This window comes from Podarcis bocagei (genome assembly GCF_964188305.1).
Source record: "Podarcis bocagei genome assembly, chromosome: 2".
NCBI classification, from domain to species: Eukaryota; Metazoa; Chordata; class Lepidosauria; order Squamata; family Lacertidae; genus Podarcis; species Podarcis bocagei.
Window position 1 is genome coordinate 76,413,967 of NC_138126.1, and position 64,487 is coordinate 76,478,453.

A 64,487-nucleotide genomic window follows, 5' to 3' on the forward strand; every position below is an offset into this window, starting at 1 on the left:
CTTTCATTGGACATCACATTTACCATAACTTCTGCAAATAGTTCCTCTAGGTAGGCTTCTCCTGAAGTGATTACTTAATTTATCCTATTCTGCCTTTCTTCCATCATGGAACTGAAGGTGCTCTGAAGTTTAGCTTCAGCAAAGTCACTGCATTAGATAATGATAATGTTACTGTTATTATTTATATGCAGGTCTGCCCCATTTTAAGATGCCTTTAGATACCTTTTGGGCCTTGGGACCTTTTGCCACTCTATATCAGGAGGAGGTCTCAGGTTCATTTGAACTTGGACTGAGCCTCCTGTGTGATGTCATGGACACTAGGGGCCAAAGCATACATGCCACCATTCACACAATTAGCAACTGTATGAATGTTTTTTAAAAGAGAAAGTAGCCGGTGCAAGAGGGCTGATCCAGACTGGAACCCTTGGAAGGGGATAGGAGGACTTTAACTCTGGTTTCCCACGGTGCTTGTGATCTACCTTGGTCCTCCCTGTGCTTGCTGTTTGATACAGGAAGGAAGCTCCTATTAGCTCTAATGAATCCTACATTGTTCCAGCCTCCTGAAACACTGCAGATTGACTAGCGATTGTGAAATAAACTCTGAGTCGAGTGTGGATTTCATGCTCTTTATTCAGCTCATGGTAGTGAGGAGGAATGGAAGTTCCCCTGAAATGTCTGCTTTATATACATTATTTACACAATGGGCCCCACGTGATTGGCTAATTCCGGGATTTTCCTGTAGGCCAATCGGGTTGCGGATTCACTTCCACCTGGAGTTGGATTGGGTGGCTCCTGCGGACCAATCAGACAGCTGCATTCTGAATCTATTGTTCTAGGACCAATCAGACTGCTGCATTCTGAATCCTATTGTTCTAGGACCAATCAGACTGCTGCAATTTGGATCCTATTCAACTCAGTACATAACAGATTGCTTCAGCAATCTGTGTTCCTCCACAATGAGTGTTCCTCATCATTCAGGAAAATGTGCCTTAATTTTGATTTCTGCCTGCCTATTATTGTGGTTGGCATCCAGCTGTCTCAAGAGACATTGGAGTGTGCCTCCAGGGGCAAAGCCGAACCTCTGCGTCAGCAGAACTGAAGTGACCTCTCCAGGGTACAAGCCTGGACAGTGTGTACAGAGGTCTTGGACCGCCCAGATGGCAAGACCGGCCCCTAGGCTGTGCTGATGTGGTCCAAAGGAAAGCAGAGCGATACACTGACCCCAGGTGGACAGCAGGAGTTACCAGAAGGAGGTGTACAAGATGTCACCCAACTCTCTTAGGGACTACACTCTGGATTTGTGTAGGGCTTACTCCTTAGCCTCTTCTTTTCCCAAAGATATCCCACAAGGCACTGGAGGTTTAGCATCAGAGTTTTCCTTCTCCGAGATGGGCTTCCTTCTTAGGTTGATGAGCCCCACCTGCCCCTCACTTCCCTCTACAGCACAGGCAGAAACCGCCTTCTTGACCTTTGGACCCACTGCATTACCAGTTCCTTCTGGTAAGAAACTTTACACCAGTTTGGTCTGTCGGAATGGACCCTTATGCTACTTACTGCTCCAGACTTCATTAAGAATTGGAGGCCATCCACTGGTGACCATGGTTAGTTTTAAAAGTCTTAGAGCACTTCCAGACTGTTGCTATTTTTAGGTGGGATTCAATCACATACCAGCAAATTCTGGTTGCACTATCATAGCTGGTTGGGAGGTTTTGCACAGCAAACCTACTTCCTAGAAAGCTCATGCTTTTTGCTATAAGAAGTGTTGAGAAAATGCACTGGGAAGTGTTTCATAACACTTGCTTGACACAATCGGATCAAAATGAATACTCATTAAATAGCCATATTCTACTAATTTCCTCGCAAACGAATCTGAATGAAGGCTCCATAAATAGATCAGTGCCATTAAATACATTTGTCAGTACTTACATGGTTAGTGAAAGATTTAAAAAATGAACCCTTGAATTTGTCAGGATTTCAAGAAATGACTGACTGCCCAGGACTGTATAAGATGCTTAGTCACTTGAGGATGACACCAGGCAATTAAGCACTTGTTTGTCTGCCCTGTTGTTGCAGAAATTGAAGAGCATAGCTCACTGTAAGATTAAGCAAAGGAATCCACATGAAAAATGTATTTGTCTGTAGAACACATCTAATAAATCCTTCCTCATTGCTGGTTACAATTACTGGCAACTCTGTCTTCTGCTTGCCTTTCCTTTTTTGTGCTATTTCCTTCTGTCTATTACCCATTCAACACTTGTGAACAAACATGCAACCCCACCCATGTGTTCTTTGCAAGCAGGAGAGCTGGTTCAACAAAAATGCCAGCTATATCACTGAGTAGTCTCTCAGAACGGTAAAACCAGCAGGTCTTCTCTGGGGAAGGTGCAAATTATGGGTTGTGTCTGGCACTGCTGTTCCATTTGTGCAAGAGACTTTCCTCTGTGCAACATAACTTTACCCTTCCTCTCCCCTGCAACCCCTGCACAGATCCAAAATCTGCTCCAGAGGGTTATTGTAGTTCCACTCACAGCGGTTTGGAGACAACTCATAGTCTGGGGAGTGAACAATACTGTATATTGTTAATCAAATTTTCACAGCCTATTGCTAAAACATTGGTCCCTCTTATTTCCGTAATGCTTCCATGGTATATTTCAGACAGTATCCCAGTTATTTTACCTATATAAGTAATAATTGTCTTCTAATATCTGCTTCTTTGCCTGCACAGTGCTTTGACATTCGATAGCAATGCAATAAGAGACTTCTGTTCAGGCCCAGACAGTTGAAAGGCAAATAGGAAATGAACAACTGAGGGAAATGATGCTTACAACCTGAGTCTGAATATAAGATTGGACTCCTCCATGGATGGTTGCCAAGTTCAGAGATCTTCCTAAAGTGTGGCTTATTCCATAGAGCAGGCATGGCCAAACTTGGCCTTCCAGCTATTTTGGGACTACAACTCCCATCATCCCTAGCTAACAGGACCAGTGGTCAGGGATGATGGAAATTGTAGTCCCAAAAACAGCTGGAGGGCCATGTTTGGCCATGTTTGCCATAGAGCAAGACCAGATACTTATAACATTGGAAAAGTATTAATGAAAGGATGGAGGGAGTGGGTGGCACTGTGGTCTAAACAAAGGAGCCTCTTGGGCTTGCCGATCAGAAGGTTGGCAGTTCGAATCCGCGTGATGGAGTGAGCTCTCGTTGCTCTGTCCCAGCTCCTGCCAACCTAGCAGTTCGAAAGCATGGCAGTGCAAGTAGATAAATAGATACATCTGTGGTGGGAAGGAAAACAGTGTTTCTGTGCGCTCTGGTTTCCGTCACAGTGTCCTGTTGCGGCAGAAGTGGTTTAGTCATGCTGGCCACATGACCCAGAAAGCTGTCTGTGGACAAACACCGGCTCCCTCGGCCTGAAAGCGAGATGAGCACCACAAACCCATAGTCACCTTTGACTGGACTTAACCGTCCAGGGGTCCTTTACCTTTTTACCTTTACCTAATGAAAGGATGGATCAGATTTGGAATTTTGCTTTAATATCTAAACGTTCCTGCTTGCGAATGTTCTTTGGAACCTGAATGTCTGACATGGCTTGTGTGGCTTCCAATTGGCTGCAGGAGCTTCCTGCAGTCAATTGGAAGCCACATTTTGGTTTATGAACATTTTGGAAGTCGAACGGACTTCTGGAATGGATTCTGTTCAGCTTCCAAGGTACCACTGTACTGTAAAAGGAGCCTCCTTTCAAGGATGCATCAGCACCATTTGCCAGACTGCCCTTGGGGAAAACTCTTGTTTCTCATTTCTGGTCTTATCAAATCTTTGACTCTGTAAACCACCATTGCAACATTTGTTAGTGGGTACAGAACTCTACATTGGCTGTATATACATTACAGTTGTACCTTGGTTCTCAAACAGAATTGTTTGACAACCAAGGTGTGGCTTCCGATTGGCTGCAGGAACTGTGGAAGCCGTGCCAGATGTTCAGCTTCCGAAAATCATTCGAAAACCGGAAAAGTCACTTCTGGTTTTTGATTATTTGGGAGCTGAAATGTACGAGTTCCAAGGCGTTTGGCAACCAAGGTATGACTGTATTGGCTTAAATCTCAGCTAGGTTGTTCTTTTACTCAATTTGGACTGCAGCTGACTTGGAGGTAAATGCATCAAAACACAGCATTTCATAAGAATTGGCAGGATGGATGGATGACAGGCATGGATTGTGGCTAATATTGTGTGCACACCACTTCCCAAGCCATCAGTGGGGAGCACACTGGATGCAAAGTAAATAGGAATGTGTACACAATCATCAAATCTCTCTGCTTTGGTTTGTTGTAGAAATCTAATTTCTAGCACTTCACACAGTAACGATGATACTGCGTGGGCACTGCCTTGGGAAATCAGATAACATGGGGCTTCTTTGGGGCTGGGAATTGGCACTGCTTTGTCTCCTACAAATTATTTGGGTGATTTATGCTTTAATTCTGTGCCTGTTCTGTATAAAGGTTTTCTTTGTTAAGCCCTTTGCACCTGGTAACCCTTGTCTCCAATTAAAAATCAACATAACCCAGTTCCCTTGAAGCATTATCTGGTTGCTGCCCTCCCCCCCCCCCTTCCGACTCCCATGGCCTTGACATGGAGATGCCTTTCACACAGACCTTGCGTCTACAAGTCTGCCTAATTAAGTGATGAAAAATCAAAACTGCCTGAATATAGTAACAGTTTTACATGCGACGGGAAGAGCCCCCTTCCCGATAGCATAGTGATTTTTTTAAAAAATTGTAATATACTAATAAATCATACCGCTCAACGGACCTTGATTCAGATATGACACATTATTAATATATTTTGTTTCAGAAAGACTTGGATTTGTCAAAAAGGACAGGAAACTAAGACAAAATTAATATTGTTGTGTTCTTATGAGAGAGCATTTATTATACGGCGCATAGTTAAACTTAGGAAGTTGCACCCGCAAGAAGTAGCAATAACTAGCAACTTGGAGATGGCTTTAAAAGAGGACTGCTTCTGAATAGCAGTTGCTGGAAACCACAGGAGGGACGAGTGGTCTTATGCTTGAATCCTGCTTGCAGGTTTCCCACAGGCATTTGGTAGGCCAGTGAGAGAACAGGTTGCTGGAATAGATAGGTCCAGCAGTCTGAGGGACCTTTCAGCTTATGTAGCATCTTAGAATCATAGAGTTGGAATAGACCACAAGGGCCATCGAGTCCAACCCCCTGCCAAGCAGGAAACAATCTTCAGGTTGAGTTGTTTATATCTAGCGTACCACATGAAATTAATTTCCAGCTTTTGCATCTGTAAAGGCTGCCATGCTTCTCTTTACCTCCATTCTCTGCCTCACCCTTAAGAGTGTTATAAACTGCAGGTCTTGGGGAAACATTTGACACAATGCTCTTTTCCCCCCTTCTAGCTTCTAGGCAACTCAAAACTTCACAAAGTGTTGTGACATTTTGGTTGGTCCTAATAAAGGCACCACAATACTGTGGCTTCTGGCTCGACAGGAGGAATTAAAATCTGCAATTCCTATGCTCAAACCCAACATTAAAGCAGCTGCATCTTACCAGCTAGTAAACAGCATTCAGGTGAAGAGTTAGGAAAGCTGGCCTTCCAACTACTACCTCCTTTCCTGCATGGATAATCCAGCTCTTTCTTTTTATGGGAGAAAAACAATATGCCCTCCAGCTTCAATTTGGCTTATATCACAACTTTACCACCTAAAATTAATATCTAGATTTGCTAATATAAGGACTGGCCGCATTTTCTTGATGTTGGTGTGTTCAAACTAATACTAGATATCGATTCAAATAACTCTTATATTTTCCAAGGGAGAGCAACCATTTCTAATTTATTCTAACATGGTTTGTAGCAGCAAGTTGGTGTGTGTGTGTGTGTGTGTGTGTGTATTTTTCACCCAGCACAATTTAGCCTCCTGAACATTAGAAGCTCTTCCACAGTTGAAGGGAGAAACACTTGTATGTGACATACTTAACATCCATCCTGAAAAAACATCCTGGAAAAAAAACATTTGAAATTTGTGTCGTTACTCCTAATAAAGGTGTTGTGCTACTTTTAATGCTTAGAATAAAGTCCAATGGGTGTGGCTGCTTTTCTTTTTCTTTTTGCCCACTTTGTAACTCATGTGTGCTTTAGTGTCATCCTCTTGAGCTAGCTGCAGATAGGTAGCCGTGTTGGTCTGCCATAGTCAAAATAAAAAAATTCCTTCCAGTAGCACCTTAAAGACCAGCTAGCTGGTGATTACGCTGGTTAAAACTGCTCCTCAGAGGAATTGGCAGCAAAAAAAAATGGAGTTGAGCTGAACTTGGCATCACCTTTTAACTGAAAAGCTGTACAGGAGGAAGGTAGTTGTGCTAAATAGACAAAATAAATAAACACGTGGGTGGGGTTGCTCCCTACTCAAAAAATCACAGCAGCAGCATACCCCACCCCACCTCAGACTATGTGACGTAAAGTTTTGTGATGTATGACTGCAGAAACCACGAAAGGCAACTGGTAGAACGCTTAATGCTATCTCAGACAGGGGACTCTTTTCCTGTCACATTAAGTCATGTTTCCCTGCTGCATCTTGTTGCATTAGCTCCGTCTGCTTAAAAACTTTGAGCAGCTGCCTTTGGCTCATTCACAGGAACAACTGTGTGAGCAAGTGCAGAGCTTACAGGTGAAAAACTTGGGGTTATCCAAAGGTTGCTAGTTTGATTTTTGTAACACCTAAGTTTAACACACATTGAGTATGCACGCATTAGCAGCATAAACACAGTGAGATCATTTCCTACCAACCACTCACTGTGCTTCAAGTCATGTTTTAAGGTTGCTGAATACAGCAAAGATGGGGGGGGTGGAGATCGTCACCTGAAGCACATTACCTGTTTGGTTCCCCTGTTCCTGCAACCACCCAAAAAAACCCTCCTATTCAAGGAAGCTATTGTCTATTTGTGTGCTGTCGCCTGCACATGTGCAATGGCTACCCAAAGTGTACACGCTTCAGCTGAATTGTGGCTTGCATTTTCTAATTGGATGGAAGCTGGTTTGAAGGAAAACACATCAGACAGGAGTGTTTCTTGAGACGCTACAAGATATCTATGGATTGTGGCTAATGTCACGCATACTTGGCAGGGCTGTCTTAAGCATATGTGGCACCGGGGTGCAAAGATCCACCCTGCGCCCGCCCCCCGGTTCCCCAGTCCCAGGTGCGCAGGAGGGTGGAGCCAGCCGGCTGCCTGAGCATCTCGCTGGCTCGGTCACCCCCAATTTTGCGGTGCAGAGCCACCCACAGCAGAAGAGCCCATTGCGGCGCTCCAACCGACAGGTGAGCTCTTCCCCAGACTCAACTCTCGGCTCTGGACTCTCAGCCTGGCGCCCCTGAGAGCCCGTGCCTGGGTGCCCCGCACCCCTAGCGCCTATGGGTAAGACGGCCCTGATACTTGGCTTCAAACACTAGCAATGGGAGCGCACTGAAGCTGGAGTAAATGGTAATGTGTACATAGCCTTAGTTTATTTTGTAATAACTGGTGTGGATACCTTGAGATAATCATCTTGGGAAGCATAGACCCCAGCAGAAGACTCAGAAGAGCATAAGGAAGAACTCCATTGGACCAAACCAAAGGTCTACCTAGACTAGCATACTGTGGGCCCCACAGTGGCCACCTAGATGCCCATGAGAACCATATGACTGGGCTGGGGAAGCAAACATTGAAATATCAGAGATTACAGAGAAGACTAGCCAGAGTCGTCTTCCAGCCAGCTTACAGCAGGGGTAGGAAACCTCAGGCCCTCCTGGTCTCCCTATCTGGACCTGGAACTCTCCATAGGTTACATCCCACACTGGCCCTGCCTGCTCCCTGCCCTTCTTGAGCCCTTTTGCCTGGCTAGATAGAATGTGTCCTTGAAACGTGTGTGCTTGTGTGTAGAAACCTCTCGTTTCTCTGTGCCTGGAATGCAGCCTACTGTTCTGTTGCTCCTCCTACTTCTGCTTCTGGCTAATCTAGCACATACTGTATTTATTTTGCATGAGTAAGTAGATGGTCATCATTAAGTGACAGATTAAGTGGTTATTTAAAACAGCAGACATTTAAAATTAGTTGTTTAATACCAAGTGGCTGGTGCTGTGGTTTTGGCTAATGTCTCTTTGCTATGCATTTCTCATGTAGTTCCTCTAGTCATTTGCAGAAGTCGATTCTTTATCTACTTCTCCTCTAGGGATTTAACAAGTGCCTACAGGGCCCCAAGTCAAGGTTTTATGGGTGTTCTAGAAAGGATAGTTTCTTCAGTGGAGGAATGACTACAGTCAGCTGCTGTTGCTTTGGCCGAAAGTGAGAGATCTCAATAAGAACACACATTTCTTTGTCTTGCGGAAGAATCACCCCTACTTTCTTGGATCAAAAGCCATAGGCATATGTTATAAATTGTAGCAGTTTGCATTCCTACCTTCATTCCATTCTGCCTTGTCATTGGTTCACCAACTATCACATCAGGCTATTAATTGTTTTAAAGCCGCAACAGAAGGAACTTGACAGGAGAGGCGAGAGGCACTGAAGTGTTTCTGATATGGTTGTGTGGCTTTAAAAACAGACACCCACACAAATTGGACTATGAGGAAATAGATATTTATGTTTCGTGTAATTCTCCTTCCTAAGTAGCACGAAGAAAACAGTTTTACTGCAAAAGGTTGGGAGGGATAGTTTGTTACAAGTGATTGACAGAGCAGCCCTGTACATACATATTACAGCTAGCTGAGTTCAGCCGGACTTAACTGCCCCCTGTACACACACACACACACACACACACGTGGGGGGGTGCTAACTTGGTAAGTGTATATACTAGGATTGCAGCCTGAGCTGCAAAACTCTCTAGATTTTGAATAGATATTAGTCTGAAGCAACACTCATTTTTATCCATAGTTTGCAGGGGTAAACAAATGGTTAAAAATGGGGAGGGGGAGAGAGAAATTGTGGTATTGGTGGAAAGTGTCAGGGCACTAATAGTGGTACCTTGGGTTACAGACGCTTCAGGTTACAGACGCTTCAGGTTAGACTCTGCTAACCCAGAAATAGTACCTCGGGTTAAGAACTTTGCTTCAGGATAAGAACAGAAATCGTGCAGCAGCGGTGCAATGGCAGCAGGAGGCCCCATTAGCTAAAGTGGTGCTTTAGGTTAAGAACAGTTTCAGGTTAAGAACGGACCTCCAGAACGAATTAAGTTCTTAACCTGAGGTACCACTGTATAAATATAGTGATGGATACACCCTCCCCACCTTAGTAAATATTAGGCTAAACAGGATGCTTCTACAGGGTGAGTCTTTTAAAAGAGGCCCCGTGGAACATGTGTACTCTGTATCCACGGGGCCTCTGTATCAGGCTATTTATAAGTGTATAGATTATACCACACTTTTCTCCACTGCCCATCTGTCATATTATTATTTTCCTTAGGCTAATCCCTGTGCTCATATTTAAAGATCTCTGAAACCAGTAGCTCCCTGCCCCACAAAGTCGTACAATGCTTGACAGTGAAGGGCCACACTGCTTTTTTTATTGACAGTGAAGGGCCACATGTACTTGACAAAATAATTGTGTGTTAGTGGTTCATTATTTTACTTTCTTTGTTGTTTTGCAATGATGTCTGTTTAGGGAAGTTTTTAATGTTTGAATTTTTATTCTGTTTTTAATGCTCTGTTGAAACCTGCCCAGAGTGGGTGGGGTAGAAATAATAATAATAATAATAATATTTATTATTATTCCATAGTTTGCAGGGCTAAACAAATGGTTAAAAATGGGGAGGGGGGAGAAATGGTGGTATTGGTGGAAGGTGCAACAAAAGTGGAACCAACAACCCCCACCCACCCCAGACATTTGTGGTATGAATAGCTATGGGATTTCAGCAAGAGTTTACAGGATTTGCACGGACTGGAAGTGAAGCAACAGGACTTCCCCAAAACGTTTGCAGGTCCAGATAGCATTGAAATCTGGGATTGCATATGGCCATCCTGATAGCACCCAAGCACAAATCATCATGACTACACAATAAAAAAGAGACCTGGAGGGCCCACGGTTCCTTTAAGTATTAATAGAATCATAGAGTTGGAAGGGACCAGTAAGAGTCATCTAGTCCAACCCCCTGCAATGCAGGAATCTCAACTAAGGCATCCGTGACAGATGGCCACCCAGCCTCTGCTTAAAAACCTTCAAGGAAGAAGAGTCCACCACCTTATGACTTGGGAGTTGCATAATTCACACATGGGTTTTGCCTAGAGGGCTCCCACTCATATCATAGAGATTCCTGGTCTCATGAAGAGCAAGATCAACCTAAGTAGAGACCTGCTCAATCAGATTGAAGGTCCATCTAGTCCAGGCATAGGCAAACTTGACCCTCCAGATGTTTTGGGACTACAATTCCCATCACCCCTGACCACCGGTCCTGTTTAGCTAGGGATGATGGGAGTTGTAGTCCCAAAACATCTGGAGGGCCAGCCAGATGCCTATGGGAAGCCCACGAGCAGGACCAGAGTGCAATAGCACTGTCTCAGTCATTTCCCTAAGCATCTGGTATTCAGAGAAACCATGTCTGATACTAGCCCCCTCAAAGCACCCACTCAAAGTGTCAGGAGGAAACCGCTGTAGCCCCCTTTGCCTGCTTGCCCTGTGACCATTAGAACTGAGCTGTTTTGTTTATTTGAATAAAGAGTTAAGCTCACTGACATCAACTGCTTAATGGTTTTATTGCTGACCTATGCCTGACTCCATAATAAACATGCTAAAGAAATATTAGGAAACTACTGAAAGATTTACAATGAAAAACAAGCAAAGCTTGAATTTCAAAAGCACAGTGGTGTTACATCTGTACTCGGCACCCTGCAGAAGATAACCTCAGTCCTGAATCGAGTTTCCAGGATTCTAAATTTAAGGCTATAAAGCAGCTTGTTACATTGTTGTGACAGATTCCTCTCCTACTACCTTAGTTGAACTTCTGATAATACCCAAACATAGCATGAGATCATGCTGCTTCCTTCCTGAAGCTGTGGGAAAGAGGTACTTAAGGCCCAAGTTGCAACAGACTTCCGAAGGCCCAAACACTTAGCATTTTGAAATTATCCGGGTTTCTTTTTATTTATTTTTATACAGTGGTGCCTCGCAAGATGAAAAGAATCCGTTCTGTGATTCTCTTCGTCTAGCGGTTTTTTCGTCTTGCGAAGCAAGCCCATTGACGGATTAGCGCTATTAGCGCTATTAGCGGCTTTTAGCGGCTTATCAGCTTATCAGCTTATCGGATCAGCTGATAAGCGGCTTAGCAGCTTAGAAACAGGGGGGGAAGGGAAAAAAACCTGCAGGAACTCGCAAGACATTTTCGTCTTGCGAAGCAAGCCCATAGGAGATTTGTTTTGCGAAACACCTCCAAAATGGAAAACTCTTTTGTCTAGCGAGTTTTCCGTCTTGCGAGGCATTCGTCTTGCAGGGCACCACTGTACTGAGATATCTCAAGTCTTCTGTAAATGTTATAATCAATGCAGAACTTTGTATGTCCAATTTTATCTTTACGGTTACATATTCCTCCCAGTTATTTTACGCAATCAATTAGTTTAGTTGTGAGTGGGGGCAGTTTTCAGAATTCTCACTGAGGAAACCCCACATTATTGCTGCCCCTGGTTCTTTTGGGAGGAAGAGTGAGATATACATTTAATCAATTAATAATTTGTTAATGTATTAATAAAGAGCTTGTATGAGTTTTAATGATTTAATTTAATCATCTTTAGTCTATTCTACTGTGGTTTTAACTTCCTGGATGTTTTCATAGAATCGGTGTGTTGAAAGGAACCCTGAGGGTCATCTAGTCCAACCCCCAGAAATGCAAGAATTTCAACATGTGGTTCCCTCATCTAATTTGAAGCCCCACTGGACTCTGCTTAGCTTTGCAAATGTGCTAGCAGTTTTTTTTGCGGGGAGGATATTTTATTTTAAATTTGTAAACCGCTTTGAGGTTTTGTTCTACAACCAAGCGGTATATAAGTTTTAGTAAACAAACAAACAAATAATTGCAGGGCCTCACTTAGAGCTCACCTAGTTCAGACAAAAGGCCATACTGAAAAGTAAGGTGTGGTTTGCCATGATGGGAATGAGTTGCAAACCTCAGGCTTGCATGCTCTGTCTCCTACTCCGGCATCGCAGAAGTGTGGCGTTCAGAAAGTTTCATTTCTGTTTTGATTAACCACAGCTCATCATTTTGCCTGAACTTGAAGAACTGTGCTTGGTTTTAATTATGTTTCATGTGAAACAAGCCAGCATCAAACCATGGGTTAAGAAGCCACCTTGTTTCCAGAAAGCATCACTAAGATTAACCACAGTTTAGGGTTCAGACATAATACAAAACTGCAATCAATCAAAAGGAGAATGGAAAGATCCTGGTCTCATAATGGCTCCATAGGAAGGGGGGTGGGGGGTGAATATGCAACCCAGAAACTCTGCAACTTTCCCCCATTATGATAAACTTTAGTTTATTACGACACCTGAATGCAGGAAATACATTACACTGTCTCTGACATTTGTTCTCAGCATCTTAATAACTAATAAACATTATGTTTATTTGAGACCCATTTGAGACTGGCTGAAATGATGAATGTAAACCAGAAACTAAGCCTTGTCCTGATACTCATCCTACTACTTTCTATTACTGAGGTTGAAAATGAAAAGAGCTTTCTTGGCTTTTTGATGCTGTTCTGTTTCTAAGCGTTCATTTGTGCATTTGTATAACTTGTTACAAGCATCCTCTTTGCGGCAGGTCTTTTTTTAAATGGCCTACTTTGGATTACGATGCTAGTGTATGCTTTTCTATGCTATATGGACTTTCACAGTTCCATCTACTGTATTACCTCTGTCTAGCAGTAATAATTGTCTGAGGGCAAGTTCATGCATGCCTGTTTGTCACTGAGTGAGTCAGCGGAAAAGATCAAGCTCTATTGAAAGCCACTGAGAGACTAAGGTAGTATGAAAGTTCCCTCTACACTATTCGGTCTGTGGTAAGGTGCATGTGTGCATGTGGCCTCTTGACGTTCTCCACCGTATTTGTGGGCAGAGAAATAGTGGGGAGAACATTAAACTGAAATTATCCAGGGGGAGGAGAAATTATCCAACTTTTTCTTGAAGGTGGACTCAGTAAGTGGCAGTAGCATGACTCCTTTCCCTCCAAGAATTTGGGGTGTAGGCAGGGCCAGATTTAGGTTTGATGAGGCCCTAAGCTACCGAAGGTAATGGGGCCCTTTATATGTCCAGCTGTCCTTTGTCAACAACAAATTGCCACAGTTTTTTGTGTTGAATATATGCTATATGGTAATTTATGGACCTAATAGGTATCTAAAGTCATTTACACATGTTGCCATGCAACCAGTCCATGCAGAATGTAGGTATCCTATATATAGAAATGAGCAAACCAGTGACATTTTAGGGAGCAGGCTAGCAGGTGGGGCCCATTACTTACATCATAGGAGCCTCCACAACACATAACACTGTTGCTGTATGTAGGTTTTATTTTATTTGTTTTTTATCTTAGGAAATGTACATCCAGGTGTTTTTACCCTGTAAATTTTTTGGTGGCCCCCCAAGAGAGTGAGGCCCTAAGCTATAGCTTGTTTAGCTTGTATGTAAATCCGGCACTGGGTGTAGGTGTGCAGTCTTCATCAGCAATTACGTTGGCAGCATTTACATGCTTCACATTGCCTGCAATCTTTGACTATTCTGAAGCCTTTTTTGAGGGAAATGACAGCTGCCACACCCACATGAAATGGGGACTATTCAGAGGAATGATCTCCCTCAAATTGAGAAGGAAAGATTTCAGAAATATTCTCAGAAGAAATGTTTTCTGGGAAATTTCAGTTCAGCTGAATGTGCCTATTCACCCATTCATGTCATCAAATGATGTGAACTATGTGAACAAGGCAAAATAGGTTTTCTAGGCTTCCCTAATATCTATTAATTCAATACAATTATTCACTACCATTCTATGGGAATTGACTAGTGTCAGTGCAAACTGATGTATGTCCATTTGACCTGAATTAGAAATATCACTTAGAAGTGGTAAAAAATATCTCTAGTAATCCATTCTCCTTGGGGCCCTAAATTTTATTAATTAAAGCCTGATGGTGCTATGTTAGCTATGATCACTGGCATTTCCTCACAGGAGGAACAGCAATAAAATCAAATGCAACTTTAATCAAACTTTCAATAATGAATTTGAAGGGATTTTTTTTCCATCTTGTGGCTTGAAATGTGATAGCAGCATCTTGTGGTACGAATAAAGCATTAACATATCTATCAAAATGCCTGTTAACCATGAAAATGGTTGACAGTCATGCTATATTATTCTGGAAATGGTTGATGACTCACATTAACTACTGAAATATATCCAGATGTTTTGAAATCAAGTAAACCATATCATTCATCTGAAAGGAACGCAACAAAATTATGGGTCAGAAATTCTGGCAGCAAAGTGTCCAAGTTTACTCATAAGTAAAGTAATGACTTGAGGTTCTTGCTGATCACAAAAACACAGAACTGTGATCTTTTGACAATCTTAGTTACTGGGACGAAGGAGGGTATATATAAGACTGCAATCAGGAAGAGTAGAAAATATGGATGTTAACAAATCAGGTGCAAGAAAGAAAACCCAAGTGAGACCCTCATCCACTATGAGGCTTGGGACTACAATACACAATATACGCTTGGGACCACATTACTCCATGTGAAATTGCTTGGACCTACAATGGTCACCAGAGGCTTTCTGCATGCCATCTGCAAGGGAGGTCCAGAGGACAGTGACAAAAGAACAGGCCTTCCCTGTGGTAGCCCCACATTTGTGGGACACTGTTGCCAGGGAGGTCCGCCTGGTACCAGCCTTGCCGTCATTTCAGCACCAGTTGAAAATGCTTTTGTTTCCCAATGGGGCACCAATGATGTAATACTATATTGTTAAATCTACTTTGGTAGTTTTATTGTTGTATTTTTATTTGCTTTTAAATCGCTTCAGGACTTTTTAGTGGGAAACAATTTACAAATTGAAATTAAGCTAACCCTGAGCCTAAGCCATAGGCATATGTACAACAAGAGCCATCCTTGGGAAGGCACTGTTTATCACTCCTAAATGCTTGCCAGCTTGTGGTGTGTGTGTGTGTGTGTGTGTGTGTGTGTGTGTGTGTGGTTTTTTAACCACTGGGTCAGTGGACAGAGGCTGTGTCGGTCAGCTATGTGGATACCTGGCAGATGGAGATTAGCCAGGCTTTTTATTTCTCTCACTTTCTGTGAAAGAAAGGAATGGGAGGTAAGCATCAGTAGCACATTTCAGCTGGCTTTGTACTGGCTCTGGCTCTGCTTGCTTTTTTGTCTCAGGAAATTGTGGTTTCTCAGCAGAGGATGCAAGGGCTGTTAATGTTCGCCCTCCTTTATTTCCCACGACTCATCTTGTACTTTGGTTGACTCTTCAAAAGCAGAGCTGTGCTTAAGAGACAAGAGAGCGAATTATATATTCTTCACACCAGCCTTCCCCAATCTGGGGGCCAGGAAATGTTTTGGAGTAAAAACTCCCATGTTGTGGAAGGCTCTTCTAAACAGAGAACGTTTTAAGATTTGAGAACCAATAACATAGGGGAAAGTAAGAGGCATGTGGGCAGCATAATAGCTGCCTTATGCCCAATTCAGAAATGATTATGAGGCTCATAATCCTTTATTTGATTAATCATTGATCATAATAAACCAGTGTAATATTACCCTTGGGAATATAAGCCTTGGCAGGAGCTGCTTGTGATGTGTGAGTCAGCTAGACCACAACAAATTCAATGTGAAACTATTTTGCAAATATAATTTGATTGCAAGTGTGACTAACATAAAAGGTGGAGCCCAAACAAACCTCTGAAGATAAATGAAACCCAAGGGACTGGATACAGCTTTCAGAGGTATTTTATACAACTGCTGGGCTCAATTTATAGGAAACAGGATCATGTCTCAGGGAAATCTCATTGCAGCTGAATTTCTGGATAGTAAAACCTTGTGTCGTTTAGTAGCTTCTACAGTTAAAGGCAGATAAATGATCTACTTTGTATATTTTTAACATATAAAGAACCTTGCTGATGGCTGAAATGGTTTACAAACTGAATTTGGATAAGCTATTCAGGGTATTCCTTTCCCACCTTAATTTTGATACTTGGGACAGACACATATTGTTTAGGTTTCAGATTTCAAGAGAGGCATAATCATGTTAGTTTATTGCAGAAACCTGTGGCACCTTAAAGATTAACTAATGTATTATGGCATAAGCTTTTATCCGTGTCCACTTCATCAAATGCATGAAATGTTATCCTCAGTTGGAGGCGTGTGTGTGTATGTGTGTGCGCGCGCGCGCACACACACACACACACACACACACACACACACCTTGGTTGGAAGGGTTGTAAACGTGAGGTTAGAGGGAAATGAAATGCAGAAAGTACAGTGACAGCTGCGTTATCAGCAGTACTTAACAGCTGTCATTGATAAAACAGTTTTGATGGTACAAATATTCAGGCATTCCTAAGACAATTAGCACATATAATGTGCTTTTAAAAAACCTATTTGTCTGGGTTCAGTTCACAACCAACTGCACTGGCACTCTTGATGGATTGTAATTCATGACTCCCTTTAAAGTTCCCTTGCTCCAGGATGCTCACTTCAAGGTCATTGACAGGGTGTCCTGGGAAGTTGAAATAACCCCCTACTTGTGTTTGAATATTGCCATTTCGGATTTATATATGCAATCCTAAAGGGCAGATTATATAGATACACACACACACACACAGAGAGAGAGAGAGAGAGAGAGAGAGAGAGAGAGCGCATAAAGGCCAGAAGCTCAGTTCATTATGGTAAATCCAAACATCCATTACAATAAAGTCAGAGAGAAAAATGGACTATATGCTGTTGCTCTGTGTGGGCTGCTGTTGAATTCCTCCCCACTTCCCTCTTTCTAAGGCATCATACATAGGATTACCAAATTGGTTGATCTATCTATCTATCTATCTATCTATCTATCTATCTATCTAGAGACATCTGAAGGCAGCCCTGTTTAGGGAAGTTTTTAATATTTAATGCTGTATTGTTTTTAACACTTGATTGGAAGTCGCCCAGAGTGGCTGGGGAAACTCAGCCAGATGGGCAGGGTATAAATAATAAATTATTATTATTATAAATTATTATTATTATAGGGGGGTGTACGTGTGTGTGTGTGTTACAGTTAATCAAAAACATAGGAACATACAGTCATACCTCAGGTTGAATGTGCTTCGGGTTGAGCACTTTCGGGTTGCGCTCTGCGGCAACCCAGAAGTAACGGAGCTCGTTACTTCCAGGTTTCGTCGTCCACGCATGCGCAGATGCTCAAAATGATGTCACGCGCATGCGCAGAAGTGGCAAAACACGACCCACGCACGTGCAGACGCACCGTCGTATCTTACGTTCCATTCAGGACGCGAATGGGGCTCTGGAACGGATCCTGTTCGCATCCCGAGGTACCACAGTACTGCCTTATACTAATTCAGACCATTGGGGTATCTAGCTCAGTACTGCCCCCACCATCTGGTAGTGGGACTCCAGGATTTCAGACTCAGAGTCCTTCCCAGGCCTTCTTGGAGATGCCAGGGGTTCAACCAGGCAAAGCAGATGCTCCACTGCTGCCCTATGGCCCCTCCCCAAACCACTTGATAAGGTTTGGGGTTTCTTAAATTATTATTCTTCATCTGGGTGAAAACTTTAGCAGTGCTGTAAAAACCAATTATCATATCACAATAGGGAATGTCTATGGCTGCCAAACGTTTTCCATAAAGCTGTGTGTCCCATAATATTCAGTGAAGTCTTGAGCTTTGTTGCTGCTTTCTAAACAAACCCACAAAACTATCTCTGCAGCCTTGTGGTTTATCTTCTCAGATATTGTTATCAGGCGGCGTGACCTCCTCCCCAAACCTTGGAATCCTTCTACATTCAGGGTCTCCTTCTTTCCTCCTTCTCTCAATGAGGTTATCACTTTGCGCCATTCTGAGCTGAGGGAGGAATCCTCACTCACTGAAACAGGCCCAGCTGAAACGGAGAAACTTGCCATTAGTCATCCTCCTCCTGACAGGTCCACTTACTAAGAAGTAGGAATGGGAAGCGTCTTAGGGAAAAAACTATGCAGCCTGCAGAATAAGTAGAGGCAGAACATGCCCTGACCTTGTTCTGAACTGTGATTTATTGCAGCATATGTCAAGTGCTCAGCAGCATTCTGTCTTCTTCTTTTCAATTCTGATGAATTGGTTAGCAGACACAAGCATTTTAAGTCACATTGATTGCAATGGAAAAGTAAACCTGGTCCATGGGAGAGTAGGCATATATAGGATTGCACTGTTAATCACTCCCACTGAAATCCACTTGCCTTAGAAGGTTTAGATTTGGTTATGTTGTACTAAGGATCTGAATTTGCACCGGTCTTGTCTCGTCCCACCCTCACTCCATGAAAATGTAAAATGCCTAAAATGTAAAAAAAGAGGGCTTGGGAAATCAAAAACAGAGCATAGTGTTACAAAGGTGTCACACAAACACACACACACACACGTCTGCCAAGTGACGCACGAGATTCCATGGGGTTCCACGCACTTGCCAAGGGTCATGTTCCCGTTGAGAAGCAGGACGTGGTGGCAGAGGCCGTAGTGTCTTTGGGAAATAGTTTAATTAACCATATTTACACCTGAGTTTAGATGAAGAGAGTGCAGATCTTGCAGCGCTGTCACCTCAAGAGCAGCTTGCTCTTCACAGCAGCCCAGCATTGCAGACAGAGTCATCCTAAGCACCACCCCTTTGTTGCTGTGTCCCAGCCAGCTCTAAAGGCACCTGCCTAGTGTTCTCCCTTTCTTCTCCTGCTTGCCAGAACACCTCTTGAAGCACAACACCTCCCATTCAGTATGGCATCCTCCTCCTCCTCCTCCTCCTCCTCCTCCTCCTCCTCCTCCTCCTCCTCCTTCTTCTTCTTCTGCGATCACTCGTAGCCAAGTAAGATTGTCTTCCATAAACACGGTTTTAACAATGAGTCCGTAAGTGACTGTGGAGGCCAATTCTGGACCCACATGTCCTTCCACTGTGGGGACATAGGTTTCCGGACGGGAGTTGATCACAGTGTGGATTTGCCAAGCATGCTTTCCTCTTAGCACGTTTCTCCCTTGCATCCTGAGTTTGAGTGTCTTCAAAGCCCATGACACCTTTGGTAAAGGCTGTTCTCCAACTGGAGCACTCGCAGACCAGTGTTTCCCAGTTGTCAGTGTTTATACTACATTTTTAAAGATTTGCCTTGAGGACAGTCTTTAAACCTCTTTTGTTGACCACCAGCATTACGCTTTCCATTTTTAAGTTCAGAATAGAGTAGTTGCTTTGGAAGATGATCATCAGGCAACCCCAGCACAGACCCAAACACCTCCTCTGATGTGTAGATGCCTGGCCATTGTTTCATAACAGCCTACATTCAAGCAGCCCAGCCAGGCTACTTTGCATAGGCTAAACCAGGAATTTCCATGTTTGGCACAGTTCAGGGGAACTGCTACAGCCTGTATCTTCCCTTCAAAGTCCCAGATATTATCTAAATCCTACCATTTATTAATTCCTAACACCCACTAACAGACTCTGGTACCCTGGCTGTAACAATAGCATGAACTTCACATTTAGTTATTTCTTTTTCTTTTCTGTACATTTTCTTAAAGATAATTTATGTGATTCATCACAAGCTCTAAGGTCTACTACCATCTTTGCCAACCTGGTACCTTACAGAAGCTCTGGATCACAACTGCCATTAGTGATGCCATTAGATCACAACTGGTACCTTACAGAAGCTCTGGATCACAACTGCCATTAGTGCCAGTCAGTTCAGATCCGATGGCTGTGGCTGATGGGAGTTGTAGTTCAAAGTGTCTGAAGACCCTTAGTTTTAGTTTTACAACTAAGCTTAGTTAGAGAAAACTTCTTGAAATTAATGGGCCTAATCTAGTCAAGCTCAGGGCTTTTTTTCACAGGAGCTGAGCTCCAGCACCTCTCAGTTGGGCGCCACTGCCATTCTAAGAGAACAAGGGAGAAGTTCATGGTGAGCTCTGACACCAACTTTTATAGAAAAAATAGCACTGGTCATGCTCATTAATTTCAGTAGATCTGCTTTGAGCTGAAGACCCCCACCCCACCCTGCCCAGGTTGGCCAAGGCTGATCTACTAGCAGTGCACTGTTAATAGGTAGCTTTTTGTGCAGAATGTTCTTGCTAGCAGTTCCACATTTGTAGAATTGCCAGCGCAAGTTTGGGCAAAAGCTCAATGACGTTTGTGTCTGAATTTTCACTTTTTGAAATATGGCATCCCCAATGTGACACACAGTCTGAAAAAAGTTCCCCACCCTGCAGTGTTTAGTGTATGTGCCAGCCAGCATGACTTCTGATTAAAGTGTAAATCAGATGTCTTAAAACATAAACGTAAGAAGCAAAAAAAAAAAATGCTTTTTCCTAACTCTTAATAGACCACTTCATACACCCAGCGAAATAGGATCTCACTCCGGAGGTTTCCTTCTTGAATGTTGTGAAAATGGACGCTTGATGTGCAGAGCTGCAACATGCATCAGCAAATGCAAACCCTGAATAGCAAAGCACAATAAAGATTGAATAGGTATGTGTCACTGCGCATTTGCAAAAAGACAGAACAAAAAAACTCTATTTTTAAAAATGTATTTTTTATTTAAAATTTCTTGGTTTACAAAAGTATGTGCAATGTCTCTTTTTTCAAGTTACATTTTCTACAGGTCAGTTTCATTTGTTGAGACATTAGTGTTACATTAGGAAGAAGGGGGGGGAAGAGGTGGAGGGGGCCATGGTGTGTGGGGGTGGGGTCCGGTGGCAGTGTTTCTATTTTACTTAATGTAAGGTTACCAGATTTTTTTTCAATGAACCTGAGAACACTTGTTGTTTGCTATGTACATGTGAATGCTGAGAAAGCTGTAAATCCGGGGACTGTCCCCAGGAAACAGGGGCATCTGGTAACCTTAACTTAATGTATGTGTGGGGTTTTGTGTCAGCGTCGCTTGTGCAGGTTCTCTTTGTTTTTCGCTTGTGTTCCTCTGTTGGTGAGAGAAGTTGGAGTTGGCCTAGGGTGTGGTTGCTTGTTTGTGATTGGCTGTGGTGAACTTTGTTTTCAGGTGTGAGAGAGGTGGGTGGGTGGGTGTTTTGGATCAGGTTAGCCATATTGATTTGTATGCTGTTGGTGGATTCTTGTCGTTGTCTTGTTGGGCTGTGTATGTGATAAAAGGGAGTCATACCGGGGTGAAGGCGTCTTCTTCTATTTGTCCCCGTGTCAGTTTCAGTTTATTGGTTAATTTTTCTAGTAGGGCTGTTTCCCATACTATTTGGTGCCATTGGTCCATGCTTACTCCTGACAGGTCTCTCCAATGTCTGGTTATGATGTTTCTGGCTGCTGAGAGTAGGTGGGTTATGAGTTCTTTCTGATGCGAGTGGGCATTATTGTATTGGAAGGTAGCTCTCTATTCTGTGCAAACAGCAGCACACTATATTTTCAAAGCCTCCATTCATCTTGTTTATTAATTAATGAAGTACCTACTACCAAAATGGCATGGCTTAAACAATGAAAAAACGGAAGCAATACCCAAGAGATAACTATAGAAAAAACATTAAACATTTGAACAGAAAGCCTGGCACACTTCTCAAATGAAACCAGTGGGTTTTGTTTCAGTGCACCAAACTCTGCGCTCAACTGTCATCACATAATTCCATTTATTTTTGCTCTAAGACATCTAGTAGCAGTGTAAGGAAAATCACTAGCCTTCCCTGAATCACGGCCAGTGAGGCAACTCACTATCTTGGCATCTCTTTTTTGGATGACATCAAAACCCACCAAAATATCGTGAATTAATCTTGAACCTGATGGCTCCAGCCAGGTTGTGTTTTCTTTCCAGACTGTCAGGGGTCCTACTGAATGTGGTGAGCTGTGTAATAGAGAGCTGCAGGGGAGGAATCCACAATTGGATAGGGGAACCCCCCCAAAAAAGAAACAAGTTCTACATTGTCAAAGTGCCATGGACAGATCAGGGATGGGGAACGTGTAGTCCTCCAAATATTCCAGCCCTGGCCATTGGGTAGGGATGATGAGAGCCATAGTCCAGCCACATCTGGAGGACCACAGGTTCCTCACTCCCCCAGCACAGATGACATCAGTCAACCAATCAACTTTTAAAAGGGATGATTAATTCTGATTACTCAATGTAACACAGTCGTTTGATTCATTTAAGGCTATATTTCTAAAAATTTGATACAAAATAACTGTTGGCCTGTAGATAATGTTTTGGGTTTATTGGCACTTCAAAATTAATTACCACATACTGAAGCAGGGGTAATAACTACTGTTACACGAACAATAAGGGTTACAAAACAGGCTGCCGTTGGCTATTTCTCTACCATCAGTTGCATTTGGTCATTTTGGCAAAACTTCGTGCTGATTGCAAGGCTGAACTTGATGGTTAACCATTTGACCCACATGCTATTTCATGGGGCTACGGAGAAAAAGGAAGTGTGCAACAACCTCAGCAACAGAAGGGGGGAAATTCCTCTAATAAAAGTTATGTAAATACACCTGGAGTTCCCCTATATCATGTTTCATTTACCAAGATACAGGTGACCTCTACTTATTAATTAATATACCATTAACTGTATGGAGGACCTTATTTATTTGACATGACAGGGGTGGCCTTATATTTTCAAAACAAGGGTTGGCAGGTGTGCAGCACCCCAAGCCTGATACTCAAGGCACTAAATCTGTACACATTGTGAATTTAAAGAATCCTGGGGCTGCCATTTGTTAGGAGTGCTGGAAATTATAGTTCAGGGAGGAGCAAACTACATTTCCCAGGAGTGTTGGGTGTGCGGGTGTTTTAAATGTATGGTGTACGCACAGCCTCTGTGACTTGGTGGTGCCAGAAGCTGAAAGTGTTGATGTCATTCAGCTGCCAACTCTTGAAAGTCAAAAATCCAGTGCATGGGTAAGGCCTTTGAGGGTGGCCCAGTGGTAAAGGGATGGACCTGGAGCTGTGAACATCAAGGAAAAACCAGTTGTCTTGGTGAGGAGGAGGGAAGCTAATGAGTAGCACAGTAGTGTTGGTTCATTCATTCAGCCTTTATCAGAGGCTTACCAGAGCTTCTGGGCCTTTAGCAAGTGCCTGACCAGGGTCATTACTGCAGTCAACCAGGTTTGGAGGGCTCCCTGTTCCAGCCTTTTCTCTGGACTTCCACTGCCTTTCTTTCCCCACCTTGAGGGGCATGTTATGCCCTCCCCAGTTTCCCTACCCTTCATTCTGGCTGGGGCCCTGTAGCTGTCCTCCTTCCCTCCCTTCAGAAAGGTGAATGAGGAGGCTCCACCCTGCCCCTTCCGGCAGAAGTGGAGTCTCCAGGCCACATCCAAACATGGTCTCCTCTGGAATCCTACAGTTGCTACTTGGTGGTAGGCATGGGGACCTACTTAAAACACAGGGGCATAAGGGTTTGTGCTGAAATCTGGTTTTAACAGGCAATCATAGTGTGAAATAATATTGGCAAAAGGTGTTAGCACAAAGCAAAACTGTTTTCACTGATCCTGCTGTGTTAAGGGAAATTGCACTTCCCTTTGACCCTTTCAACATCTGGAACTTTCTCCAGACGCAGATTAGTCTGGCATGCAAATCTGAATATTGAAATGGTCCTGACTTGACTGTTATTGTTGTTGTTAATGTGAGTTAACTGCAGATGGTTCCACATGCCTTGATTAGGCACAGCTTACACAGGAATACTGTGACTCATCACAGCATATACTTTGCCAGTTTGGAGAACAGTATCTTGGCTTATGAACAGGCCATCCCCCTCCCTCCACATGAAACCCCTTTGTCCCTTCCTTATTGCAGTTAAACCAGGAAGTTTCTGGGTAAGCCAAGGGCACGCTTCCATTCGCACCATTCCTTTTCCCCAGTAAAATGGCAGTCAGATTTTCCATGGGTTGCCATTTGTTCTGATTTAGCTCTAAAGGGAGGGGTTTCTTGTGGGAAAAGTGGTAGGGCAAAGGCAAAACTGCTCAGACTTCTTTCTAGAAAACCTAGAGCCACCCAGACCCATGCTTTCTAGGCATGGATAAGCAGAAGCATGGACGAGCCCATAGTGTCCTCATCTGAACTAGGAAACGGTGGTTGCTAGCTTCAGAAGGAGGCAGGGTATTAAAACAAGTTCAATGCTTAAATAGGCTGCATTGTAATTTTATATTCCTTACTGTGTGTGTTAGGTGTGCCTCTCATATTTGGAAGCACAGAAATGTCAAAAAGTGATATAAAAGTTTGGCTAAAAGCAAATTCTTATCCTCACAATCTACCCAAGACGACTTCATAGCAAAATGTTGCTGGAAAAAAAGGCTAATCGCATCAGGGCAATCTGCCTTCTGATGGCAAATTTCTTGTAAAACATGGACAAACATTCAGTCTGGTGCAGCCTTTGTTGCCCGCCAAGTCTAGTAGCTATCAAAATATCATGAAGAAATGTCTGTTTGTTACTTTGAGGTCACAAGAATAAACAAAAGTGGGTGGAAAGACAAAGTAGAAAAACATTGTTCCATACTTTTTAAAGAGAAAAAACTCCACTCTTGCTAACTCTTCATTTTTCTTAACGCTGGTTTTAAAATTGGACAACTGGACATTCTTAAACAGAAATGACAACTTTAGTTTGCCAATAGTTCACAAAGGAAGCTTGATTCCAATATTAAGAAGAGCACAGTTGTAAGCATTCTGGCTTGCTGCCATCAGTGCAATAGGTTGCAAAACATGTAGATGTTACAGCTGGTTGGAAGAGATACAGTGATCAGCAGACACTGCATCACATTCAGAAAAAGAGAAATTTATTGGGGAGCCAGATGATCCTACTCTGGGCATACACTCAATGTATGGAGAGGAGTAGACATAGCATGCAGATAATCACCCCACATGATCAGGAATGCTCCTTGGGGATCTGTTAGGCAGGGGGTGTCTGCTCAGCACAGCTAAGCTGTATGTGCAGAGTCCCTTTTCAAAAGCCACACTGACAAATTTGCAAAGACAGACCAAGGAGGTGTGCAAACCTCGTGTGGGGCAGCTAGAATAGTCCAAATTTCCCCATCAGTGTGTTTGCTGTATGTGGGAGATTTTCATTTCAACACCCCTTCTGTACTAATTGTTTTTGGCAGTAACTAAAGTCTAGGGAACAGTGGGATTCCTCACAAGCTGCACAGGAAATTTATCAGTTTGAAATTTGTTGAGTCACGGCATATAAACCTCCCTGAAAAGTAGCTGTTTCTGCATTCACAATCTCCCCCTGCAATGTGGAGCCACAGGAGAATGTTAAGTTGCAGGCACATGAGTTGCCAACCAATCATACATGCCAAGAGCTCTCTGCACGCAGATACTTCAAAAACCACTGGGTCATATTTCCAAATGAGGTATAGTCATGGACTGGTTGGATGCAGAAGAATGGGGGGGGACCAGCTGGGGAACCCCCAAGGGAAGAAGGCTCAGAGCCCAGGGATTGGTGGTGGGACAATGATGAGCAGTCAGAGGGAGAAGACTGGGAAGAGGACATGTCGGAAGCTGAAGAAGTCACAGGGTTTAGTGATCAGGGAGAGTCCATGGCAGAGAGAAAAGCAGGGGAGGGAAGCCAAGTGGCAGAGATGAGTCCAGCTGGTGAAGAAGCCAGGTTGTCTCCCAGAACCAGAAGAGGCATGAAGTGGGAAGGGGCAAAGCCTGACACTTAGGTACACTCTCAGGCTGCTTGGGGGAAAAACCAGGAGGGATAAACATTGAGAAGGGGGAAAGTGGTTATTACAGTGGTACCTCAGGTTAAGTACTTAATTCGTTCCGGAGGTCCGTTCTTAACCTGAAACTGTACTTAACCTGAAGCACCACTTTAGCTAATGGGGCCTCCTGCTGCTGCCGCACTGCCAGAGCCCGATTTCTGTTCTTATCCTGAAGCAAAGTTCTTAACCTGAAGCACTATTTTTGGGTTAGCAGAGTCTGTAACCTGAAGCGTATGTAACCCGAGGTACCACTGTATAAACAATGACAGAGGTTTGAGTAAGCAGGGAGGTTACACTAAGGGGGGCAGTGGCAGTTTAAAACAAGGTTTGACTATAGCAAGAAGATAATTTGGAAAGGCTGTGTTAGCTTTTTGGTGTTCGGTGTCTGCGTTGCACCCATCTCTGCTATTTCTCCTGGTTAAAGGTGGCTTGTTAGTTGGTGTTTTTTAAACACTTAGTGTCCATCCAAGCTTTACTCGAACCTCTGCTGTTGTTTAAAACTGCCATTAAAACCACAAGATGGGGACAGCTCTGGGGTGTGGGGTAGGGAATTAAGCTGGATCCTAAACCTGTTCAGTTCGGCCACGTACTTTGGCAATCTGGCATGAATTAAGCTGGCAAATGGGGTGGTGTAACTCAAACGCCATTTTAAAGGCTTGTTTTCCTTCTGCCAGGAACATGTTTAAATGAAAGGAAGTCAAAGTGAAATAAAGGAGGCTTACTTTCTTGCAAGACTGCATGCCTCCCTCTCCTCCCCTGCACCCCGACCACCCTGTATTTTAGATAGCCTTGGGTCACTTTTGGGTGGTCCAACCCAACCCAGAACGGTCTCAGCCCAATTAAGCCAAAGCCAAGATCCATGCAAATTTACGGTACCCAATTTAGTTTCACATTCAGCTGAATCTGGTGTACAGCCCTAATCAAGGCAAACCAGAAAATATGTTTGTCTGTGTTGTAATATGTTGTAAGAATTCAATAAAAATAATAAATACATATTTTTTTAAAATGTTCCCCATTTGGGCACCTCCAACATGAAATAAAACAAGAAACAAAATATACATTTTTTTAATTAAAATAATTGTAAACCTTTTATATACAAAAACTATGTACAGGGACAAAACTACTAAGGCTGCAACTTGGTGATTTGATGATTTGTGGAGACCAACACTTTATCTTGTAGCTCCATAAGTATACGCTTTACTGAAACTTCTGTTGACTCTCAGCAATAGCCATTCAGATGATTCTTGATAATGGCACCATATAAATAAACAGAATCTAAGATATTTCAGAGTGGAACATAGTGCCCATCTGAAAAACTGATGACAATAAACTGAAATATGTTGTCAGGAAACCACTAAAATGTCCTATGAGTAAAATTCAGAAATGCCTAGTACACAGAACTATATGTGTATCTGATTTTCACATATTATTGAGTGAAACATATTTACAAAACTGAGGCCCACATCTGAGACTTCCGATCACAAAAAGGGACATCCCCATGGAAATGTTTGGTTGAATGCAAAAGCACAAACTTGTACTAAACGTCTTCGGTCAGTAATTGCCTCACCAGTCTTCCAGATGTATGCAGTGATGACAAGCATAAGCTATGGGTGCGATTAAAATATCTGCCATTTTGTTAAAGGTGCGAAGCACCTTTTCATGCATATTGCATGTTAAAGTACTTTGAGCCCTGATCATATTTAACGTAGGAACAAATGAAGGTGGGAAAGCAGCAATAATGACTTAATTGGCTCATGATACAGGCAAGCAACTGAGTGGGATGTAGTTCTACCACAAAGAGATCTTTGCTCATCTGCAGATGCTGTACTCTTGAATTTGACTTACGGGTCTAAACATTGAAAAGAGTATCAGCAACGCTTCCCATTAGGTTCAGTTTCACAGATGACAAAAGAAATAAAACTGCGCAGCCTTAGTGGTTAAAAAACAAAAACAAAAAACAGCTTTACATGCTACAAGGTATGGTGGGCAAACTTGGTCTAAGGGACTCCAATGTGAAATCCAAGCTGGTTTTCATGTCTGCAGAAACAAGGAAAAATTGTACACAATTTAATTGGGGATAGGGTGAGTGCAAAGCATTATTATTATTATTTTATTAATTTTATCCCAAGAGCTATAGTCTCCACCACCCCACCCTCACAAACCTAACATAGGTCTATAATTAATCACTGCTCACTAATAAACCCAGAGGTCATATCAAGGGAGCTAGTGCAGCGCAAGCTCTCTATGCTAGTTCAATAGATTTACTACAAGGACTGCAGTATAGGACTGCAGCATGATTTTAGGCAAAGCCATCATTAAAATAAATCAACAGAATAGCTCAATTGAATGTGCTTATGCATCTTAGGTCCAGAACATGATATGATAATGTGAAGATGGGCAATTTATATGACCCATATGTACTCTGAAAAAGCAGATTTTTGCAGAGCTCTGGTGGTTTTGAAAATTAGAGGTTCCAATTAGGAACCTCCAGAATCAATGGTGTGGTATCCCCACATTCTTTCATTGCCCTGAGCATCACTTAACAGCACCAAGATGCCATATCTTGAGTATACAAAGGCTGCCCCAGATAGCCCTTGAGAGAAGAGAACAGCCCGCGGATTGAAGGCTTCTGTACTGTATTTGGGCTATTTTGCGTAAGATGCATTTTGTGTCCAGCACACAGTCTGGTGGCTGCAAATGCAAGAAGCGGGTTCACACACACATATTCATCACTGGGCGACTGGATGACATGCATACACAAATGCTCAAAAAGCACAAACCGAGCATAGTGCCATTAATGTCTAGAGACCTGCGCATGTGGACTGAACTCACTGCTTAGCCTCAAAACTGCTGACTAATCGCTCTCTTTCCTGAAGGTTGTTTGGAGGATTAAAGTCATAGAGGTGCTTGTGGTGGGGTGGAGTTGCACCCTCCCGACATCGGCACCATGGCTGCGCTTCCTTGAATGGGGTTGGGGCAGGGCAGCCAGCAACCTAGTCAGGGCTGCGCAGCTGTGCCAGAGGTTCCACTGACTTGGCAGCCGCGGTCCCGCTGCTGAAACTACATGGCCTGACCCTGCTGCCACCTTGCCTCAGCCCTGTCTAGTATGCAGCAGTGATGCCCCAGTGTCTGGATGGCAGCTTCACAATTCGGCGCCGCCATCCATGCCTAACATATGGATAAAACAGCATACATGGCTGTATGTGCCACCTGTCCTTAGGACAAGATAGGAAAGAAATGTAAATGAATAAATGTCACAGTTTGGACCTAGCATCCTCACTGTTGAGGCATAAGGGCATTCACTGGGTGCACACTTGGTGAGTTGAGCTGTTAACTAGATTATTTTTCCTGCCTTTGGCTGTATTCTGAATGTAAAACGGAAAGCATTTATACCTGCATTTGTTGTATCAATGGCAGCATCTTGTTCCTGAAAGCTGAAGTCAAAGAATAAACTTGACATGCCAGTCTCATTGATCAGGAAACCTTTCCCACCAACACTGGTTGGCTGCCAAGTGGATGACAGTAGCTCCTAGGAGACAAATGGGGGGAATACTTTAAATCACCTGTCCATATCGGTATTCGGTCAAGTTCAACAGCCACTGTCGTCCATTTTTCAAATCAATTAAGTTATACTGTAACTAGTAATTCAGCAAATTTTTGTTGGTGTGAACGTTTGTGACCTCCGTTTGGTCAGGCCAAATGGAAAAGGTCAGTGGACACAAACACATTTCTTATTCTGCACCTCTAATTCAATGAATGGAATGATGCACTGACCGCTTGTGCCAAGTTCAGACACGTAACATTACAAAAACCCCAGGAAGCGTGCTCTCTTTTTACTCATCTGTAATGCCAGCTCATTCCCCCTAACAGAGAAGCAGCTGCAGAGCCTCTCTCGGGATATGGGAATGTTCCTGCTCATGCAGCCTCTCTTTCATCCCACAAAGGACTTTCAGCTCCTTGGTCTGCAGGAGCAGCAATGGGATGCTCACCTATGGCAGCTGAACTCCCCACAAGCATGCTTGACTTAGGGCTCAGAGAGTAGGTCCAAGCTCAGATTTCTGTGGTCACAGCTTAGTGATGGTTTAGCCCAAGCAAGAGTAAAGCCCTTAGAAGCATAGGAAGCTGCCTTATACTGGGTCACACCATTGATTCATCTAGTTCCTTATTGTTTGCCCTGACAGCAGCTGTCTGGGATTTCAAGCAGGGCTCTCTTCCAGCCTTACCTGGAGATGCTAGGGATTAAGCCTGAGACCTTCTGCATGCAAAGCTATGGCTCTTCACCTCAGGGCCTTCATATGACCCTCTGAAGGTGCCTTATGTCAACTCAGCTACTCTGACAAGCAACACCTCCTCTGGGGGCTTCAGCAGGAAGGGGTGCTGACTGCAAAACACCTTACTCCAGTGTGCGCCTTTCAGAAAAGGAAAGATCGTCTTACCTGATACAAGTTACCCGATGCAAATTTATCTTCATCCTCATCGGTTCCTGTAGGAAGAAGAGGGAGGAAAAAAGGGCACTCAATGAAACTCAATAGTTTTTGCAGACTAATTTTTTATTACAAGTGTTTTCCTATCTTCTACCGCCAACCATAACTTCTAGTCGCATGACCCAAACAATATAAAACTGACCATTTATTTACACAAGCAACTTTATTGGCTTCTGTAGGATTTACACTATTGTAGCTAGCACAAGAATCATTCCCTTTCCAGGTTACATAAATCCTGCCATCCTGTTATTTGGGGTTCTTTCTGTTAGCACAGTTCTGATCAATCAGCTGCCCCAACACTTATGAACAATGAAACACCAACCATCAGAGGAGGATGTGATGGGCGACACTTGAAATGTATACAAGTCGTTTGTGCTGTCCGGCAACTGATGCTCCAGCGAACATCCCCAATCAGTAGGGTTTAAGTTACATGAGGAGAGATCTGGAAAAAAAATCATACAAACTACGTCAGAATCCTTATGAAGGAGGTTCTTTCCTAAGATTGCACCAAATAGTTGAAAACAGTTTCATTCCAAGCAAACTGGGGGGGGGGGGAGAGGATATAAATAAATAAGTAATCCCACTTTATCCATGTCCTTTTCTTTTGAGACACTTTGGTAAGTCACAATGAGAACCTCTCTTGGGGATATTAAAGCAGGATATAGGCACTCTAAATAAATAAATAAATAGCAGGAAACTTGACCACCCATGACCCATCTTCTCTGGCAAATAGCAACCACTTGGGAGTATGTTGGGGTGTGTGTTTTAAGGCTTCATCTTGTTTCATTTGGGGTAATAGGAACATCATGTGCAAACCACAGAAACAGATGACTCAAGTTGTAGCTCACCTCCTAATGTGCTCCCCACTTCCATTTTCTCTGGTTGGTAGCTGGGAAGCACATAGCTACTGTGGTCGTCCGGCAGCTGAATGCTGTTTGTTGCACTAACTGTCTCTTCTGTCTTGAAATCGTCCACTGACTGCAGAAAACAAAGACCTCTTTTATCAAGGTGTGTGTGTGTGTGTGTGTGTGTGTGTGTGTGTACTGAAAGCATCACTTAAACCAATCTGGGGTATCCATATCTCAAGTACAGATGACCCATGAATTTTTTTAAATCTAATTTTAGCCATAAGCATCCCTTTAAAATGGGTCTTCCATGCAGAAGACTTTGGCACAAGCAACCTGCCAGTGCTTCGCTTTTGAGACTAGTTTTGGCTGGTTTCATGGAATTATCCATCTCATTTTGTGGAAGCTTCTAGGTCAAAAGGCTCTTCCTCCATTCCCAGGCTTCTCTTATACCTACCAGGCTCCTAAACTGGAAATTACTTGATAGCCTCCTGTGCCTTTTTACAACCCAATCCACACTCAGGCCCCCAGCTGTGCCAGAGTCTGTAAATCAGATAACATCTCATCCTGCATAGAGTCAAGATGTAATTGACTCACACTTCTAGAGACAGGGAGTTTTACATTTAAAGAGACCATATACCCACTCCCTGGAAGGCCACAATTTTATCTCTCCCACAATGCCTCACATCTGTATGAACCAGCGTTTAACATACCAAGATTTCCCAAGTTCACTACACATGCAAAAGACTTTGGCACAAGCAACCTGTCAGTGCTTTTCTAAGACTAGTTTTGGTTGGTTTCATGGAATTATCCATTTCATTTTGTGGAAGCTTCTAGGTTTTGGTTCATGGAATTATCTGTTTTATTTTGTGGAAGCTCCTGGGTTGCAATCCTAGAAAGCCAAAGCTTGAGTGGTGATGGCAGAAGGAAGGTGTGAACTCTGTCAGAAGTATTTTGGAAGTTCCCTGAATATGAACTCTGTCCCATTCTAGGTTAGGATCAAGTTATCCACAGGCCTTGAGTTCCATGTGAATGTTTCACTTGCTTGACGATAAAGGGTAAATACATACCTTTCTTGCATTCTTGATTTTCAGGGACTTTGATTTCTTCTCTGCAAACGAAAAACAAAAGTGTACAGATTTAATACAATGAAATGCATTTATGAGAAAGAAAGAGAAGCTGCAGAGAACATGGACAGTACCAACAAATTCAGGTGTCATCAATTTTATGGTACAAAGTAACTTAAAATACGTGACTCATTTGTGGTATTCTCATGTATGCTTTGTAGGCTCTATCCCTAACAAAGATTCCCCATTATTTTTTGTAGAATTTCACAGACCATAAAAGCAAACATGTGATGACCTTGTCATGGAGGCCACAAGACCTTGCCTGGTAAACACCTTCTGTACTGAGTTCCCTTCTTTTGCCAAGAGTGAGTTTTTATGGCATTCGGAAAACCAACTTTATGAACATAAGAAGTGCCTTGATAAATCAGATCAAATTCTCTTCTAGTTCAGCATCTTTTGTCTACAGTGGCCAATCAGATACCTGTGGGGAAACCCACAAGCCCTTTCCCATGGTGGGTATTCAGAGCCAAGCAGTCTGTGATACTAAAGACAAGACATAGCCTTATTCTCAGTGAATATGTATTCTGTTTTGGAAATGGTCCCTCTCACTCAATGACTTGCAAACATACCTTTCTTTGGTGACTTTGCTGAGGGTTCCAACATCCTGTAGACCCGGACAGCACTGGAACCTTTGCTGATGCTTTTGTCCTTCACCTCTTCAATATCAGGCAATGAATTCATGGCGCAACGGAAATTTGCCTTCCAGGTTTTAGGGTCAGGTTCTTTATCGCCTGGTTTGTACCTCCCTATATAATGACAACATAAATCTGCATTGAGTAACCTAATCCAGATATAGCCACTAAGGCCCCAATCCAGGCACTCTCAGCCTAAAAACTCAACCATCATATGCAGGTGCTCAATACTGACTCATCTAAAAAATAAGTAAATACGGATACATTTCAGCCTGTGTGATTCAAAGTAACTCGAACACAAGCAAATGTTATTGTACATACTTCTTTTTGTTTGTGGATAGCTGGAGAGTCAGCCCATATCTTTACAACTGTGATTTTTACTTTGTTTTTACTTTTTCCTTTGCCTAAAGAGCTCTTGTTTATCGGGCGGCTGATAAAACTTTAATAATAATATTGTTTGTTGCTTTCTACCAAAAAAAGCCTCAAGGCCATTTGCAACAGTGAAATATACATGAATGCAGTTGGTAACAATAATCATAACTACATCCTAAAAAGAAACAAACCAAACAATGTCCGCCACACTTGGCTAATGAGTCTGGCGCTTGTGCCTCTTTTAGGAGGCTTGTCTAGCCTACCCAGGGGCTGCAAGCATTCATGTGACCCGGGGGGGAGAGGCAGGGCTTAAAGTAGATACCTCTTTTGCTGATGTAAATACACTCTCCCCAGAAATGTAATGGTACTGGCCTCACTTGTGCCTACGCGAAGGACACTGTAGAAAGCAAATTGCCCTGACAATGGCCCATACCAGTATGAATGGCCCAGTTTCTGAAAAGGCAGGCGTCCTTTTCCAGCTCCCAGCCATGCTTGGCCGCGTGTTTCCATGGGATCTGGAACAACTTTTCATCCTACAATTCAACAGTACAGATTTTAGTGGGCGTGCCTGAATTACATATGGAAAACAGTATCAAGAACAACCCAAGAAGTCAAAGGAACTGAAAGTATTGCAATTTGACTGGTATTTCTCTGCCTGCCTGTGCAGTTTCTCTACAATACGACATAACAACAACATGTACAACAGACTCTGATGTATGATTTTGTTCCATACAGTGTTCTGGGGATGCTAACCACAGAGAACCCTACCGGCTTGGTGATCTTACACATCTCAAGAGGGTTTAGCATTTATTTTCTTTTATTAATGAGTATGAAAGTAAGAATCAGCATTAAATCTCAGCTACAGCAACTCATTGACTGAGGTGAGGTTTATACAGTATCACTTTTAATTAGGTTTGCATGCCAAGTTCCTCCCAACTTTTTAGGCTTGATACCATTAAATTGTTAGGGTTGTATCCGACTTAGACTCACTGTAGAGCTATAGAAGTCTATGGACTTACAATAGCTTTGGGTCTACTCTAAGTATGACTTAGTGGGATAGAACTCTTAGGATGATAACTTATGTCACTTGAGCATTGGATAATTTCATTTTCCTAGATATGGAATTCTCAGCAACATTTACTACTGTCAAAGACAATCAGCTGCTGAGCGCTCTTTATTTTTCTGAAATTTGCTTCTGGACTTAAAAGCAAAAAAATACAGAAGGCTAATATTTTTAAAGTCAGAGGAAACATGAAAAAGAAACCCATACCTTATTGATCCATTGGAGTCCAGGAATTTTATTGGAATTAATCTGCAATTCCATCCAAGGCCTCATGCGCATTCTTGTTTGTGGCATATTGGATCTGAAGGAAAAATAATTTGAGGTTAGAAGAAGACTCAAAATTCTGAAGGGCCAAATGCCTGCTATTCATAGAATTTTACTAGAATTGATATGTTTTCACACAATTCAGACTTATAAGAGATCTGTGTTTTATACAAATCGGTCTTTTATAGAATGCAAGAAGACATGATATAGACCCCTGCCCCTGGGAACCTCTAAAGAGTTACTTTAAAAATAAGTGGTGCAATCTGAATTCAGTAGCAACTTTTGAATAAGCTCTGCAAATAAATGTTAAATGGGTTAAATAGATATATATACACATAGCTGCATATTAATATTTTATCATGATTTTACTGATAAGTTTAGGTAATAGGTTTATTAGAGTGAAAAGATGTTGAGAAGATCGGGAAGTTAAATTTATGAAGATATATACTTCTTTGTTGGAATTTTTATTTTAATGAGTTTGATCTACAGACTATAAATAGTCTTTGATGTACCGACGTAACTATGGTTAATTAAGAAGAAGAAGAAGAGGAGGAAGATAGAACCCCTGCCCCTAGGAATTTACAATTTAAAACATAGGGTTAACAACAGAGGGAAAGCAAAGTGGAATCAGGAATAATAATGCTGTAAATGTATTCTTAGTTATAGCATAGGAACTAGGGGTTATATTATTTTATTCCCCTTAATGAATAGGTTCAGGGACTGGTCAAAGGCAATCCAGACATCTTCATGGCTGAGGGGAGGGATTTCAACCTGAATTTTCTCTTTCTAAGCCCAACACCCCTGTCATTAAAACCACATGGGTTTTCAGTTCCCCAGTGTTCCAGAATAATTCCTCCAACCCCCAGCCCCAATCTTGCAAGACACTAACTAAAATGCTCATCTTGACTTTGCTAGCTCAACCCATGCAGAATGCAGAATGCCAGTTGCATATTGACCGAAGGTGGTATCTAAGGACATACCAGAGTAATTTAGAAATAGGTAGAGAGTCTGCCTTCAGGTAGTGTTGCCATCTCAGGAGCAGTAAAGCTTTCACTTCAGGGTTGGATTTGTCCAAAATGCTGTTGGTAAATGCTTGGAAACTGCTGGAATTAGCGGAGCTCGCTTGTTATCTGCAATGGCTCCACTCTGAGCAAAATTGTTGAATACCACCCACTTTGCTGCCTGTGTCAAATTAAGTGAAGGTCATAACGTGCTGCATATTATCTGCTGGCGTCTGGCAACTCTGAAGGAATGGTTTTCAAACTTCTCTCCTATCAACATCTCTGCTATAGAATTCTCAAGCCGCTGTCTGCAGCAGATCCCCAATGAACTGCCAAGGATGTTAGGACATGTCTAGGCTGCACACTTTGTTCACAGAAGGCACCAGTCAGGCCTGTTGCCGGGGTTATCATTTCCCGGCTAGAACTGAAAGGGTGGCCTCCATCTCCGTAAGGAAGATCGGAAGCAGTGGACAATCTGCCATTACTGCTCTTCTCACTGTGGGACCCTGGATAAGACCCAGGTTCCTTGGAACCACGGCCCTAATAAATTAAGTATGCTTTTATTCAACACAACTTCTTACAATCATATGGGAGTTCTATCCTGTGGTCACAACCATCTCAAATATTCACTGCGGAACTGTAGCCACTGTAGCCTTCCAAGAATTGTTTCCCTGTTCGACTGGGCAGGCAAATTGGTTTTGTTAACTGTGCCATGCTTCAGACAAATGAGCAAGAGATTATTATTTTTCTGCAGTTAAAACTGAATGCTGGCAGCTAATGTGTAATGTGACTTAAGATGACCATATTGCTTGCTGTTTCTTGGTCCTTTCAAACCAAGTAATCATTGCACACTCAAGGAATCATTACTCTATTTTGAGCAAACATTTGTTACTGTAAGAAAATCCTTTTGTGCTCTGAAGGACAGAAAATTTATCCATGGCACTGTTAACTGAAAGGACTGGATATGCTCATTAGCACATCTGATCGATAGATTCTACATACATTGGGCAAAGAAGAAATTCTGGAGAACCTGAAGCCTTTTTGTGCAGAAAAAGCTGACTAAGGAAGGTGGAGTACATGGAGAAGACTAACCCATTCCATGTACAGAAAGAAATTTCCCCCTCATTCTTTCCCTGCCTCCCGAAACACTGGAACCACTGAAACTTGTACTTCTTCACTATCTACACAACCAACTTTCACATGTCACCGCCATGGCTTTTTGTGTGTGTGCAAAGACTAGACAAATTGTGAAGGTTGGCTCTGTCGATATTAATAAGCTACAAAAGTTAGGAATGCAACCTTTGTAGTTGCAGGCAACATGTCTCCAATTCCTAGATGCTGTGGACAAACAGCGGAAAATGGCTTTAACCACCATACCCTCCCAACAGTTTTCAAGCTTTCTAACTTCAGAGAATGCTTTTCCACATCACGTTTCCGCCACAAGACTCCTATGCGCAGCAGAGAATTGTGGAGTATGTTCTTGTACATACACATGTAGTTCAGTCCAGTCATGAAATACACGGATCAGGCCTCTTGGGCCTCATTGCTGCTCTGCGTAAATGCAGCTGTGACTACAAAAGAACCGTACAAAGAGCAAAGGAAGACTGGTAGTTGTGGGTAAACTGAATCACATGGAGGCTTCTCCGCCATTACTGATCTTTTCTTGGAAGAATCCCATGCTAGGTTTCCTAGGGGGATCTAGTATCCCTTGCAATACAATTTAAAAACACTGTCCTCTGTTCATCGCCACTGGACACACTCTAGTTTGTGAACTGCCCTGTCCATTCCACAGTTGTGAAAAGTGGCAGTGTGGGTTACTTTAACCAAACTGCGTCCGTGAAGGCAGCATGATTGTATGAGTCAGTGTTGTCTTTTGGTTAAAGGCCGTTTAAGAAAAGCAGCAGAAATCACCTCCAGAGGCGACAGCCGCCACTTACCTCAACATAATCCTGACACAGTAGTACTAGAAAGGGCAAGACATATTTGGAAACAACCAAAGGGCTAAGGCACTGCATATAATGGGTGTTCCACCATAATAAAGTCAAATAAGCTGCAGCAACCTTCCCCGTAGACGTACTGTGGGAAAGGGGTGAAGAACTGTAAAGCATTTTGCACACAAACAGATTTGGAAGCAAATCCCATTCAATTCAATGGAGCTTACATTCAGATTAAAGATTCAGGAAGAGGGAATGAGCACAATTAACTGCTTCAGTTCCATTTATGGGACTTAACCGCAGCTATTAAGGAGAAGGAAAGGCTGTTTCACATATTATAAACTCAGGGGAATGTTTATAAGGCAGCAGGCGATACATTGGGGAGAGTTGCCACTTGGCACCAGTCAACACAAGCCTTGCCAATTTCCTACATGTACTCCTCTGGATTGGGGCCAGAGGGACCAACAGACCTTGTAACAATGTAGAGTTTCTAAGGAAGTTCCAGATTTCACTGTTTACGCCCTTCATCAGAAAGGTCTCTAAAGAGTCCCAGAAGGTCTCCTGCTCCCTAGGGATGGCCTGCTGCTCCACTAGCTAGTTTAAGAGGAACAAGCTTCTGTATTCAACATAGCGATTACAGCCCTTCAAAATTAAGACAAAAGGCCCGAGAAGAGCTGCCCTGTGCTCCACAGAGCTAAGTGCCAATTCCACATATCCTACAAGCGGATATCGTTCTTATTCAGAGGAATTTTGTTCTGGCTGCCTTCCTGATTGCTTGCTGCCAAGTATAATACATGTGTTACACTAACCTCCATGGCTCCTGTATTCCACCAAGTGAAGTAAGGACACTTCTGCGCATATATATATACCGTATTTTTTGCACCATAACACTCACTTTTTTCCTCCTAGAAAGTAAGGGGAAATGTCTGTGCGTGTTATGGAGGGAATGCCTACGGGTGGGATGCCTACGGATTTTCCTCCTCTAAAAACTACGTGCGTGTTATGGTCGGGTGCGTGTTATAGAGCGAAAAATACGGTGTGTGTATATATATATATATATATATATATATATATATATGAAGCAAAAAATATATCCTCACTGCATTGGGTTTGTTTTGCCATTCATTTGTTGTTGTTTTAGAGTTTCCGGAACACATTTGGGCTGTAAATCTTACATAAGCTTTCTTGTATAAGGAACTCCCCTGAGTTTACCAGCAAACATGCCTAGGAGTGAGCAGTGCGTTTCTTCTTTTAAAGTTTGGGATATGATGTTGCCCTTCCTTTGCTCCGAACTCGATAATAATTAATATTTAGAGGAGAATTTCTAACTTTTTTTTTGGTTAAAATCAGAAAAATTAAGTTCCACTTCCTTCAGCAGATTTTCTTCAGAGACGGAGAAAATTTTCTGTACCTGTTGCTTCCTAGTCCTGAAGACCTGCAGCCCGTCCCAAAATTCCGGTTATCTTTTCTGCCAATCCCTCTTCACATTGAGGGAGGGTGTCAAAGCAGCTAAATACTGTTTTGTTCTTTCCCCTCCCTTCTCTCTCTCTTTTTTACAAACTTTACTTCCTGGTATAACAACAAAATAACTAACACCACCCAGTACTATCCCTCATGTTGCTAGCAAATTTCCCCTGGGAAACACTACATTAAAAAAAAAAGCTGGCCTATTAACTTTTTGCACCCTAGCTAAAGAAACGATTATTGATGCAATTAAAAACAACATTTCACTACAGCCAGAATCATCCTAGTCAGGAAGGAGCCACGCCCACGTGGCCTGGATCTTGCGAGCACTGGACTAGATTCCGTGCGCGCTCTGCATCCGGATTTTCTCTCCTGCCTTCCGTTGATTGCCTTGTTTCACCATGAGATCTGGCTGACCTCAAGGCGCCTCCAGATGCGTTGCTGGTTTTGCAGGTAGAAGCCTAGCGGGCGCCCCGCTGTTACCCCACCCCGCGTTTACCCCATCAGCCTGCAAAGGCAGCTAAACTACTGGCTCTGAATGAAAACAGCGGCACTTGACTTTTGCAGGATCATTCACACAGGATGGTAAAAAAAAAAAAAAAGTTACTCATTAAACTCCCCGCTTGCTCGGCTAAACTTAGCCCGGCTGCTGCCTGCAGCCTTCCTCCGCCTTTGATCTCCAGGAAACTGAGGACACGCTTGTCTGAAAAAGCGGCTTGCAGCGATCTCAGCGGTACTTGAGGCGCCCCATCCGCCCGCTTCCTCGATCCCCACGCGGCGCCCCCGCTCCCCGATAGAAGACGAGAAAGTTCCCCCCGTGCAGCCGACCGATCTCGTGCGGAGAGCGGGGAAGCACGGTCGGTGCAGAAGTCCTGCCTCTGGGCTTCCCAAGCTAGTGTGCAGCCGTAGGACTGCAAACCTGGAGCGGCGGTCCTGTGCACCCTTAACTAAGCGAGCCAGTCCCCTGAGATCTCTCTGATAGGAGCTGAGCTGCAACCCACCTTCCTACTCTTGTCCCGGGAGGATCTGGCGAGCGCTCCTCTGCTGCGCGAACGAGCTCCTTCCTTGGCGAGAGAACCGCGGCTTCTGCAGCCGCTGGACCAGGAGCGCCTGTATGTATGCGTCCAGCCCTCGGGAATCCCCGGGCAAGGGACAGGAGCGCGCGCCGCGCCCAATCAACGGCGGGGAGCCCGCGCCGCGACCAATCAGAGCGCGGAAGGGAGTATGCTGCCGGCGGAGCATCATTTCGGGGAAATCAGCCGCTTGTAGTGCTAGAGCGAGGGGAAGTCCTGCTTCCATTCCTCCCCCCACGCCCCGTTCCCCGGCCGGCAGCCGCCAGCTATTTTGCTGGGACGGACACGCGCACACATCACACACACACACACGCTGCTTAAGAATCTTTTGACCACTTTTGGGACTCTGGAAAAGCCCTGCCAGCCCCAAACCCCAGCCTGACACATTGCCCAACAGGTGACAACGGAAGGAACAGGACTCTTACGGATTACATTACATTACATTACATTACATTACATTACATTACATTATGGGACACGGGTGGCGCTGTGGGTTAAACCACAGAGCCTAGTACTTGCCAATCAGAAGGTCGGCGGTTCGAATCCCCACAACGGGGTGAGCTCCCGTTGCTTGGTCCCTGCTCCTGCCAATCTAGCAGTTTGAAAGCACGTCAAAGTGCAAGTAGATAAATAGGTACTGCTTTGGCGGGAAGGTAAACAGCGTTTCCGTGTGCTGCTCTGGTTCGCCAGAAGCGGCTTCGTCATGCTGGCCACATGACCTAGAAGCTGTACACCGGCTCCCTCGGCCAATAATGCAAGATGAGCGCCGCAACCCCAGAGTCGGCCACGACTGGACCTAATGGCCAGGGGTCCCTTTACCTTATATTATGCTATAATTTTGCAGTCTACCTAGTCCAGCATCCTGTTCTCACAGTGACAGAGGAATCAACCTGAATAAAATATTGGGGGGGGGGACATCAGGTAAGCCCCGCCCTGCATAATCGATCACAGCACACAGACACCCTTTGAATAGCAATGCCCATCAACTTTGTGGGGACTTGATCCAGCTTAGCCCAGCAGTTCCATCAACCAATGCGTTGGAAGTGCTGGGCTAAGCTCCCCCAATTGCCTCCCACGGTTTCAGGCCCGTGGGTGTTGCCTCACTTTTTTTTTAATAAAAAAAACTTTGTGGGGAACTGACCCCAAAGGGAGTTGGCTCCTATGCATGGTGGCCGAACAGATGCCCATGGAAAACCCACAAGCAGGACCCAAACACAAGAGTATTCTCCCCTCCTGGGGTCTCAAGCAACTGGTACTTTAGAAGTGTCACTGGTCTCCAGCTATGGAGATAGCCAGCATGTCCAGTAGCCACTGAAAGCCTTATGGTCAATGGTCCCTCTAAGGAGCTGACTGGCACTGCCTCCTGTGGGAGCGAGAAGAACCCTCTTCAGGCATTTTGAGCGGGAGTTAGCTCAGCAGCCAACGAGGGGCTGCAAGAATGACTACGCTTGGACCCAAAATCCAGAGCTGGTTTTAGGGTGCTGCAACTGGTGTGGTTGCACTGGACACTGCACTACAAAAGCCCCCAAAGCAATGCTGTAGAACGAGGGGGGGCATGGAATTTTAGCATTGCACAGGGCACTGCTGAAATTTGAAAGCCCCACTCCTAAAATGCGCAAGGCCTCTCCATGAGTGCAGGAGGCTCCCTGCTTCACAAGTTTGGTCTCTCAGCTCCCAGTCCTGTGAGAAAGGTAAAAGGAACTGGGCACATTAGCTTAGAGAAGAGACTACAATGATCTGATGTATAGCCATGTTCAAATGTGTGAAGGGTTGTCACATATGGAAGAATTCAATGTTGTGCTAAGGTGACTGTGCAAGCATCTTGCCTTGCCAGATGAAATTATCTCTTTTGTTCCCCTGTGCGCTGTTCCAAGGGCTCTCCCAATTCCCCCCAGCCTGAACCAAATTGGGGGGGCATGGTGGGAGGAAATTGGGAAAAACCCCATTGCACAACCCCTTTGCACACAAAGCTGGGCTTCCACTAACAGAGCCAGGTGAATCTGGCCCAATATTCCTTCCCCCAGGTAAGCCCCGCCCTGCATAATCGATCACAGCACACAGACACCCTTTGAATAGCAATGCCCATCAACTTCAGATTCACCTGGCTCTGTTAGTGGAAGCCCAGCTTTGTGGCAATGTTGTAATATTCAATAAAAGAGTCTCCTCGGGACTTGCTCGAGAGACGCCTCTCACATGACACCTACTACTCGTCTGTCGTTATTCCAACCCAACAGGAAAGTGCTGGGCTTCCACTAACAGAGCCAGGTGAATCTGGCCCAATATTCCTTCCCCTTTTTTTAGAGCACAATTTTTATTAATTTAAAGACTACCAGCTTTTAGTACAGTTCCATGCAGTAGCTTCAATACAGGTGTACAGCAACAGACAATGTCATAAAGAACAAAGGTTAGTCAGTTAAATGGATAGATTGCAGTGGAGGGTTGTGGTTTTTTGCAAGAGTAAGAAGAAAGCAAGATGAACTAGGCAATGTATCAAGTTTTGTTTAAATCACAGTTCTCCAGAGCTTTTGCTTTAGTTTAAACAAAACTTATGCAACCATACATTGTGACGTTATGTTAGGGAAAATAGGGGAAAACACTATGGAAAACACTTGTTGAGAATTCTTACTGGAACGGCCCAACATTTCTATTATTCTACTTCCGAAAAAACATGAGGATGTAGCTCAGATATTCATTTCCGAGCCAACCTGAATTCACCTCCCCGTTTGTGTCCCCAAATCACCCTCCCTCCAACATTTTCTGGATTTCCCCACTCCTCTTACCCTCCCAAATGTCTAAGTGCAAAATATGGGGGGGGGGGGTTAGAGGTAAATAGAAGAATTTGGGTTTCACAATAAGTTAATCCATAGTTATAGGAAGCATTACAAGCCATCAGAAACCTGACCCTGTTGACCTAACCAGTCTCTGCATGGAGAGGGACTAACTGGATCAGAGGATGGTTCGCCATGCACAGATGGCTCAGCGTCGAGTTGCCCAACTCCAGCAGAGGCTGATGGCAAGGATGAAAGGCCAGCGTATGAATCGTGCAGAACGTACTCATACAGAGCATACTCTTTGGGCTGCTATGAGCCTTTTGGTATTTGCTTTATTAATTTTAATGTCACATTAGCTGTTCTGCAGTGGCACACATTTTATGAATTGCAGCCATACAAGTGGATATCTTACACTGAATAATAATTTTAAAAGTGTGCGAGCCTGTGGGTGGTGCCGTGGGTTAAACCACAGCCGATCAGAAGGTTGGCGGTTCAAAACCATGAGGCTTGGTGAGGCAGTCACTTCAGCTGGCAAGCCAGAGATACCTGAGGAGTGCAATGCTCATCACCTCCTGCACTTGTCAGCCACTTCTTCCTCTGTTGCCACCACCACCATGCACACACACCCCCCGCACCAGCTCCTCTCTAGCCTGGATTTCCCAGGCTGCCTCAGGCAGCAGCAGAGCAGATAGGTGAGGGGCAGTGGAAACAGTTGGGGGTGGTAACTGGCAAAAATTACAGACAGACTAAGAGAAAAAGACAACAGCGACTTTGAAAAAGAATGGGAACCATTTATATTATGCTTGCAGAAACAAAGAAAGTTGATAGACTTGATGGCAGGATTTAAATAAACATTCACACTCTTAGTACATTAGAAAATGTTTAGAAGATGGAGAACTATTATGGTGTATTTACTTTCACTTTTATGTTTTTAGGTTTGATGCTATGTTATTAATAACGTTTTCTGTTAGGAGGCAGCAAAGTGGGTGAAAGGACAAACAAACCAGAAGTGGAAGTTGGGGGAAGCCTAGGAGGGGAGGGAGGAAGTAAATGTAGAGTAATGTTAAGAATTTGAGATGTATGTAATGAATGAAAATGAAAAATGAAAAATGAAAAGAAAATTATAAAAAAGAAAAGAAACAGCTGGGGGTGGTGACGGAAGAGGCAGGGGTGACGGCAGAGGGGGTGGCGTTTTGTTGTTGTTTGTTTTGCTTTACCTCAAGTGACAAAATGTCCTGGGCCAGCCCTTGGCTGTGTACACATTATGACCCTTCACTTTGGTCTTCAGTGCACTCCCACTGCTGATTCCTGAAGCTGTGTATACACGACATTAGCCACAAATCTGTATCTATCATGTAGTTTCTTGAGAAATACTTGAAATACTTTGATGCACTCCTACTCAAACCAGCTCCCTTCCAACCAGTGGCATCACAACGGGGGACCGTTTGCCCTGGGTGCCATGCCTGCAGGGGGTGACAAGAAGGCACCCCACGGGGGCTTGCGGCGTGAGCAGCCATCGCACCGCCACAGTCGCATGTGGAGAATCCTCCATTCCCGGCTGCAGCTGTGAGCAGAGGACCCCAGCACCGGTGGCAAACCGCTATGTACAGCGCATGTGCAGCGTCACACGCATGTGTCATATGTAGCGACACTGCGCATGTGCTGTACATAGCGGTTTGACGGTGCTGCCGCTCCAGCGCCGTACAGACGGTGCCGGGATCTCTCCGTCGCCGCTACAGCTGTGAGCAGAGGATCCCAGCACTGTCCGTATGGCGTTGGAGCGCCGGCGGTGGCAAACCACTATGTACAGTCCATGTGTGGTGTTGCTATGTACAGCACATGCTTCGTACGTAGTGATGCTGCACATGCGCCCTACGTAGCGACACCCTGCCCCAGGTGTCATGACACCTTCGTTCGCCCCTGCTTCCAATCTCAAAACATAAGCCCCATTCACTTCACAGTTAGTTAAGCTGAGGTGTCTTGAGATAGCTGTTGCACATGTGCAGATGACCGTGCAAGTGCAGCTTCAGGAAAGGAACAGGAAATGTGCATTGGGTGGAGGCACCCCTGCCAATGGTGTGTACAGTAATGTGCAAATGCAACTTAAAACGCAGCAGGGAAAAGCAAACCTGTGTTTTAAGCTACTAATATTTACAGAGCCCCAGACACTGTATTTATTCTGCTTTTTGTTTGAGACCCAGTTATCTTCCCATAGTCATAAAACCTTGTCAGAAAACAAATGGCAAGACCAGGGTTTTCTAGTCTGCTTCCAAGGCCCAAATCCAGCCTGACCATCCATCTCCCCAAACCCCACCATCTCTGAATATCGAAAGAAGCAGCCCCAAAGGCTTCAGAATGTACTTGAATGCCTTCTACTCTACCATTTTCCCACTATGTCATTGAGCTGAACTGTGAAGAGTAGAAAAAGCCTCTGGTGATGAATGAGGATTGATCCAATCTCCTTTGAATTTATATTATCTCACCCAGGGTGGGAGCATATTTAATGCTACCCTGAGTCATTTTTCAATAAAAAAATGAAAACAAAAGAGGAAGGAAAACACTGATTTTGAGAGTAAACACTTCCATTGCTGACTTGTTATGTCCCAGTGCAAAATTCATCCATACAGAAGTACTGTAGTATGAATATAGTCGCCTCTCCACAGCAAACAGAAAGATAGAATGGGATACATTTACATATTAATTACAGCTGATTAATTAATTAGGTCTCTCTTTCTCTTGAACCCCCCCCATGCACACCTCTCTAAAACCAGACCCTCCAAGTGTCCCTATTTCCCACAGACGTCCCTGATTTAGAGAAGCCATCCCAGTCTCTGATTTGATCCTGGAATGTTCCACTTTTTGTTAGGATGGTCCTATTTTCATTGGCAAAATGTTGGAGGGTATGGAGTTATCCAACCCCCAAGTCATCTGAAGGCAATCCTGTACAGGGAAGCTTCTTAAAAAGTACAGTCATACCTCTTGTTACGTTCAGTTCAGGTTACATCTTTTCAGGGTGCATCCCGTGGCGACCCGGAAGTAACGGAACAGGTTACTTCTGGGTTTCGCCGCTCACACATGTGCAGACGCTCAGAATGATGTCATGCACAGAAGCGGCGAATCACAACCCATGCATGCGCAGACACGCAGACGCGGGTTGCGTTCTGCTCATGATGCGAATGGGCCTCCGGAACAGATCCCGTTCGCAACCAGAGGTACCACTGTATTTAATGTTTCGTTATGGTTTTTTTATATACACTAGAACATCAGGGTCTTTCCAAGGGAGACTTTTCTTCTCATGAGGTGGCCAAAGTGTTGGAGCCTCAGCTTCAGGATCTGTCCTTCCAGTGAGCACTCAGGGCTGATTTCCTTCAGAATGGCGAGGTTTGATCTTCTTGCTGTCCGTGGGACTCTCAAGAGTCTCCTCCAGCACCATAATTCAAAAAGCAGCCTATATAAATTAGCCAAATAAATAAATAATAAAATAAATAAAGGAGGACATTTATTCAGACCCCAGCTTCTAAGGAAGTTACACAGCAGTTCCTTCATAGTATGGTGCTGGGGAACTGTCAAGACAGATAAATAAAGATGGCTGGAAAATCCAGGCAGATCCAGACTATAGACACTGTGACTGTGTCTGCTATATGTGCTGTAGATTATTTGCTCCTAGTTGGCTCTCCTTTTGTTTCTTCTTATTATTATTTTTAATTCCGCAACACTTATAACATTTTAATAGTTTTCCGTAAACTGCTTTGAAAGAGGGTGAGACAAGTGACTTCATGGTGTCACAGGGAGTCAGCCAATCAGCATTACGCACTGCCAGTTACGGCTGCAAATTGGAAGAGTGGGTTTCCCCTTGATATAACCCTTAGAGAAGATTGTGATGTCTGAACAAAACATCCCTCACCCTTCAAATTATGTACAGTGGTACCTCAGGTTAAGAACTTAATTTGTTCCGGAGGTCTGTTCTTAACCTGAAACTGTTCTTAACCTGAAGCACCACTTTAGCTAATGGGGCCTCCTGCTGCTGCTGCGCCGCCGGAGCCCAATTTCTGTTCTTATCCTGAAGCAAAGTTCTTAACCTGAAGCACTATTTCTGGGTTAGCGGAGTCTGTAACCTGAAGCGTATGTAACCTGAGGTACCACTGTATGTCTCTAACCACACTGGTACATCTCTGGGGAGCCTAACCAATTTACTCTATTCTAGGGCTGCTGAAAATGACAGAGTCACAAAGAAAGAACAGGGAAGGATGGAGAAAGGAAGCACTTGTGCAGAGGTAGGGTGGGAAAGGCAATAGGGAAACTTGTGTGTGCTCAGCGGGGATAGAAATGGCATTTGGTGTGCAGATAAAGTGCAAAAGTGCCCAGCCCCTCAAGATCAAAGTCATGATCCCTTGCCAGGTGGTGCCACCACGTTTTGTCTCCTTGACTATCTGATTTGGGGGAGAAAAGTAGCTTAAAAACATTGAAAAGGGCATTTGCATGGGCAAAATGTAAGGCACAGCATTAAGCATCTGTTCCGGCCTACCAGTTCTCCCTTGCAGGTGCCCTCTATCCCTCCACTAGAGTTATGAAACTCTAATATATACAGGGGTACCTCAGGCTAAGTACTTAATTCGTTCTGGAGGGCCGTACTTAACCTGAAACTATTCTTAACTTGAAGCACCACTTAAGCTAATGGGGCCTCCTGCTGCCGTGCCACCTGAGCCTGATTTCTGTTCTCATCCTGAAGCAAAGTTCTTAACCTGAAGCACTATTTCTGGGTTAGCGGAGTCTGTAACCTGAAGCGTATGTAACCTGAGGTACCACTGTATACATAAAGCAAAAAAAGCAAACAAAACAAAACAAAGCAGACACATCACCTTGCCAACAAAGGTCTGTATAGTAAAAGCCATGGTTTTCCCAGTCGTGAAGTACGGAAGTGAGAGCTGGACCACAAAGTAGGCTGGTCACTGAAGAATTGATGCTTTTGAATTATGGTGCTGGAGGAGACTCTTGAGAGTCCCACGGACTGCAAGAAGATCAAACCTATCCATTCTGAAGGAAATCAGCCCTGAGTGCTCACTGGAAGGACAGATCCTGAAGCTGAGGCTCCAATACTTTGACCACCTCATGAGAAGAGAAGACTCCCTTGGAAAAGACCCTGATGCTGGGAAAGATGGAGGGCACAAGGAGAAGGGGACGACAGAGGACGAGATGGTTGGATAGTGTTCTCAAAGCTACAAACATGAGTTTGACCAAACTGCGGGAGGCAGTGGAAGACAGGAGTGCCTGGCGTTCTCTGGTCCATGGGGTCACGAAGAGTCGGACACGACTAAATGCCTAAACGACTAAACAACAATATATATACACGTGCAAAAGAACCCCAACTTGGATAGCATACACACTAATATGTTTGTACCACAAAAATATTGTTTTTCTCAATCCAAAATTGCTCATGTTTATCCATGACATGCTTCTTTCAATCTAGATTGATTGCAGATTCTACAGTCCACAAGGGTGACTGTGGTTACTTTCTCCTTGACTGAGTTAGCCACACCTCTTCCTTCCTGCACATGTCCCGGGGGAAAGAAGAAGAAAATGATGGTAGTGCTCTTGGTATATGCCACCAACAGCACCACTGGGCAGATGTGGCTACACACCCACCCCTTTGCCAGGACTGCCTACATCTGTTTTCAAATGGACACACTGTGGGTTAATGCAGAACCAACCTGCAATGAGCTTTTATTTTCAGAATGGAAACCGTTTCTCAGGAAGTGCTTCTCAGGGGCAAAAAAAAAAAAGCAAATCTAGAGAGTGTGTGTGGATGGAAAGCAAGTATTCCATCTCTATTGATTCAATAATAATAATAATAATAATAATAATAATAATAATAATAATAATAATAATAATAAGAGACGCGGATGGCTCTGTGGTTTAACTTGCCGATCAGAAGGTCGGCAGTTCAAATCCCCTTGATGGGGTGAGCTCCTGTTCCTCAGTCCCTGCTCCTGCCAACCTAGCAGTTTGAAAGCACATCAAAGTGCAAGTAGATAAATAGGTACCGCTCTGGTGGGAAGGTAAATGGCATTTTCGTGCACTGCTCTGGTTCACCAAAAGTGGCTTAGTCATGCTGGCCACATGACCCTGAAGCTGTATGCCGGCTCCCTCGGCCAATAAAGCGAGATGAGCGCCGCAACCCCAGAGTCGGTCACGACTGGACCTAATGGTCAGGGGTCCCTTTACCTTTAATAATAATAATAATAATAATTTATTTATACCCCGCTCATCTGTGTACACAGCCTAAGTTTCACAAGTGTTAGTCTGCCCTGAGAATTTATGCTGCAGAGGGCCTTCTCGGTAGTGGTACCCTCCCTGTGGAACAGCTTCACTTCAGATGTCAAGGAAATAAAGAACCACCTGACTTTTAGAAGACCTCTGAAGGCAGGGAAGTTTTCAATGTTTGATGTTTTATCATGCTTTTACTATTCTGCTGGGAGCCACACAGAGTGGCTGGGAAAACCCAGCCAACTGCGCAGGGTATTAATAAACAAATTATTATTATTATTATTATTATTATTATTATTATTATTATTATTATTATAAAATTTTAATGCAAATATGTACAAATCAAAAAGGAAATTAAGAAAGGTTACAAAGAAAGAAGAAAAGAGAAAATGAAAAGAAAAAAGAAAAACAGAAACATAAATAAATAACATAAACTGATACAGTTAAATCTTAATAAAAAAATAATCATAAATTAAATGACATTAAGTCATTCATTATTAAACTACGGTAATACTTTACAGATCAAACACATATATTTTAAACAATTACCCCTTCCATGTCATCCATTTTCCAAATAAACTGACGTTTCTTAAATATTTCATTATTTCATTTTTTTGTTCTTTCATTCTTTGGGCTTCCGTCAGTCTCACAACAGTTCATTATTCCTAATTGAAACTACCGGTAACTTATCTGTATTTCAGTGCATCCCTCATCTTGGTATCAGGGAGTGTTTTTACTTTTGCAGTTATTCTAGACACAACCAGGTCTTCACTTCTGAACCTTGACTTATCAAATATTTATTTAGGTACTCCCATTCTTTCTTAACTGTCTTATTTGACTTGTCTCTTATTATATCTGTCAGCTTCGCAAGTTCCAAGTACTCCCACAGCTTGCACTACTATTACTCTTTGGTGGGTATGTGCTCCTCCTTCCAATCTTTAGCCACCAATATTCTTGCTGCTGACGTAGCATAGAGAAAAAGTCTTATATTTCCTTTGGGGAGATTGTCTGTCAGAATTCCCAGAAGAAATGCTTCGGGTTTTTTACAAAATGTAGTATCTAATAGTTTCTTTAATTCCTCATAGGTCATGCCCCAGAATTTTTTAATCTCTGGGCATGCCCACCACATGTGGTAGAAGGTTCCAACTTGGTTTTTACACCTCCAACACTTATTATTATGGGTTTTATTAACGTTTGCCAGTTTTACAGGGGTCATATGGTTTTTCATAAGGTTTTCTCTTATTAAATAGCAAGCTGTAAATTTTATATTTTTATCCATAGTTCTTTCCATTTATCGAGTTTGATCACTTGACCTAAGTCCTGGTCCCATTTTCTCATCACGTCCTTAATTTCTTCATCTTTCAATTGCCAATTTATCAATAACCTATATATTTTGGATAAAGTTTTTTGATTGTTATATAAGATATCTTTCTCCAGATCTGATATTTTGTTATCAAAACCCTTCCATCTTTTATCTTTTTCAAAGACGGCCTTCAGTTGATGAAATTCTAACCAAGTTAATCCTGGCTTTTTAATTTCTTCAAAATTCTTAAATTTTGGGCAATTGCTTATTCCCTCTACCAAATCCCTATAGGTTGACCAGTCATTACTCATGTTTTTCTTGTGGACTGCTATCAATTCCATGGGTGAGAGCCACCAAGGTGTTCTCATAACCATTAAAGGTTTGTTTCTCTCCCAAACATCATACAATTTAGGAATGCCTTATGTGATTTTACTTTATCATGTCCTAAGTACCCGTGCCAATTGAAAACATTGTCCCAACCCTCTAAATCCAATATTTCTGTAATTATTATTATTATTATTATTATTATTATTATTATTATTATTATACTATTTTCCTAGCTTTTCTCTCCATACATGCAGAGGCCTCCACTGTTCTTGATGGAGGGGTATGGGGCAGGACCATAGCTCAGAGATAGCACATCTGCCCTGCAAGATGTACATGCAGAAAGAAAGCCATCTCTGTCATCTCCAGGTGGAACTGGGAAAATGTCCCTGCCTAAAACCCTGGACAACCACTTCTAGTAGAGACAACACTGAGCTACATGGACCAACAATCTGGCTCAGTATTAGAGAGCTTCCTATGTTCCTATGATGTTGGAGAGCATGGCTTAAGAGACAGGGTGTGGCATTCAACTACCCTAAATTTTACTCTGAGGAGACATATTGAAAACAATGGCCCTAACGTAATCGTGTTAATTCATTTCAATGGGCCTATGCAGTGGCGTAGCGTGGGGGTGCAGGGGGGCTGGCCGCACCGGGCGCAACATCTGGGGGTTAGGGTTGGGGGCGCAAATCCACAGGTTAGGGGGCGCAAATCCACGGGTTAGGGGGCGCAAATTACTTGCCTTGCCCCGGGCACTGACAACCCACGCTACGCCACTGGGCCTATGGTGAGTAAAGCTTATTGGAATACCACCCACAAAGACAAGCCCTACTAGTCAATTCCCGCCCCCGCCCCCCAGTCATAGTACTAAAATATAAACCTACGAAACATGAGAAGAAAGAAAGGGTGGGGAGGAACTGAACCACCACCATCAGCTGAGGAGAATTTCAGCTTCTCTGGCTTATCGATTTGCCTTAGCAAATGCTGGGCCGTGTGAGGTATGCATTTGTGCCTTCCACTAGAATCTGAATCCCTGCCAGTGGGTGAGTCAGCGCAAAATGCATCCAGCTGCTCCAGCAACGAGAGTCAAAGCACAGGGTTATTTATACTTCCTCCTCCCTCCCTCCCTCCCTCAGACGAGTGAGCTCTTGAGCTGTTTCCATTTCTTATAAACGGCCCCGCTGCAAGGAAGCCATGAGGAAGCAACTGGGCTGCTGCAAGCCTGGGGAAAGAAATCTATGTGAACCAAAGATGAAGTTCTGCCCATCTGGCACCAGATAACTATGTTGACTGAAGCAAACAGGTCACAGGGTGGGCAGGCAGGCTGCTTATAGTTTCCCAGAATCTAAATTACTTAAACTTGAGGCTGATGCTCTAAACTGTAAAGCATGGCTAGGCAAACTAAGGCACCTTCTAAATCTGCCCTGTGGATGATCCAGGAATCAGCATGTTTTTACATGAGTAGAATGTGTTCTTTTATTTAAAATGCCTCTCTGGGTTATTTGTGGGGCATAGGAATTCGTTCATTATTATTTATTATATAGTCCGGCCCCCCACAAGGTCTGAAGGATAGTGGACCGGCTCCCTGCTGAAAAAGTTTGCTGACCCCTAAAGTATATGGTCATTTTATTGAGGTGGTTTTTGCTGCTGCTGCTGCTACTTCTTCTTATTATTATTATTATTATTATTATTATTATTATTTGGTGGCAGAAAAGAGTCCCTTGGCCAGTGACATTTTGAACTGCAAGTGTTGGGGGTGGGAGAGATTTAATATGGATTCCATCAAAACACACCTGCTTAATTGCCATATAGAAGGCATGTGTTTATATCTGAAACTGGCAAAAAGGTGGGGTGCTTGCCATGAGGCCTAGTCTTCTGAGATCACAAGGTATGTTCACCTTCTAGCCAGCAACAGGATTCCTTGGATGCAATTGGGGATAATTTGGATCAATTCCAATATGGCTTGCAGACTGGGTAGGGGACCCAAACTGCTGTGGTGGATGACCTGGGCTAGGGGATGGATAAAAAGACCCCAACCCTATTGATTCTTCTAGACTTCTCTCAGGGACCATCAGTAGCATCCTTGTCTTGGATGGGATGGGAGAGTTTCTTTTTCTTTACGATGGCCCTGTTCCTTCCTGGAAGGCAAATCCCAAAATGAGACGCATTCGACATGCAAGCTACTCACAAAGTTCCATCTTGTCTCCCATATTTTTAACATGTACATGAAATCACTGGGTGAGGTCATCTGGACAATTGTACTGGGGTATTATCAGTCTGCACACCTGGAGGTACAGCTTGTAGTTCGTGGACCCCAGAGGCTCCGCAAAACCCACCAGGGGGTCCATGGCACATACCCATCACATACCCCCTAATTTGTTTCCCTGCACTGATCTCAAGTTCACTGAAGCTGCCATCTGCACCTGTACAGTGGCTGCCTGAAATGTACCGTATTTTTCGGACTATTGGACGCACCGGTCCATAGGACGCACCTAGATTTGGGGGGGGGGAATAAAGGCCCAAAAAAAATTATTCCCCCCCCCCGCCAGGCGCGGGGCTGGGGCAGGGAAGCCCGAGCTTCCCCCTCCCCCAGAACGGGACCCAGAGCCATGCCGAAGCTGCGCGCAGCTTTGGCATCGCTCTGGGAGCTTGCGGGGCTGGGGGAGGAGGAAGCCTTCCGCCAGCCTCCAAACCATGTCGGGAGACAGCGGGATGGCGCGCTGCGCCTCTCCCGCTGTCCCCCAAGCTTGTGGGGCTGGCGGTGGGGCTCTCCTGAAGCCTGGAGGTTGTGGGGCTGGTGGGGGGGAGAAGCAGGCTTGCTTCTCCCACCCCCAGCCTCCAGATCAGGTCGGGGAATAGCGGGATGGCGGAGCGCCGCCATCCCGCTATTCCCCGACCTGATCTGGAGGTTGTGGGGATGGTGGGGGGGGAGAAGCAGGCTTGCTTCTCCCACCCCCAGCCTCCAGATCAGGTCGGGGAATAGCGGGGTGACGGCGCTCCGCCATCCCCCTATCCCCCAAGCTTGTGGGGCTGGCGGGGGGAGAAGCAGGCTTGCTTCTCCCCCCCCCCAGCCTCCAGATCAGGTTGGGGAATAGCGGGGTGGCGGCGCTGCGCCTCCCCGCTGTCCCCAGCTTTTGGGTGCAGGCTGCTGCCCGCAAGCCTTGCGAGCCCGCGGGACATCCCGCCGGGCTTGCAAGACTTGGGATAGCTTCCTGAAGCCTGGAGAGCGAGAGGGGTCGGTGCGCACGGACCCCTCTCGCTCTCCAGGCTTCAGCAAAAGCCTGCATTCGCACCATAGGACGCACACACATTTCCCCTTCATTTTTGGAGGGGAAAAAGTGCGTCCTATAGTGCGAAAAATACGGTATATGTTTGTGTTTGCCATTTATTTAGTTAACTACAATGAAAAAACTGAGCGGTTAGAAAGCAAGTAACTTGTAATACATATTTTAATGACAGCATGGACAGCCTTAGTCAGAAATTGGAAAACTTTGAATTCCCAAGATATAAACAAATGGCATAACATAGTTTGGCAAACAGCCTTATTGGAAACATCGCACAAATTGAGAGACAGAGGGCAAACAAAGCAAGAAAAAGACAATTCCTATGAAATCTGGTGTGATTTTATTGAACAGACAAATAATGAAACACATGGCAGGGAAGAGTCCCTGGCTAATCATCATCATCATCTTCATCATCATCATCATCATCATCATCATATTTTAATTTATACCCCACCTTTCTGGCTGGGTTTCCCCAGCTACTCTGGGCAGCTTACAACATATATAAAAACACAACAAAACATCAAACATTTAAATACAGAATATCCTATACAAGCAACAAACAAATCAATAAATCAATAGAAAGCAACAACAATAAACAGTTTACAGTTATACCCAAATTTAAATAACCACCAACCCCAACTAAACATTTAACCAACACCAGCCCGACAAAAACAAAACAAAGGAATCAAAATTTATGGCAGGGTTTGGCTTGTATAAACCAGTTTTTTTATTTTAATTTCCCACCATCCGTATTCTGTAACATAGAAAGTAATTAATGTACCGTATTTTTTGCACCATAACACTCACTTTTTTCCTCCTAGAAAGTAAGGGGAAATGTCTGTGCGTGTTGTGGAGCGAATGCCTACGAGTGGCGGGGGGGATGGATCTGCTGCAGTCATGAGCAGAGGATCCATGGTTCCCCTTCCTTCCCTCCTCCATGGCTCGCTTTGAAACAGCAAAGCGGGAGAGGAGCCGCTTACACAGGTGTAAGCGACTCCTGTCTGGTTGGCTGCTTTAAACCGTGCTCTCTGTCCCTCTCTCCTCCCCACTCAGCTCGCTAAATAGCAGCAAAACTTTTCAGCTCTCTAAGCCAGGGAGGAGGGAGAGAAGCAGAGCCTGCTTGTTTTAAAGGAGCAAAGCGGGATAGGAGAGGAGCCTTCTCCCCTTATACCCCTCTTCTGCATTATTAGCAGCATCCTTCTCCACACACCCCACGCCTGCTCCTTGTCCCTTGAGTGCTTTTCCTTCCCTCCCCACCTAAAACATGGTTACAAAGCACGGATCCACATGGATCCTCAGGATTTTTGCATTGGGCTACCCCAAACTCACCGTCAGATCACATGTCTGTGGCCACAGCATGAACTACAAAAATCATACATCCACTGTTTCGTTTAGAATATTTTTTTTCTTGTTTTCCTCCGCTAAAAACTACGTGCGTGTTATGGTCAAGTGCGTGTTAGAGAGCGAAAAATACGTAATAAGCAAAATACTGCAACATTAATGGCAAAGTGTATTATAACTTGCCTAGTATTAGTGCACCATTAGTTCCTAATACTGAAACAAATGTGTTTTTGTATATTTTCCCCTTTTAGTATTTGTTAATATTGTGAAATTCAGTAAAAAAAATTAATCAGTAAAAACACACACCACAATTTGAATGAATGAACCACAAGGAACGACCTGGATAGTGTTGACTACTGGTGACATCTGTCCAAAGGTCCAGATTTATTTGTTTATTTTGCTGAGCCACTCTGCTTGAAAATCACTTTTTGGCCCCACCCCACTTTGCTATTATTTATATCTAAGGACACCTAACCTAACCAATCAGGGCTGTTTTTAGCCTATGCGCTGCCGGAGTGCAAAGATCTGCCCAGCGCCCCTAAATTTAGTTTAGCCGCCCCCAAATTTTTTAGGGGGGTGAACTCAAAGTTTGACCTTTTTGGGGAGAGGAAAATCGCTCACCTGTAGCAACAACACAGCAGAAATAACTGCTTTTGTTTCCTGACTCGTTGGGAATATTAGACACGACAGAGCGACAGAGAAGGGCGGCAGGGACTTGTGCTCCATTGCTTTTCACTGCCAGCAATTGAGAGGGACCGGTATACAGTAGGTATACATTTGGCACCCCCCAAAATTTGCCACTGGGGTGCACCGCACCACTTGCACCCTCAGGTAAAGACAGCCCTGTAACCAATTAAAAGGACCTGTGGGTCAGCCTTCTTGTTACAAAGTTATACTTTTTCCTCAATAAAAATAATTGGGAGTTGTATGAGCAGAAATGGAAAACAATGATGAGAGATAATAATTTATTCTAAATTTAGGGGATGACCAGCACATCTTTCATTGATTTTTTTTTGGGGGGGGCTTCCATTTTGAGGGCTGAGGGGGAAGCAACTGCATGCCATTCTTCCCACCCACTGCCCCCCCCCCAGTTCAGGGTTAGGACTCCACTCTGTAGATTTTTTAAAAAATGAGATTTGCAAGGATCTGAATTCTGTGCGCCAGATACCACATTTTGTGCTTTTGTGTGTGGTCCTCTGCAAATGTTGCATACCACCCTTGGATATAAATACCTAATCAGATGCCAAGTAAAGAGGTTGAAGGCCATGGGTACTGGTATCCTTAAGAAACATCCATATGGAGAATGAACTTTATCACATTTTCATTGTCTACCAGAAAGTAATCTCTCTACCCAGGGCCACAATGAAAGAAACCTCATTAGATATTTCCAGCATTCTCTGATTCCTCAGATAAAACTTCAGAAAGATACTCCTACACTCTGGAGAGAATCATGGCCGCTACAACTGCTATTACTACGGTGGCGGCTGCTATCTCCCTGGTTACTGCCCGGCAGGAGGGTTTATTTATGTCTGTGCAATAGCAGTTTGCAGCTTTTAGGGCAGGGCCGGGAAGATTTCCTGCCTAAACCAAACAAAGGTTACCTAAACAAAGGCAGTTTCACACAAACCACGCTTAACAACAGTTCTGTCTCTGGAGACTAAAAGCACGTTTTCAGAAAAGGATAAATTATCTCCGAAGTTGTCGAGGTCAAAAAAAATAATGGGGAAGTTGCCTGTTGAGGTCAATTGGTGACTCAGCACTTAATGGCCCAGGCTTTGACCCTGCAGCCATGTGTAACATTAGTCCAAGCTTGTAAAACACTTTAGAGCAGCCTTTCTCAACCTGTGGGTCCCCAGATGCTCTTGGACTACAACTCCCATCACCCCTAGATAGCAAGGCCAGAGCTCAGGGATGATGGGAGTTGTAGTCCAACAGGATCTGGGGACCCACAGGTTGAGAAACAGCTGCTTTAGAGAGAAGGCAACTCAGAAGGAACAGAGGCAACCCCCTGCCTGATCTCTCTTCAAAACGCACCTTCATACCAGGTTGCCTTTACAGTGGTACCTCAGGTTAAGAACTTAATTTGTTCCCAAGGTCCGTTCTTAGCCTGAAACTGTTCTTAACCTGAAGCACCACTTTAGCTAATGGGGCCTCCTGCTGCCGTTGCGCCGCCGCTGCAAGATTTCTGTTCTCATCCTGAAGCAAAGTTCTTAACCCGAGGTAATATTTCTGGGTTAGCGGAGTGTGTAACCTGAAGTGTATGTAATATGAGGAACCACTGTATCTCATCAGAGTACTTCTGGACCCATGTTTTTCTCACAGCCTGGAACCTCACAGGAAGGAGAGCAATTTGGGAAAAGGGGTGGTGGTCTGTGAGAAAATGCTTTATTCCTCTGCTGCAAAACAAAACACTCCCTCCTAGGCGTGCAGAGTTAGGGAGAAGGGAGCTATTGGGATAACATCACACAGCTGCAGTCTAATGTTTGATCTTGAGGGAGCAATGACTACTTAGCTGTGAGTCAACTATTTGCGATCTCTTGTTGAACGATAAGAACATCCTTCCCTTCCACTCCTGGAGACACCTGTGCTACTTAATTAAGCAGCAAGCAACAGAATGCTGCCTGCAATTGCTGAACTTTGCCTTTATCATTGAGCGCCATGTGTATACTATCACAACAGGGAACGGGGCAGCCTAATCCAAGGTTGCCAGGGCAACATGGGCGTGATGGCACACAGGGAAAATGTTGCTATTTTTTAAAATAAATAAAAAACCAGGTCTGCAGAAGTGGGGCGAGCAGACAGAAGGGGAGGTGTTGCACCTGGCAAGGTGTTCTGGGAGGAAGGAAGGGAACAAAGAAGAAAACTCTATTGGGGCAGAGGATGAAATGCAGATGCCACAAGGGTTGGCTGGAGACAAGCTGGGGCAGAGACACAGAGAAATGTAGGAAGCCACAAGCCTCTCTTTCTATAGACAGCACTGGGCGGTTACTATAGCAACTGGCTTGGCTGACCTTGCACCTGTTGGCTTATCTCAGACGTGGGGCGATTTGTGCCCTTGAAAGAAATTAACCCCCTCCTTCACGTCCAGTTCCTCCAACATAAAATTAGGTTAATGTGGTATAGAAAAGGTCTTAAGCCTCTGTTGGGGCGAAACTAGGTGTTCAGAAGTGCAAATCGATGAGAACCCACATGATTTGTGGGCAGAAGAAGAACAGTAGAAGAAGATTTGATATTCTACTTTATCACTACCTGAAGGAGTCTCAAAGCGGCTAACATTCTCCTTTCCCTTCCTCCACCACAACAAACACTCCGTGAGGTGAGTGAGGCTGAGAGACTTCAGAGAAGTGTGACTGGCCCAAGGTCGCCCAGCAGCTGCATGTGGAGGAGTGGAGACGCGAACCCGGTTCCCCAGATTACAAGACTACCGCTCTTAAGCACTACACCACACTGGCTCTGGAGATGGGTGTTTAACCCTTCCTGCACAAGGGTGGATCTAGGGCATTTGGTTGCACCAGATGCAGAGCTTCTAGGGTGCTGCAGCAGGAGCCCCAACTATGATATCCAAGGGAAGGCGAGAGGCGGGAGGGCCCTGGTTTTGGCATCGACTCTGTCCTTGCTTAGGGTCCTCTGCTCTTTGACATCTCTCACAGCCATAGGTCATCACATGTGCCTCTGTTATTTCCCACCCCTTACATGTCAGAAAACTTCTCCTGGCATCCCCTCTTCTGTAAACATCCACGAGGTCCTTTCCAAGCCAAAGAAAACAATGTGAACTGTAGTCTGGCCTCTTTTGACCGCTAACTGTCTGCCTGCATAACGTAGGAGCTCAAAGACCCCCCCCCCACCCCCATTCTTTTGGTGGCCAATCAGATGCCTGTGGGAAGCTGGCAAGCGGGACTCAATCACAAGAGCCCTTTCCCCTCCGGCGATTGCCAGCGACTGGTATTCAGAGGCAGAAAATAGCCATTGTGAGGAGTAGCCCTTCATATATTCCATGAATTTCTTTTTGAAGCCATCCCAGATGGTAGCCATCTCTGCCTCTTGTGGGAGTGAGTTCCATAGTTTATGTGTTGTGTGAAGAAGTGCTTTCTCTCCTCTGTCCTGAATTTTCCAACATTCAGCTTTTTGGGATGCCTCGGAGTTCTAGTGCTGTGAAAGAAACATTTCTCTGCCCATTTTCTCTGCACCATGCATCATTCCATACACTGCTGCCTGCTGTGTTGCCTTTTCTCTCAGCTAAAAAGCCCCAAATCATAGAGTTGGAAGGGACCACTAGGATCATTTACAGTGGTACCTCGGGTTAAGAACTTAATTCGTTCTGGAGGTCCATTCTTAACCTGAAACTGTTCTTAACCTGAAGCACCACTTTAGCTAATGGGGCCTCCGGCTGCCGCTGCGCTGCCAGAGCACGATTTCTGTTCTCATCCTGAAGCAAAGCTCTTAACCTGAGGTACTATTTCTGGGTTAGCAGAGTCTGTAACCTGCAGCGTCTGTAACCCGAGGTATACTATAGTCCAACCCCCTGCAATGCAGGAAACTTTTTGTTGTTTGATAAGAAATGGAGTGTTTGGGGGAAGGGAGGCACGTTTAATTTCATTGTACACAGGTTATTGTTGTTGTTGTTGTTGTCCAATGTGGGGTTCAAACCCATGACCCTGAGATTAAGATTTGGGGAGGGGGGCTTCTGCTTAATATACTGTGATCGCCTCCGCAGCTGCAAGCCTATAAACACTTAATTGGGACTAAGTCCAGTGGAACACAATAGAATTTGCTTCTGAGTAAACATGCGCAGGGGAACGTGCAGACTCCAGCTCTCTTTCCTCCGTAATAGTAAGTCTGATGATTTACAGAAATTCCTAAACGAGCGATCACGAGCTGCGGGTTGAAGGCAAATGTGCATCTCGTTGCTTGGAGAGGGCGGGTGGAGGCGGCGGCGGAGGCGCAGGCTTCCTCCCAGCTTTGGCAAGGCTCCCACAAGCACGGACGTTAAGTTTCGGTTTCTTGAAAAAGGAGCGCTCTGAATGAAATCGAGGATAATTCCGGGAATTGTCAATAACAGCAGTGGGTCACTAGAGGGCACTAGAGCGGGGAGGGCGAACCCTACCCAAACAACTCAGCAAAAGCCAATAGGCGGCTAAAGAGAGGGAAATTCCTGCTAAAGAAGGGATTAGGAACACGGGATGATTTGAGGGAAGGGAGAGAAAGAGTTCTGTTTTATATTCTACAGTTTCTGAGCGAGCAGAGAATTTAATCCAGATTTATCATTTCTATGGGAAATTTGGTTAGTATTTTTTTTTAAATCCCTGCAGAAATAGGAAATCCGGATTAAAGGGTGGGGGAAGATTAGGGGATGATATTTTAATGAAGATGGTGCCATGTGGGTGCTGCAAGGCACACATCGGCCAGAGTCCACAGAAAACTTTTGTGTTTGCCCCACTTGTTCCCATTTCCCCCTCTTGTGTTTTTAGTAATATTAAGCATTCACCTATCATTCTCAAGTGCAAAACCTCTCAAAGCATTTCACAAAATGATGGTGTACGGGCTCCCAGAAGGGCCTCAGGTGATGATCTTTGCACCTGTGCAGACTAATGTGGAAAAGCCAGTCCTTGAGGTATCCTGGCTCTAAGCCTTTTCAGACTTTGAACATTAGCGTTGACTGGGACCCAAGAAACAGTCAGTGAGTTCAAGACTGGTGAGATGTCTTCCATCCACCCAGCCCCAATTAGTTAGGGTCACCATATAAACTGGATTATATATATATATATATGTGTGTGTGTGTGTGTGTGTGTGTAAAATATATATATATATATATTTCCCCCAACAAGGATGAATCCACTTTGGGTGGGCAGTGAACTTTGATGCTGATGACATCATGTGGACTTGGGCGGGGGGAGCTTGCATGCATGAGCAGTATCTTACCTGCCATTGGGGACACATTTCATGCACCTGGTTGGCAGTGGGCTCTAATCCCTGAAAACTTGGCAGGAGCTGGGACAGAGCAACGGGAGCTCACCCTGTCATGCGGATTCGAACTGCCAACCTTGCGATCGGCAAGCCCAAGGGACCCGATGGTTTAGACCACGGCACCACCTGCATCCCTCAACTGTACAATTTGCAGCTAAGATGGATTTCCTATTCCTTGTTAGATGTGTTTTAATTAGCGCTTTTAGTATCTTAGGCTGAGACAGAAAAGAGTCTCTCCCAGCCTCGGCCTTTAACCGTCTGCTGCAAAGACGTGGTTAGTAAGCTTGTATTTTGAAGGGGGTGGAGAGAGAATTATGTGCATGTGTCTTGGCCTTTTTCAGATGCTGGTCTGTCTGTAGCTTGTGCAAACAAAGCAAATGTGTTCTGTGTAATTTTTTTTCTGAGTACACATAGAAGGAAGCTTGGACGCCAGTTGCCAGTGCTCCTACCCAACCTGCTAAACCACTAAACCTCTTGGACTTGCCGATCAGAAGGTTGGCAGTTTGAATTCCCACAACGGGGTGAGCTCACACTGCTCTGTCCCAGCTCCTGTAAACCTAGCAGTTTGAAAGCACACCAGTGCAAGTAGATAAATAGGTACAGCTGTGGCAGGAAGGTAAACAGTGCTTTCGTGCACTCTGGTTTCTGTTACAGTGCCCCGTTGTGCCAGAAGTGGTTTAGTTATGCTGGCCACATCACCCGGAAAGCTGTCTGCGGACAAACGCTGGCTCCCTCAGCCTGAAAGCGAGATGAGCGCCGCAACCCCATAGTCGCCTTTGAGTGGACTTAGCCGTTCAGGAGTCCTTTACTTTTACCTTTTACAAAAGTGAGAGAGACTGTCAGGCACAACTTCCATGCTCTCTTTTACTGTCTCTTCCTAATTCCTTGTGGCATGGATTGATTGATGGATTGATTGGTTTTTTAGGAGAGGGTTTAGGGAACAGTGGAGTATTCTTTTTTTTACCACATGGCAATCATTCTGTTGAGGATATTGTCTGTGGACTAACAGTCCTTCTGTACCTGGAACTGGTTGCTGAGAGTGCAGCTAAATGGGGCACAGCTGTGGGCAGCCTGAGCAACTACCACTCACATTGAACCTGCCCCTAAATAGCAAGTTTAGAGTGAGAGACTAGGGCGATGTTTGCTGTTTCCAGGAACTCCTTCTCATTGTGAGCTTTGAGTTTGTTTCACTCCTGTAACTGTGTCTTTTTGTAATGTTTTGTTTAAGTTGTCGGTTGTTGCTTCAGTTTTCTGGATTTGGCTTAGATATATTTTATATATATTAAGTGGTATAGAAATTAAATAATCAATCAATTACTAATATGCTCACTTTCTTAGGAGTAAGCCCCAGGTCAGAGGCAGATTTAGGGGAGCGCAACTGGTTTAGCCACACTCAGGCTCCACAACTATTATGTAGAATGGAGGGCAAGAGGCGTGCGCGGGGGGGGGGGCAGAATTTTGTCATCACACAAGACCCTGCTGATATTTGGGACCCCAAGGTGAGGGAACCCACAGGCAAGTGGGTTTGCAGCTTGGTGGAGTACTCAGTGAATTATTCAAATTTGGAAGAGTTCTGCAGTTAAGAAGCAAGACTTTGTTTTTAGATTATACACACACCCTAGCAGGAATCATCTTAGATGAGTCCTCTCCTCCTATGCAAGAAATGAAGTCAGAACACATCTTTTAAGATGACAACCTCCGTTTTTATACGTATTTGTATTTAAAATAAACAGATATTTTAAAATCTACCCAATTAATTGGGGGCGCCCTTTTACCCCAGTAAAATATTTTAAACCATTTAACCACCTGCAAAAGGTGTAGGGAACCTGTGGCCCTCCAGATACTGCCGAACTACAACTCCCATCAGCTCTGGGTGCCAATTAACTTAGAACAGGGCTACGTTTGGCATAGGTTGTGTTTGGACACTGCTAACCTTTCCTTTTCAGTTATCGGGGGACGCAAATGGCAATTAGGTGCAAAACTCATTTCCAGGGGAGAAAAATGTTGGCCTCCAAGAGTGGAAGCAACATCCTCAATAAGTGAGGGGCGGCTGTGCTTTGTCCGCGGTGAGAAAAAGAAACGACGCTCTGCATATGCCCAGGGGCACGTTGCTTTCATGCGTTCCAGCGACGGAGCGCTCCCAGCCAGTCTCCCATAACAAACACCCACAAGCGCAGCGCCGCTCACTTTAAGCTCCAGAGACCTCCCCGCGGCGCCTGCAATGGTCTTGTGTCGAAAGGGACCTTCGGTTGCAGAGAGTGTTTGCTTGTGGTGAGTCAACCCTGGCGCGGATCCACGCGGGGAAAACTGCTGGAAGTTCCAGATCGAGGGCGAGGGGAAAATCCATCGGGGCTGGAAAAGTCCTTCCTGCGAAAGCACCTGCCTTTCCTGACCAGTCCCGGGCTCGCTTTTCCAAATCGAGCCGGCAACGGAGCCTGGCAGTGAGATCATCTCTGAAATATTAACAAACAAACAAAACAGAGAAAAGAATGAATCAGGCCAAGACAAAAACAAGACACGGCGAAACGAAACATGCTGGCGAGCGCTTTGCGTGGGAAAGCGTCGAAATCGGCCAGTTCAGACCGAGATGGCGCGCCATCCAGAGGAAGCCAGCGGAGTCGACAGCTTGGCTCCGTTTAGTCCTGTGCCTTCAGCGCGCCCTTTTCGTTCTGCAAAAGCAACGCCTCCTTCCAGTTTTGTAATTCGCAAGCTCAGGAGAATGCATTACATCTGATTAGTCAGCAGTATAATATAACGGCGCGTTAATGGACCTAAGGAGAGGCAGGGTGTGAGTTTCAATCTCTCACCAGCCTCAGGATGAGTTTTCAAGGAGATGATGATCTCTTGGGAAAGCCCCGGAGATTGCAAAACGTGGGAAGGAGAGTGACAGCTGTCATTGCTGTAAGCAACAGCGTCGCTCCTGACAGTGCAGTTTCCCTTTTAAAGCCGATCTCTTTAATGGAAAGGCTCTAGAATTGTTTCTGTTGTTGTTCTATTTATTTATTTATTTGTTTGTTTGTTTATACATACCCCACCCATCTGGCTGGGTTTCCCCAGCCACTCTGGGTGGCTCCAATAATAATAATAATAATAATAATAATAA

The 64,487-nt window shown here is 44.2% G+C and overlaps 1 protein-coding gene across 1 annotated transcript; it reads right to left on the reverse strand.

Annotated features, from left to right (window-relative positions):
• Positions 1-26,927: 26,927 nt before the first annotated feature.
• Positions 26,928-40,218, reverse strand: IRF1 (interferon regulatory factor 1). Its single transcript, XM_081185715.1, has 10 exons — positions 40,062-40,218; positions 34,605-34,698; positions 33,768-33,867; positions 32,900-33,076; positions 32,274-32,314; positions 31,207-31,336; positions 30,681-30,800; positions 30,311-30,357; positions 29,268-29,403; positions 26,928-27,911 (listed from the first exon to the last, which is right to left on the reverse strand). Exons 2-10 carry the CDS (start codon positions 34,689-34,691, stop codon positions 27,838-27,840), a joined length of 912 nt encoding a protein of 303 aa, XP_081041841.1. The 5' UTR covers positions 34,692-34,698; positions 40,062-40,218; the 3' UTR covers positions 26,928-27,837.
• Positions 40,219-64,487: the final 24,269 nt, after the last annotated feature.

Bases quoted from the DNA above. Each gene is read 5' to 3' on its own strand.
- IRF1 (XM_081185715.1), bottom strand. From the start codon at position 34,691: ATGCCACAAACAAGAATGCGCATGAGGCCTTGGATGGAATTGCAGATT. The intron at 33,868-34,604 runs GTATGGGTTTCT...GTTGAATTGTAG, and splicing joins GACTCCAATGGATCAATAAG to GATGAAAAGTTGTTCCAGAT. The intron at 27,912-29,267 runs GTATAAATGCTT...TTGTTTCTGCAG, and splicing joins CATTGATACAACAAATGCAG to ACATGAAAACCAGCTTGGAT.